Source organism: Phoenix dactylifera, chromosome 3 (assembly GCF_009389715.1).
Source record: "Phoenix dactylifera cultivar Barhee BC4 chromosome 3, palm_55x_up_171113_PBpolish2nd_filt_p, whole genome shotgun sequence".
Taxonomy (NCBI): domain Eukaryota; kingdom Viridiplantae; phylum Streptophyta; class Magnoliopsida; order Arecales; family Arecaceae; genus Phoenix; species Phoenix dactylifera.
The window spans coordinates 16,828,038-16,899,587 of NC_052394.1; the positions used below are offsets into that span (position 1 = coordinate 16,828,038).

Sequence of the window (71,550 nt, forward strand, 5' to 3'; positions counted from 1 at the left end):
TAGTTGATGACCAAGCAAAAGTAATGACCCATTTTACTTCTTTCAATTAGAATATTTCTCCACAGCTTTTCCTTTCTATTTCCATGTTCTCATTCCTTCCTCCAGCTTCTTCCTTGTTGGAGCTAACTGAGTGTGGAACTACAATTCCATGACCGAAAACCTAAATCCATCTCATATCTCAATTTGTTAAATTCAAAGCATACGGTCCATGCTTCATTGACTATACCGTAACATTTAAACTCTAGCCGCTCGCAAGCTTTATCAGGCTAGCCTCGATATTTTGTTCCATCTTGGTATGGCAACTAACGGAGATTGAAATCAAAAAATGAGCTTTGTTTTCTTTTAATCATTAAGCTAGGCCTAGCAAAGTTTTCAACAAGTGAAGCTTTTGCAACCCTCTAACCAAATCAAGTTTGTGGATTGACCCCGACTTGGATAAATTATACCTTACACTGCATACAACATATGAATGCGTATGCCATCAATCGCAGTCGCTCATTTTTATGGATTTCGTTTATTGAGCATTTAGAAAAAAGCAATTATGATTAGTGGCGGCCAGTTTGCATGAAGTATGATTGCTTTTGGTTCTACAATTTTCCGCCAAATAGTTTGTCATGGCCCACTCATGGCCGAATTAATAGCAGATGTTTGGAAAAAAAAAGCAATCGATGCATTCCAACTCTGAGGGTTCATTGGGTTATCTCCCCGGGTATTTTTATGATTTGACCGTATTAAGTGCTCAAAATTATTGCCATTTCCTACGGAGGGCCAAGATCTTTTGATGAAACTATTAAAGAGCTTCTTGTGGATGTATCATTTCCCAGGCTAGAGAGAGAGAGAGAGAGAGAGAGAGAGAGAGAGAGAGACAGGGAGAGAATAGCAACAATGATGAAACCATGAGAAGAATTTTAAAAAAAAAACACCGAGGTGTTCTTCAAATAAAATAAAATTGGAGTCATTATCGGCATTGTCGCGGTGTTCAATTTCTCGCCTTCGTTTGAAATCATATCACCTAATGGTGATATTCTACGAGATGAGTCTTCTCAGCAGGCTGATGGAGATGGACGGCCACGATCCACATGAGAGTGGGGCCAACATGTTGTGATCCTCTAATGACCGTCTGATCGATGGATTTTTGACATAATTCTTTATTTAAAAGAAAATGAGGAAGTGCTAGTAGATAAGTATTGTGGATGCTTATGTCACGAGCGTAAGTATCAGTCGAGTTTCAATGAACTAATGCCAACTAGATTCAGTTCCAACTTTTCCCTGATCTAGTGAAACATTTAGCCAAATTTTAATGGCTGTGGTGTCAATAAGGTGCAGCTCTGTGCTTGGGTAATTTAATGAGCATGAGCAAAAAAGCTTCACTTAACACCGAAATCGGTTGGATATATTTCCATCTTTTTCTTATTTGTTAGAGTATTAGCAAAGCTTTGATGATGCAAATCTCATGTGCTAATATGTGCGCTCTCCAAATTCTTATGTGATAGTAAAAATAGCTACTGTTATTTGTTTGGACAAGTGAATAAAGTTGTTATCAGCTACTGTATCGATAAGTCACAAACGATGATTAATAAGGTTATCAAGTTATTCAATTTTTTACTAGTTGAACATATGAAATTGAAATGAAGAAGCCAATTGATTTTAATGGTTGGTGGTGAGAGTATGAGTTTTTACAAATTTTCGGTACTGTCCAATTAATCTTAAGTTGCATCGATTATTAGATATACTGAACGTTGAAAACAGGTTTGTTGATATTGGTAGCTTGCTCTTCTCACCAAGATTATCTTGAATTTCAATCTTAAAAATATCAAATAATAGACATTATTTTATCGTACCCATCTTTAGAAGGCTAGTAAAAAGCATAGATTTTTAAGTTCATAGAAGAGGAAGTGCATATTACAATCATTTTGTCTAATTTATGTACTCATACATTTAATTGGCGCACTTTCCATATATCTACTACTTAAGCAAGACTTAATTAGTTATGACATACTTCTATTAAAAGAGAATATAAATAGAGCATTGTCACAAATAAGATATATTTTTTTAAAGAAAAAAATTTGCCAAGCATCTAACAAATAAAGGTTTTAGAAATAGTTTATCCTAATACTCGAAAGTAGTAACGCAAAAGAGCTTATCTAGAAATATATAAATTTTTTTTAAAAAAATAATTTTATCCCTAAGAATGCATGCCCTAATAGGCTTTGGGAGGAGTTTAGTTTTTGTCCCATATGGCAGATAGAGATTGGCATAATACAAGGCTGGGCAAAGTGCCATGTTAACATTGGCCATTCATTAAGCGCCATGGCAGAAGCTGAAGAAGAAGTGAGAAAGAGGCGAGGGAGAGCCAGAGCTACGGCAGGATAGTGGATACAACTGGAACGCGGTAGTCGGCAGGCGTCTCTGTGTATATACCCGTTGGGACGCGAGAAGGAGAAAAAAAAGAGAGCATAAATCTCGAATAGCGCGAGAAATTATTAAATGGGAACAATCTCGGGGCAGGTACGTAAACGTAATCTATCTCTCTCTGGCTCTCGCTCTATTAAATAAGCCGTCACGGGGGAGCGAGAAACAAGGGCAAAAGGCGAAACAAGGGGGAGAGAGAGAGAGAGAGTGGGGGAGTGCGCTCCAAAAGGAAAACGAGTCCACAGTAGAAGACGAAAGGGAGAAGAGCCGTTTACCGATTACAACGACTAAGAATTTCCCCCGAAGAATATTTGCGGGCAAGGGGGGACGGATGTTCTTCCTCGAACCACGATCTCCACCTCCAAAGCACCACGAACCCTAGCCCGATGGAAGGTAAGTTCTCCTCCTCTCAAATCCTCTCTCTCTCTGTGTCTCTGTCTTTCTTTGTTTTGTGTTTTTGGTTCAGTGAGAAGGTTTTGGTTACTGATGGAAAAATTGGAGCTTTGGTCTTCTTTGGTGCTTTTCTGATGATTTTTGGGGTTTTTTAATGTTAAAAATGGTTTTGCTTTTTTTTTTTTTGGGATCTGCTGTTCTTTCCTGGGTTTTGTCATTTTTGGGGAGAATTCGAAGCCAAGGTGTGAATTTATTGACTTATGCAGTAGGAATCAGAGGTTGGGTGGGGAAAGGTGGTGTTTTGGGATGTGGGATAGGGTTCTGGTGACGTTTTGGGATGTGGGATGGGGTTCTGGTGACGTCCATTTGATGGGATTGGGAGCTAGGATTTTAGATTTTAAGGTGTTTTCTTGGTGGAAAATGTGATTGGATTCGTAAAGATTCTTTCGAGATTTCCGAGGATTTCGTAGTGGGAAATTCGGTGTGTTGGGGAATTTAGTGGAGATGTTTTGCTCGCGGAATTCTGCTGGCTGAATTGATCTATGGGGACGTGCCGTGGAAATGTTTTTTCTTCTGATCACGTGTATAATCAGTAAACCGTGGCTGTCATGTTATAATCAATGGCCTCCAGCTGAACCTGTCACAAGTATGAGGTGTCCCTTACCATTGACAGTTTCTGGTTCTAGATCAAGCAGCTGTGTTGGAAGACAACTGTGATTTTTATTGTGGGGGAACAGCATCAGAGGCTAGTGAATGAGTACTTCTTTTATTTCTTTTTTCTTTTCTTTTCTTTTATTTTTTTGGGATAAGTTGGTTGGTCTGTTGTATTGTTGTCAACCAACTGAATAATTGGCCTGAAGTCTAAATGATGCTGCAGACAAAAGTTTTTCTTGGTAGATACCTTACATAAAAACACTTATCAATGAACCAGAAGGAGAGTAATGCTGATTCTTAGAAGTGGCGTCTTAATATCAGCTAAGTGTTAAGTGCTTGTATGAACAAATTTTGATTATCTGCTCCTACATTATAATGACTCAGAACCTCACCCAAAAAGACTGACTAGAAGGTATTATTCTGGGTTCCTTGGCATTGTATATGTACCCAAGATCTCCCTAGTGCACAACTAATATGGGACCAAATATATGCCCACGGAGTCTTACATATTTCACCTTGTTTAAGCTTTGGTGTCCTCGCTAGGCTATGAATCCAAATCGAATTACAAAACTAATCAGGTTCATTTATCAATACCACGATTAGCCCAGGATCTGTCCTAAATGGACTTGTCCTGTAGTGTCTTCTAGTCCACATTAGTCATAAAGTGGGCATATATAAATTCATGCTTGCACAGGGTTTACATAAGGATACTAGGGCTTAAATGGAGAGAGTGTATGAGGACCCGTGCTAATGTGTGTTTAGACCTGTCAAATATTCCTTGGTTGAAGTAGAGCTCTAGGCTTTCCATATTTGTTTTCGACTCTAGGCTAGGAGCTTCGAGGCCTTATTGGCCACACCAGACTTATTAGCCACACCATGAAGTCAAATTAGAAAAGTAAAATATTGTTATGGTGGTTGACCTAGGCGAGACAATTTGCATGATAATTTTAGGTCTCAAGGGCCCACCTTGCAAGGAAAATGGACAATGATGGTAATAATATCAAATTGCCTCTTTTGTTTAATTGATCTTGATCGCCTGTCATGTTTCTTGTTACTCCACCAAGATAACTTGATTTTCTCAGCTCTTCTGCTTGCTTGACCACCACATGTCATTTCCAGATTTGAGTGATCAAGTGGGAGAAGAATTGTTTGAACTTTTATCTTTCTTGATGCTAGTTGTTACAAATCTTCTTCTTAGAAAAGATGTTACAAATCTAGGCATCCTTTGGCACGTTATTCATGACTCTATTCATGCTGAAACAGCAATTTAGGTTTTTTTTGGATTGCTGATTCACACTTATTGGGGAAAAAAAATAAGATGTGGGTCATGATTGAGTGGTGTGTTGTGGTGGTGCTAGGTCTGAAATCTATGATGTGTATTCTAGTAGGTTTTTTTGGATTGTCCTAAGATTGTATCATATGTGTACATTCAATATTTTTGCAATTCATTCTATTGTGTGGATTTCTAAGCAATTGAAGGATGGGTTTCGTCTAATAGGGTCACTAAAGTGTAGAGAAAGGAATCATATGGTGATAAATTAAGGTGTAGGAGGATCATTCTAGATCTAGGCCAATGAAATTACCATAAACCCTGAATTCCTGGCGTGCTTATGCTACTTGATAACTTTGTTACAAGTATTGCAGTTGCTAAGGAGGCCGTAAAGTCCCAAATATTGTTTACTAAGATGAGGAAACCTAAGATCTTAGTAGCTAGAATCTTCCATTCAAGGTAAATCCCACTTTGGAATTTTTTAAGAATCTTGAACTCACCACCTGCTTCGCTAAGTACTTTCTTACTAAAAGTATTTCTAAAATATCCGCTTTCTTGCACCTGCACCCGCACCCGCACTTGCACTTCCTCCCAATTCTAGCAACCAAGCCAAGATACAAGGTTTCCAAAACTAGTACTGGAACCTATAGCGATCAAGTGCTGAGTTTGTATGATACCTATTATATTGACACACTTATGCATGCTGATGCTGATTAGGTATCGGCGAGAGTGAATGAGCAAGAAAGAGAGAAGGTGGAGAGAGGGGCAAGAAGGACCTACCAGATAGGGGGGCTGTGGATTGGAAGATGAAGGTCACTGATCGGGTGCCGGAGGTTGTCGATTGGGGTTGGAATTTGTCGATTGGGTCTAGAGTCCTCGGTGAGTCCCCATGGCATCACTAAGGAAGATGAGGGGATTAGGAGGGTGAGGTGGAGGGATTGGAGGGGGGGAAGAGGGGTGAGAGAGAGGAGAAAGAGAGAGATCGATCGAACATGGGGTGGGGTTAGCGTTTTATAAAACGGTATGGTTCGGCCAGGGCGAACTGGGTCAGAATTGTCTGGAATTATACAAAACTAGTTGGTTCAGCCTAGTATGGACTGGTTCTAGTTGATTCTAACCTTGTTTCCTTTGGGTGGCGAATCGTCTGGCTTCCTAATCGGTTTGGTTTGGTTTGATGCACCTTGAACCAATCGGTTTGGGACGGTTCAGAGGACCTTGCTAAGATTTATATTTGGTCATTGTCTCATATCAACTGATTAACCCATTATTTCCATTATATTAGATCTATATGTGTTTTTTTCCTCTGTACTGACTGTTGTACTAAGCAATGCGAAATGTTGGGGATATTTGGATATCTTCTTAGGGTAATCGATCAAGGAAGTATTAGATGTTCCACTTGAACCTTCACGAAAGAATTGGTTATTGGGGAAGAAACAGGTTTCATTTTGTTGAGGTTGAGAACAACCTAACCCAACATTGTTCGTTTTCATTCCATTAACTAAATAAATGCAGCTCAGGTCATGTCTAATCTTAGGTTGAGTTTGTATTAATGAAAATTATAGGCCAACCCCTCACAGTGAAACATGTTTGTTTTGTTGTACACGAGCAATGCTAACTTATATTTTAATATTTTATGAGAGCTGTACCCATTCATTTGAAGAGATGAATCTAGTTTCTTATCCACATGAGGCAAATTTGCAGGACCAATTCATGTTGAAAGTGGTCCATATCCTTTGTTGGTCTACCGAACCCACTTACACAATTCATGCTTAGAGCCCTTAAAATTTAGCTTTTCCAAGTAATCCTGATATAATAACTATCAAACATTTACATAGAGATTTATCTCCTTAATAAATCAGATATCAGATTTAGAAGAGTTATAATCGAAAGATGTCAAAAAAAGATTGTAGAATTATGGCTGAATGTTGCTTTTGATGCTTATAAAGTTTTAAAATCTTCATAGTCGCTCCTCCAACCATCTAGACATGCTCCGACTTATTTCTTTTCATCTTGGATGGTACTATTTTGTAATTAATATTATTGTTGAATTTTGCTTGTCATCAAGGATTAAGGTTTTGTGCACCACCTACTGTACCGACAAGGTACCAACACTCGACACCCCTGGCATTGATACCATGTCAAATCACTTAGTGCTGAGCCATAAGGTGTGCAAACACCTTCCCCCCACCCCACTTCTTGTTTTCACACCCTAAGGATATTAGGAGGGGATTTCTTAAGATTGGAGCCCAATGGACTGCAGGAAAATGAAAGTGTCTTCTTGAAAAAATTTCAATAAAAATGTGTCTTTCAGTAGTGCTTGATTTCAAATTTCATCCATATCTCTTCTATACTTTTCAATGCACGGACAGCCATGTAAATTGATTTTATGTGGATGACTGCTTTAGGATAATATTTTAATACATCAAATATGGCCCACCTAACTAGAAATAGGTTTAAAACAGAAAAAAAATTAGAAAAAAAATAAAATCCTCATTTTAAGCCAAAAGTGGCCATGCCACATCATGTGATGTAACGCCCCATATTAGCATGGGTACTGGCACTGGCTTTTAAAACCTTGCTTCTCATTGTCAGGTTTTCCAACATCAATTGTTCTGCTTTTTTGTCATGATATTAGAAAAACAGAGTTTGTTTTTTGCATTATGAGCCATCATCATCCTTGTAAAAATATGAAAAACTGATGTACATATTACACTTCATATGAACTCTCTTAAACATAATATTTCTTGCTAGAGAAATTGATCATGAACCTGTGCTTAATCTCTTGTTGCCATTTGGGTTTCTGGACTCAACCTGATATATATCAGGGTATGGGACTGTTTTTGCTGGACTTGATCCCACCTGGACTGGATGGTTTATAACGTATATGATGCATGGTCATATTCTGTACATCTTATTAGTGAATTTTTTGAGGACGTGAAGGGAATTGTAATTACCAGATATTGCTACTAGCTTGGGACTTGGACCCAGCTCTGATAATACATGATCCAAACTTGTTGAATGTTGGGTAGGTGAGGGTCTTAACATACGACCTGATTTTTAGCCCTGATGTATTTTTTGATATATACACTGCCCAGACCTGGACCTGAACTGATCTTTGGATGTGTGGGTCCTGATTTTTGGATGCGTAAGTTTGGCAAAATCTAAACCCAAATCCCCACTTACAGTTCTGGGTCCAGGATGGAAGTAACTGAACCTGACATGCCCTAATATCACCCCTCATTGCACAACACCACAATTAATGCGAAGATACAATTTTTTTCTTCCCACATTGCGACAATTGAACAGAATCTAACTTCTGATCACTCTTAGTTTTTAACCTACATGGCCTTCCTTTTAGTAAGTTGATTTCGCATAGGTTTGTCATTATCTTAGTCTACAAAATGCAATTGTTTTTGAAAAAAAGATTTACTTGTGGATATTAAGTAGGGGAGAATGAAGCTACCTTATTGGAAGATTTGAACTTTTGATCTTTAAGCTTCTTTTTCTACTGTATTCCTTAAGGCTTGCATTAGTCAACAAATAGGCATGTGACTGAGAAATTGGAGCACAAACAAAACAAAATATAAATACATAATGGTAGAAGCTAAGTGATCTCAAGTTTTAACCCTACTATATTACTCTAGGCCAATTTTGTCAATGGCACTCCAGGCGCTCAGTTGAGGCAAGGAAACCACTAAGGGTCTCAATAATCCTTGGGTCAGGTAGGTTAGGTTTGCTAAGGTGATGCGTAGGCGAGAACCTGGGATAAAGTGAGAGGCATTCAGGAGAGCGCCTCTCCAATGTCCAGTACTATTTTTCCAATCCCTTTTTATCCATTCTTTTAGAGCTCTTTGGCTTTATTTTGATGTTGATTTTTCTATATGGAGCCCTTAAATAGATGTCTACTATAGGATATTCAGCACTGTACATTTTTATGTTACGCATTGTTTAGAATCATGAAATATGTTCTAGAAAGTGGTGTTTTGTTGGCGTATTTGAACTTTGAAGTTATTTTCAGACATCTAGTGGTTTATTTTTGCCGACTTTTGTTTAAAAACACATTAAAAAGGTAGTATTTTGATTTGATGATTTAAAATATGTGAATCATGATATCTAATGTTTAAGATGATCATGACTTAGAATGCCAAAACATGAATAATTAATCTTATGATGTTTGTAGTCTTTGTAGATATAAATGGTATTTAGTTTTAATATATTGAACTTTTACTATATAAATGGAAAATATTGAACTTTTACTATATAAATGGAAAATATTGAACTTTTAATATATTAATACCTTCCTATCCTCAAGTGAGCACCTTTTTGGTGCCTAGCACCATGGGTCTTATGGGGTCTTGTTGCCTTAGGGGGCAGCTTTTGCTTTTGACAACCTTGCTCTAGACTGTAAAACCTTAATTGCCTTGGTCTTAAACGAGGATTTCAGAATGGCGATAGGATTAATAGAATATTTTTGCTGGACTCTTTGTTTTGATACAAATTTTTTGATTTTTATGTGGTTGGCGTTTCAAGATTTTGGTCAAGAGAAGGTAAATTTATAGACCATTTGGATTTTGGATGGATGGCGGTTTGCTGTCGAGAAAAATGTTCTGGGACAAAGTTAGGACAGGAAATAAACAATAAAGGAAATGGAACCTGGTAAATTTATCGACCATTTGGGCCAAGAGAGAGTAGCACATTTATACACCATTAGGGTTTTGGAACTAATGGAGGTTTGCTGTCAAGAAATATGTTTTGGAACAAAATTAGGGAAGGATATAAAAGATAAAGGAAATAGAACCAGGTAAAGGCTATGTATATGTGCCGTATCTTAAGGTTTTAGGTTTCTCAGGTTAAAGTCTATGTATATGAGCCTTATCTTAAGGTTCTAATGAGAAAAGAGAGATTCGGTGTTGAGAATACTGATTTTGTTGAATTTTTGAAAGTTAAAAGATAAGATATATATATATATATATATATATATATATATATATATATATATATATATATGAAGGAATATATGGCTAGGGTTTCTAGAGGATGGGGATTAGTTTCATTCTGTGGCTGGCTGATGAACTGTAGCCAATAAATGACTCATATACACCCTTTGATCTTAATTTTGGTATATGGTTAATTTTAATTTGCTGCAACATTTCCTCCAATTGCTTGGAACATTGACATGAGACTTACTGTAGGTAGATTAATATGATCATGGAGCACCTTTTTCATAGTAGTAGTTATTCAAGACTTTGTAGTCTCTCAATGCAATTGGTTGATACGTTCAAAGATTATTTTGTTGTGCCAAATGTTCATATGGACCTTCATTTTCATCTGGCATTCGAGGAATTATTGGACAAGGGTCTATAAGTCTGATCCCATTTAGTTGGATGAATGCTGACAATTGTGCTTTTACTTTATGGTTCTCAATGTAATCAGGATTAACACTTCTTTTTAATGTGCTGCCTCACTGAAATTTGATCCTTGTAATCCTAGGGCAGCAATGAGTGAATGTAGCCGAGCTCTCACTGTGAGTATCAATTATAAGAACTGTCTCCAGGATCATCTTTATATCAAGAAACAATATGTAGGCATCTGTAATTCAGTTTGACCTTATGATCACACTATAATCACAAGTTATTGTAGCATGTTATATTGCCATATCTTAATGGCAACATGTGTATGCTTTTCAATGCATATGTTCTCTCATCTACAGATTGATGGGAGAAAAAATTATTTTCAGAAGCATCTTTCCATCAATCAAGGAAAAATACAATGGCTGAAGAAAATATGATGGATGCTCAATCTAGATAAAGGAGCATTACAAGGATTTGATCATAAACCATATATTCACTTGGTACCGCATCATGGCTCAAGGACTCAAATAAGCAGGAGAGGGGAAGGGTGTGGAAGAGGGAGAGGAAGCGATGGAGGCTTCAGAGTCTCACTGATCAATGGAACAGGTTACAAAGGATAACAAAAACAGTTTTGGATGGGCAAATGACATGAGAGTGATTTGTTTAGTGTGTGCCAGATTTAAGTGGATCCCGTGGTCACATGTTTGTAATGATAGCTGTTACGGATACTTTTTAAGTTGTTTCTTTTTGTCAATATCTAGTTTGAACCTGCAACAAATACTTTGAGATTTTTGGACTTGGAATAATATTTCAAGCTCTCTTTTGCAGAGTTGTTGTTATTTCCTGTTTATACCACTTTAATCATCTGGGAAGTTTATAAGTTCTCACCACGTGGGAGAGATCACCGCTTCCCTAAATTTGGAATTTCAATTTCATAATCAGTCTTGTTCAATTCAAATTGTTGATGCACCACTGGTGCATTACATTCAAGAGCTTAAATATTTTTTCAATGCTTCATCTTTTGCCAGGTGGGTCCCCAGACTGTGCTTCAGTTGGCTCTGGGCCAAAACGGTCCAGTGTATCATCACATGGTCGGCCCCGGGGTTCATCGTCTTCCAGCTGTAAGAATTTTCTTCGGAAGTTTGTGGATAGTGAGATTTTGACGGCAAACCTTGAAGATTGGTTTTCAGGAATATCCAAAGAATCCGGATTCAGGAAGCCTGCCTTTGATGTTCCTTTTGAACTAACAGAACTTCAGAATTTTGATTATTCTCTAGAAGGTGTTTCTTTTCACCAGTTTATACGAATGCCGAACAGTTTCTATGCATCAACATCTGATGCTGTTGAAGCAACAGCACATCTTGCCATTGAAGATTTTCTACATGCTAGTGTTAAAGGCTTGTGGGAGACCTTTTGGGGTCATGATGAACCTGTACCTTTTTCAGTTGCCTGTATACACAGTACAAGTCCCAAATTCTATCCCGCGGAGAAGGCCATTGCTAGTGGAAAGCTTGGAGGTCTTTGTGCAACAGCCATATTGCTCAAGAATAGTTGGCATTCTCATGGGAAATGGGATCACATTGTTGAATTAGCCCTGTTAAGGCCTGATATTGTGAGCCTTCCATTGCAGGGTGACCAGCAGCCTTCCCATGCCGTTCTCGGGGAAGCGCTGTTTTTTGCTCTCCGTGTTCTATTGTCACGAAGCCTAAGCAGATCATCAACTGTTCTTCGCAATTCAAATTGTGTTTTCGTGCTTCTTGTTGATTCACAGTATGGTGGGGTGGTAAAAGTTGAAGGCGATGTGAGTAAGTTGGACTTCGATGTTAATAGTGTATATGAATGTGCAGCTGAATGGATAAAAGAACATGCCAGAATTAGTGTTTCTCCCATTGACCGTATTTGGAACAAGCTTGGGAATGCCAATTGGGGAGATATTGGAACTCTACAGGTTCTTCTTGCAACTTTCCACTGTATCATTCAGTTTTGTGGAATGCCAAAGTATTCACTTGAAGATTTAGCTACAGAACATAGTTCCCGTTTACAGAGTCGAAGAACAGAAAGGCATTTGGTAGATACACGTACAAATGGAAATGGTTTGTTCCGTTTCCAGCAATGCAGTCATTCCTCTGAAATTGTTGAGGTCCAAGAAGAATCTGTAAAATTTGAATCTGAAGGAACTCTGAAGCTAGAAAAAGGATCAGTTTTGTGGATGGAAGACACAAACTGGCAGAAGGGTTTCCAGATTAATGAAGTGTTAGCTGATGGCGAACTTCCAGTTTATATTGTGACTCCTGTGGAAGAACCAGGAAAGGCACTTCTATTATATGTTGGTTCTAGTCCTACTCATTTGGAACCTGCATGGGAGGATATGAATTTGTGGTACCAGGTTCAGAGGCAATCTAAAGTATTGACTTCGATGAAACAGAGGGGATTGTCCAGCAAATACCTTCCTCAAATGGTTGCATCTGGACGCATAATTCATCCCGGGGAATGTAACAAACCAAGCTCTGGTGGAAACTGCGGTCATCCATGGTGCGGTACCCCCATCCTGGTCACCTCTCCTGTGGGTGAGACAGTTGCCAATTTGATAAGAAATGGTTTATTTGGTTCTGAGGAAGCTCTCAGGTGCTGCCATGACTGCTTATCTGCCCTTGCAACTGCATCCTCGGCTGGAATCAGGCATGCTGACATCCGTCCAGAGAATGTGATCCGTGTGAGCAATGGCATCAGGCATCCCTTTTTTGTACTGATTGGGTGGGGTCATGCGGTTCTCGAAGAAAGGGATCGCCCATCAATGAATCTTTTCTTCTCTTCTACGTATGCTCTCCAGGAAGGAAAACTATGTGCAGCATCAGATGCTGAGAGTCTAATCTATCTGCTATACTTTTCATGTGGTGGTGTCTTCCCAGAGTTGGATTCAGTTGAAGGGGCACTTCAGTGGAGGGAAGTGTCATGGTCAAGAAGGGTTATACAGCAGAAGCTTGGGGACGTGTCAGCAGTGCTGAAAGCCTTTGCTGATTATGTGGACAGCCTTTGTGGGACTCCATATCCAATGGATTACGAGATATGGTTAAGAAGGTTGAGAAGAACGATTAATGAAGATCATGGGAAGGAAATTGATGTGTCAAATTAGACTGGTAAGCGCATCGAGTGGAAAGTTGTTCCCTTTTAACTATGCATGACATTATCATTGTCTGAATCTTTGGATTGTTCATTTGAAGGCTTTCGAAATGTCTGAGCTTTAGTGGTCAATCTATGATTGTTCAGAAGTTTGAAAGGGATCCAAATATATGGTGACCATGGGTCATCAATTCAAGAACTGGCTTTCAGGATTCCGGAGGTTCCGTTAATCGAGTCTCTAAGGATTATCCCACGTATCTGCTGTTAATCCGCATTTTATGGAATTTTTTCAGTTCCAAGTGTCTTGAAGATTTTCCAGCTTACTGGTTAGAAAGCTGCGGGGTAAGGTTCTCAAGCTAATGCCATGCATGAACTACTTTATGGAGGCCAGTGGCTACTGTTTTCTGAGATTTTGGATGATTCATTCCTTTTTAGTTCAGGCATTCTCATATTATCTTCATGAACCATTTTGAATTGTTTGCATCAGCACCGAAGGCAAGCCCAGGTTCCATCTTGAGTTGACATCTATCCTGCTTTGAATGGCCTTTGGTTTAGACAAGATTTTTGTGATTACATTTAATTTCACTATTTATTTGTCTTGGGAAAGAGTAGTTGGAGTGATTTGTGGATGAGGTATAATTTTTTTTGGGATACTTGATCATTCAATGGGTGTGTCATTCGGTACTAACCGCACCCCATTTCTGTAAATGGTCATCTTGTCTAAAGTTTCCACTCTGTGGCTAGCTTTGTTTGGATCACAGCAGGAGTAATCACTTAGAGTAAGTTTTCATGTAGTATAGGGATAATAGCACCTATTTAGCAGCTATATGAATGATGAGCTCTATTCCATTTTTATTGTTGCTACGCTTTTTTCTTTTTTCTTCACTATAGTGGGGATGAGTTGTTCTGATAGGGACTTTTTCAGACAAATTGGGAATGGGAATTACTTGAAATCTGTTCATTGCTGTTTTGTATTGAGGCCCAGCTTTCGTACCACTTTGAGCACACCCACTTTAGCATTCACATCTGCATGGCTGGAATCTGTGTATATCTTTTGTGTTTGGCCACGTCTTATTGCCCACTATAACAGTTCATACAAGGCTCAACCTGATTTGATACAACAAAATTATCCATGATTTCTTGAAGAGTCTAATCGTTGCTAGTTATAATGCGTGTATATGTAAGTGGCTGCTAAAGGTTTCAGATGTAGGATAAGTTGTGCAGAAGATGGATCTCTTATTGATCAAATGATCAAATTATACGTATCATAAATACCCACATAATCTCTCACCTTTTCAATTAATTGAAGTTTTTTTTTTTTTTGAGATACCTCACAATCATGTTCCAAACTGGAATAGCTTGAACAGAATTGTTTCCTTTTGGAAAAACCATTGCCTTAGTGAAGGATAAGCTGTCGTTCATCAATATATCTCCTATCTTGGTAAAATCAGCTCGAAACCAAGAAGTCTGCAGTTATGGTGTCATGTATTCATCTCTTCCCCAGGGGAATGTTTCCACAAGTACTAAATTATGGATCATAAAGAAGGGTGAGATATGTCTATAGGCAACCCTGGAGACAGAGACCAAGTTTGCTATCTATGATCTAATGAATCAAAAGTTCAGAGGCCAAATTAAGTTATGGAGGCCTCCATAAAAATTTGATGACATATGGTTCAAGATGGGACCTCACCCCATATGTAGTAGATTGCTCGAAGCCTACTTTTGGTTTTGTTCACATATTTGTCTAATTTTTGTAGCATTTCCTTGCTAACTTCCGATTCTCCTATGCGAGTCAGATATTCTACATATCTTGATAAATATGGGCAGTGAATTATTGGTTCATGAAGACAACTGGATTTTCACCTTAGGGATTATTTTTTCCAGTTCGGTTGTGATTTTTTTTCTCTTTCTATTTCTGGTTATGCCTTCTTCATATCTGCTACTCTACTTGTTTCTTTAAGTTTTCCTTCACTCTTACTCTATCATAGGTTTGCATTTGGAAAGTTATTTGTAATCCAAAACATCTGAGGATGTAGTTGAAACACATTTGTGTGGTATGTATGAATAATTTCAAAAATAGAAACAGGCGTTGGACCAATGCATGCCAAGTGCCAGCTATTTTGCATGTTTTATTCTCAATATTTGCATCGACATTTTCTCTAACATTTCTAAGTTGCAGGAAAAGAGTCCTTTGTAATTTTATTCTTATGCACCTTCAAGTAGGACTGCCATGGGAAGTTAAGATGGATGATGTTTCCAAGGTTGGGCGCAATATGTCGATGTTGCTTATTTAAGAAATTCCTGATAATATCGGTGTTGTATTAGATTCAATGTTTTTTATTCAACAAATCCATCATTGCAACACTTTATCGCATGTCAAAATATTGTTTCAGCCATGGACATAATTTGTGCAAGTTTTTCCATGGGTTCACTGTTTGTTAGAATTGTTTGTATTGTCTATTCAGCCTGCTGCTCATTTTCTATGAAATAAAGGCACTAAAGTTTGGGCAATTTAACTTCAAATCTTTGATTTGGTGATCGCTTAATGTTAGACTTAATGACCTAAATATATAGCCACTTGTTTTAGTGGTAATATAACTTTTAGTTCCTAACAGGCAAGTAAGAATTACTTGCAAGAACATGTTGTAATTTATCGTTACCGATGTATGTCTTCTGCATACCTTGCTATATTTCAGCACAATTATTATTATATGATTATTATGTGTTGATGACATCCAATAAAACCATTTGAACTTTGCACGCGCGCGCATTCCTTTTGTAATGACTGTAACTCTGTTGTGGAAGATTTCCATTTAAACAATCTATTTTGTATGTCTCTGATACTACTGTCTTTTGTACTAGATTTTAAACCATTCCAACCATGAAGGATGTATGAGGAGAACTCAAAAAAAAATTTAGAGGCTTATCACTATTATTTGAACTAGAGGATGTAGGAATACCATGCAAGCCTGTAAATAGGCCAAGCTTGCTCCAAACAAATCTAGAATTTTGAGGAGAGCTTTGGCTAACTAGTGTGAAATGCAGAACCAATCACCTACAACTGTTGGATCAGTTGGTTGCCACCTTCCTCTTCAAGTGAAAGGTCTCGGGCTCCAACATAACTGGTGGCAAATAAACATCTTATTCTCCAAAAAAAAGAGAGAAAAATTGGGAGTATGGTCTTTTTCTTTTGAGCTGTAATGAAATTCAAGTCCAGAGAGCCAAAGGTTGGCACTAATCCAGCATTAGAGCAAGGCCTAGCTGCATCTATGGCAATTAGGATCACTGCTTGGCCCCCAATCTCCTACTCCTGCAGATTGTTCTTGCTGGTCCATAGTTTGATCTTGAGAGTTCAATTAGGCAAAGATTAATCAAGTAGTAATTGTTTACTAAAAGCATCTACTTGTTCATTAACTGTCATGTTTTAACAAATGCATATCAGTAACAAAGTTTTTTACATCCTTTTCAGCTAATTTTCAAGTCAGTGACTTGGACATAATGCCATTCAGATTAACATTGATGGGTTCTGTAAGCTCCTATGACCATGTCTAATAGGCTTGGTTTGAGGCCTGATGATTCATGCATAAAAGACCAAGGATGCGGTTTATCTGTTGTACCGGCAGAAGTGAAAAAATGCAGCAAGTGCCACAGATATGGACTTTTCATCTCATTTCAATTGAATAGTACAAGAATTACAACACCATTCTTATCAACAAAGTAACCACTAGTGTTGAATCAGATGATCTCAGTTATGACATTCAAAATGCTATCATGCTGTAAGAGTTTTTAATAGGAACTTATCAGTGGAGGGTTAGTATCATTGAACAGTTGTCAGTTAAAAGTCTTCCCATTAGTTATCAAGCATGAAGTTTCAAGTGTTATACGTAGACCAGGATGGTTGCCAGTACATGATTTAATTTTTTTGCATGGTGTATCCTAAACAACCGACATCAAACTATTAACGCAAACCTTACAGTCCATAGTTCACTAAGATCAAGCTATCAACATGAATATTGACTATAGTTTCTCTTTATGTATCGTGCGTAACCGGCAGCGATGTAATGCTCTTGATTCACCATCAACACAAACCTTACAGTCCATGGTTTACTAACATCAAGCTATCAACATGAATATTGACTGAAGTTTCTCTTTACGTATCGTGCATAACCCGCAGCGATGCAACGCTCTTGATTCTAAACTGTCAAACAAATGTTCTTGTTTTTGTTTATCGTTTAATAATTCAGCTTTCTTGGGCTCTTGAAGAGTACCTTAATCTCACTGTAAACCATATCCAGGACTCTCACCTACACCATAGAGTAATTGTAACCTAATCATTCCCACGTAACAAGCAAGCCTTATCCCATTTTTCTAGCATTGGCATTTCCAGAACTGTAGTTCATGGATTCCTTCTATATTGACTATATTCCAGAATTTCTATTTCTTATACATCACCAATTTTTCTGATGCATTTCATTATTTATAACTTTTCTTATGGCTTTCATTATTAATTTTTCCAACCCTGCTCAAATATTCATTACACATTCATTCTACCATGCACTGCTCATGAAAGTCTATGATCCATGTTTGCAGGGCTCTCCAGAAATGCACTATACTCTCTTTCCATCTTTTTTCTCTACATGCATAGGATGTGCCAAAAACTAAGCATTGCCAATTCTAAAGTCAGAAAGCCAAGAAAAAAGATGATAGATAAATATGAAAGTTGAAAGCTAGTGGAATGAGAAAATTTTTGAGACATGTAACGTAGGAGGATTGTTATTTACCACTGGAGTAGTATTAATATTTTGTTACTCACGTGTGAAACAATTCTACATGCATTAGCACAAAATCCTCCACATAAGATGGCTAGAAGCTAGCTAATAGCTCCCATCTTATCATTGGGAGAATGGTGATCATTTCCATTTCATTAGGAAGATGAAATGATAAGATAAAAAAAAGAAAAACAATGAAGGACCAAACCCCATTAAAAAAATCTATAAATAAAAATAGTTTCAATTTAAGAAATATTTTATTGTTATTTTTCTCCAAAAAATTGCTCTTCCACCTCTTTTGCAATAGAAGTAATTTCTATCTAAATAAATTCAATTTTGAAAAATAAAATAAGATAGTTACCTTGAAAATGGAAAAAAAAAATGAGATTTCAATCACTCTTTTTAAGAGTGACACAATGTCAAAAAAAGAGGAAAAAACATGAGAGAGATTCCGTCATTAACTTTATAATTTAAATAAAAAATAATTAATAATTTTATATTTATTTACTTTCTCAAGTGTTTTGTAAGCATTCAATTGCCAGTGAAAAAAGGATGGGGGGAAGAAGAGAACGGAAGGCCACAAAACACAGGAACAGAGGGCTCGTTTGGTTCGCGGGAAAAGAAGGGGGGAAAGTGTGGTCAACGGGAAAGTAATGAGATGCCTCTTGTTTGGTTGGAGTTTTCAAAGGAGAGAGAAGGGAAAGTTGTATTCCCATGGGAATGTGATTCCCACATTTCATGGGAAAGTTTTTTCCATGAGAAACATGGAAAAGTACTTTCCCATGAGGCGGGAATCACTCCATTTTTACTTTTTTCCAAAAAGTCCCTTCAGAATTAAAGAAGCATTAAGAGGCATTAAAAACCTAATTTTTATTAAGGGCATAATAGGAATTATATATAACTTTCCTAGGAAAGTGGATGGCCAACTAAACATAAGCATCTTGGAAATTTGTCACTTTCCCATCGTCAACCAAACATGCCAAAAGTATTTTTCTAGGCATCCTCTTCCTAGGAATTTGTTTTCCAGGAATCATATTCCTAGGAAGGAAAATGCTTCCCGCGAACCAAACGAGCCCAAAGAGATGGAAGCGGAAAAAGAGTATTGCTACGCGTACCCGAGAATCTACCCGGAGAAGACCAAACCGGCTTTTTACGCTATTCATGGAGTTTAGGTGGTTTACTCGGGGCTTGAATGCCCATTCTACCCCTGTCGGTCCATCTAAAAGCGGGTCTGGGTTCCTGAGTCAAATAGACGGCCGCTGTCAGCCTTTTCTAATATTTCTCCTCTTTTTCTTCTCTTCCGGTCTTCTTGAGCCTTAAGAAACCCTTCCTTGGCCTTTATAACCAAAACCTTCGCTCTCGCTCACTCTCCATTCGATTTCATTCGAAGAAAGACGGAGGAAAAAAAAGTGGAAGCGAAGAGGCATCATGAGCAGCATCGGCACGGGTTACGATCTCTCGGTCACTACGTTCTCCCCCGATGGGAGAGTCTTCCAAATTGAGTACGCCGCCAAGGCCGTCGACAACAGCGGGTTGGATCCCTTCTCTATCTTTTAATTTCTCGAAATCTTCGTTGTTCTGCTTGATCTTACTCTAGATTCTCTCGACGTTTTTTTTCTAATTTTTTGATTTTTTTGAGTTATTTTTGTGGTTTTGGAATCTAAAGGTTTTTTTTTTTCCTTCTCCTTTTTGTTCTGCTAGGACTGTAATTGGGATCAAATGCAAGGACGGGATCGTTATGGTATGCTTCGATGGATTTGATTTCTTTCTGTTTTCTACACAAAATTTTTAGGGTTTTTGCTTTGTTAGTTAAACATTTTGATTTGGGCGGTGTTAGGGTGTGGAGAAGCTCATTTCATCGAAGATGATGTTAGCAGGGTCGAATCGGAGGATCCATTCCGTTCATCGGCATTCTGGCATGGTAAATTCTTGTGAATCTTTCACCTTCTCTTTATTTTAGTTGGGAGCCTGCTTTTCGATTTGTTGCTGCTACAGATTAGTATTCTAACTTTCAGTTAGGTCATGTATTTTTGTAAATTTGTTGTGGTAATTATGATCTCCGGACCGTTTTACCTGTTAATGAGCACATGTCGTATACTGGTGATAAATTTGGTCAGCAGTGCTAGATGCGATTTTGGAGTTTGGACCATAGGGATTTTGTCTTTGATTGTCTTACTAAATCGATTGTGTAGGTGTGAGGATCTAACTGTATGATACTAACGTAAACAAGCATTTCTAGGTTGTAGAAAAATAAATAGATGCATATATACATACGCATATATGCAGGTATATGGGCATGTATTTTGTTGGAAGAGAGACCCCATCTTGCATTAACCTGATATTCAGAATTACCGGAGTTAGAGAATCACCCATTCTCAAATCTGGTACTAAGAACTTCTTTTCCCTATAAGGAAGTACATGTGAACAATTTTCATTTATAAGAGAACACTTTTTTCCTCTTCTTCATCTTCTTCTTCTTGTTTTTTTAAAAATAAATTTTGGTGATAACACCAAATTTTCATGCATACCCCTCTAAAGTCTCATAGTTTTTTTTAAATTTTTTTTATGATATACATAAGAAAATCTTTTCAATTGTCTTAAGATAAAAGGGAGCTGGATTATAGGTGGAGTTTTTTGACCTTGTAAGAAACTTGTTAAGAGAACAATGGCAATATGAGGCAAGGGAAATATATTTGGTTGTCTTGATGTGGAATGACATGCCATTGCCATCTTTTGATCGTGAAGCATTGCAGTGTGGCTGCTCAAAGACCATGCTGCACTATGTGCTATATGTTCAGCATGAGATGCATTTGATACACTGGCAACAGTGTGTTGTACCTTTACAAGGTGAGCTGATCTGTGCCTTTGGCATACTACCTTGTAAAATGTTGACCATAAAAATGAGTTATAGCCTGACATGTAGTTCCCGCAAATGCTGATTTTACTTTCATGCATTCCATGTATGTGTAGTCTTTCCTTGTACATGCAGTCTGCTGGCTCTGCTTTTTGCTACGCATCCACTGCAGTAAGTACAATTTGAAATGGAGGTGATCCTTAGATTGACCATAACCTAGAAGTGCTTCCCATTGTTAAACTTTTTAATACTCATGTATCCCCCATTCAATTCTTAGACAGTTGGGATAGGGCTTTATGGTTATGATTATGAAACCCCGCTACTTAATTCTGAACTCAGTTTATAATCAGATTTTCAGATGGTCTAAGAAGTCTATTATCTTGTCAATGAATCAGTATCAACACTGTTTTCATCTGAACATCAAAAAGTTTGTTAGAAATTCCATTAATGTCTCATCGTTTTATGTCTTAATCAAACTTATGATGTTCATTTTATCTACCATACCCATTTCTCATCTTCTTATGTTTTGCTATTTTTTGTTCTACAATAAATTGTTTGAATCTGCAGTGAATTATGCAACTTACTACATACAGTAGGTGCTTATACATTAATTCTTTTGATTACCTAGAAGTAAAAACATCTGCTGGTGAAAACATGGAGCGTTGGTAAATCTCGTTAGTGACAATCTCAAAAACTAATGGCATGGAGAAGGAACCCAATCATTAAGATTAGAACAAGATGAAAAACTCACAATTAGCAAAGGGAGTATAATTTATGATTGGCTTCAAGTCAGTTCTAGTCACAGTTGGGCTAAAAAACCCTTAACCTATGCTTAGGCAATTATAATTGTGTTGGAAAGAATGAACTCATTTATGCTTAGCTTCAGTTCATCTGTTCTGCAACTAATTCATCTGAAAGAAACGGGCAACTAATTCATCTTGAAGAAATATAAAAAATTATAAGTTTAAGGCCAAACTTTGTGCGAGCTATCATAACTGAAAAATTGTACAAATCTCTCAAAAAAATGTTGAATAACTCTTCCATTCATATGCCTCTTGGCATGTTTCACGTCACTTTGTTCTGAATTTGTGCTAGACATGTCCCTTGAAATCCTAGTCATCTCTATTCTCGTCACGTGAATTCATAGGCTCCTTTTGTCTGTATTGAATTTTATTCCTCTTTGTTGCCAACAACCACTTGCCTTTTTCTAATATTTTGGGAAAATGTGTTTCTCTTACTCATGCACATTTCTTAGTGTCAAACTGGTTTACATGTATTTTCTTAGTATGAAACTAGTTCACATGTGTTGGATAACTTCTAGAATCAATTACTATTGGAGTCAAATTTTCAAGATATTTTCTACTGCAATCACGATAAACTCTATTTCAGTTCATAGATATTACTTCATCGCAATATAGTTGAGTTCACCCAATTTACCAAAATTATTGATCCATCAAAAATGATTTGCTAATGTCTGTTCATGAGTTAAAATGTGTAATTCTGAAGGTTTTCTAGAAAATTCTTGCACCAATATGATGGGCATGTGAATGATGTTAGAAAGATTTAGTGGTTGATGAAGTAACTCATGTCCTTTACAAACAGTAGCAACTAATGCTTTTGAAATACAATATTTTATATTTTTATCAATGATAATCAGTAATGATGCCTGAACTTCTTTCCCACAACATAATATGATTCCAATTTTCTTGTTCATGCATGTCACATATTCATAAATCATACTTGTTTTAGTGCTATCAATATTTCTAGATCATTTTATAAAGATCCTGCGAAAAGAGCTATATTTTGAGACCTGATGCCCCGACTTTCTACAAATTGTTATGTTTAAGAAACCCAACAGCATTTACATTCGCCATAAACATTCTTTTGTTTGTCTTTCTGATTTTTCTGTTTATAGTATCTTTAAACAATAGTCTTAATGCAACCATGTAGGCTAAAATGGCTGGAGACACCTACATCTGTTCCCCCTGATGGGTAAAGTTGCTGTGTTAATTGCTATTGATTGGTCAAATATTTTGTTTCTGTTAAAATGTGTTTCAAACTTTCAATGTTATTTTAAATACATCAAATAACATTACTATGGATGCTTGACCTGGGAGCCAAGATTTCTAACATAGCTGATGTATTGATCCTTGTCACTTGTCTGCATATATGGTTTTCATCTAAAGTTCTTTTTTACCAGTTTTTCTTTGAAAAAGATGTCCATAACTGACAATCCTTGCCCCATCCTTTTTAGGTAACATTCTACCATAGAGAGAACATATGTTTTCTGTAAAGGGTGAAAGATATGTTCGGAATGTTATCCTGTACTGTGTCTAAAGCCTCCTTTGTTGTACCGATTAAAAATTTATTTTCAGAATTATTGTGGACATCTTGTATATACTGTCACATTCTGCCACCTTGGATTAATTTTATTTTTAACTTTCTCCATTCTTAATTGCAGGCTGTGGCAGGCTTGGCTGCAGATGGTAGGCAAATCGTTGCACGAGCTAAGTCTGAAGCAACCAGTTATGAAAGGTTTACATTTGGCAACTCTGTGCCATGAACAGTTTCTTTAGAAAATAATTATATAATTTTCAAAAATGCAAAGGATGGTTACCTGAAGCAAATTGTTTTGATTTTCATTATTTGAATTGCAAAAGAAATAATATAATATTCTAATGATGATAGAGTCTATGGCGAACCAATACCCGTGAAAGAACTTGCAGAACGTGTTGCCGGTTATGTTCATCTTTGCACGCTTTATTGGTGGCTGAGGTTGGACATTTTTCTTGTGTTTTCACTTGTAACCTCATTCACTGAAAATAAGTTATACGATGAATGAGCTTATTTGCTTTTACTTCAAACTTTAAATTGCAGGCCATTTGGCTGTGGAGTTCTTCTTGGGGGTTATGACAGAGATGGACCGCAGCTGTACATGATTGAACCATCAGGAATCTCATATGTGAGTGTTCATTGTGGTGTATGAAAAAAATAATGCGAGAAAACTAGTGCCGCTTTTATCTTTCTTTTGTGAGTCATAACTATGTGTTATTTGTCATTGGTCATCAATAATAGCAACAATTTAGAGGCTCATAGGCCTATGCAAGTCCATAAGTGAGGATATGAATGTTTGTGCATGTGTGAACATGCATGCATGTATGTGCACACACACACGTCTGTGAGTGTGCAAATCTGTGAAAGCAGTGGGTCTAGCTTTATTCAAGTTCCATTTTGGAGTTCAAGTTACCAGCAATTTATAATCTTTGATGAGTGAAATTTGTGCAGAGGTACTTTGGTGCTGCAATTGGAAAGGGAAGACAGGCTGCAAAAACGTAAGTTAATGCTCACCTATTTATATGCTTCCTTATTGCAACTTATTTGATAAAGGTGCGAATTCGTTCATTCCTTGATTAACTTTGAAGGAAAGTAATAGCATAGACTCTTCCTACAATCACACACACCTCATCTTGTAATTATCATTTCAGTATTCAGATTTTATGCACTATGTTCTTGCATGTTTATCATCTTGTTTTTACATATTACTCTCACATGAATGCTCCTTGGCTATTCATATTTGTTTGTATGCTCATGCTCAATATTTTTAAGTATGTAGGTTAGTGCGAGTCCTAACTTGTGGCTCAAAATAACTCTTTTTTTATTCTTCTGCTGGATCTATATGATGACATGAATATATTTGACTTTATATTCCTGTTATTGACATGGCTAATTGATGGTGTTATACAGAGAGATAGAGAAGCTGAAGTTATCTGAACTAACTTGCAGGGAAGGGGTTATTGAAGTTGCCAAGATGTAAGTGATTCTGCAATCATTCCATTATCTTGTTCTGACAGTAGATTACCCCTTATTATTGTGTTCTCTTGTTGTGTTACTCTGAGGTGCTTGTGCACATCCAGGCTGTCTTTGGATGGCTTGACAATCCTACCCTAATGATATTTCCCATGTTTGTGGGACTTTTCAAATAACACGGCCATGAGAAGAGATAAGTTGGAGGAATTGGGGAAGCTACTAACTCTACCACTAAATATATTTTTTGGCATGTCACTTCATGTGAAAAATGATTTTTTTAATAGCCTGGAATATTGTGGGATCCTCACTTTCTCCCAATCTCATTGACCTTGTTCCTGTTCCCGCCTCCTGTCTTCCTTTCCTCTCTTCATTCCTTTGCATCCATTCTGAAATGTCGCACAACCTGCTCAGGCATGCAAACAGGCCCTCAGTTTAATCAATTAGTTATACCTTCTGTTGTGGGAGGCAGCAACAAGTGGTATTGGAGCTGTTTGGCAGCAATCACAGTGGTCTTGTTTGCAGTAGCAGCAAGAGTGGGATGATGGTGGTGGCATCACTAGATGCAATGATGGCAATAGGGAGTCTGAAAAGCTTCAGTTAATCAAGTGAAGTTGGGAACAATCATCTGTTCCATTAGTTTTAATCTTTCAGTGATCACAAAAGCACCACTCTTCTCAGAAAATATGGCATGTGGAAGAAAAGAAATCATGTCTTTATTCCCACAGTCAAACGGCAGAACATAGGTTTTTTCTATGGATTCTTGTGTAATTTCTTGACAATTGCACACTCTTCTAGAGTTTCATGGTGTCATATGGAAGGTAAAGTGAAGGTTTATAGTCGAAAAGGTTTATTATGATTGCTATTATAATAGGAGACTTATGGAAAAAAGGTAGTAGGAGAATTTTGGAATTTGAAGCTTGGATTCGAATACTCAGCAGGGATCAAACAATATAGCAGACTTATTAGGTTAACAGGCATTAAAAAAATACTATGAGATCCAAAGAACTTGGCTTTTTACTATCGCTTATCTTGTGTATGGGAATTTGATCTCCTTCCTTGCGATCCATTTTTATCTTTGTTAGAGACAGGAATTCTCTGCTTTGGAAATCATTGAAGATGAAAATTCAAACTAGACGAAACAGGAAATTAATATATTACCTTGGAAGTATTTGTAAATAAGTTTGCATGACTCACGACCCCACTAAAGATGCAGCTGTTTTAGCTTAGTCGTGGTTCATGTTGTTGCAGGTAGGCTCAGGTTACGCCGCCTTCATATCTTCCTGTGAATTAGAAAATGATGCCATTGGTTATTAGATATATCTGATCTATCTAGTGATAATACCTGGTATCAGTAGTGTGCTGTACCAAGTTTGGAAATATTAAGCTGATTAGCTTCCAAGAATATTTCTTTTCCTAACTCTATCTATAATGTTCATAGTTTCAGACTTCGAAATTGTCTTTAAAATCTCCTTGGATGAAGGATAATTTACTCAAGAGTCTTTAGAGTTCCTTTTTACCTTTTTTTTTTTTTTCAATAGTAGTGTATCTCCTTGAAAGTTAAACATCGTGTTTAGAGAATCCCCCTTCCCCATCTAATCCTACTGATTTCTGGGGTTCTTGCAACAAGAAACCCATTCTTTTGAATTTTATGGTTTATTGATGTAATAAGGTAGATTGGAGGATTGACTTGGAAACAGTATGTTTGCTGCTGCCACCTGATCAAGAGAAAATTAACTGAAGTTTGCAAATATATCACATGGAAATATATGACACCATACAAAATGGCAGATCTGTTATGCTAAGGGTAAATTTAGATAGTTCCATTACAAATAATTCATTCTTTTTTAGTTTTACATCTTTGTCTACTTTGGGTTCAGTCCCTGTCTTTATTCTTTTTAGTTTTACATCTTTGTCTGCTTTGGTTTCAATCCTTGTCTTTATTGTTCTTGGTAAGGTACAATCCTTATCTGCTCTGGGAAATTTATTAGTTCACTTGCCAAAGCGTGATAGTGCCTTCCAAGATGTAGCTATTTAGAAAGGATAGTGCCTTCCAAGATGTAGCTATTTAGAAAGGAAAGTGCCACTCATATTGAAGGTGCTGTTTGTTCTCTTGCAGTGGGTCCTTGTGACCTTTCTGTCCTAGCTTAATCATCAGTTACCTTTTGTCTCTTCACTACATATTTTGTTATTTCTGGTCCTATGGAATTGTGATTTAAATGTGATATTATAAGGTGATTTTCAAATGCCATATATGGGAAAGTAGAATATTTCACCACATATAAACCAAGGTTTGCCGAACCAGTATTGGGGCTTGTACCGGTCGACAACTGGTTGGCACGGTATGGTCCGTGTTGTGCCATTTTGGGGCATACCGAAACAGGGAGAGGAAAAGGAGGGAGTGGGGGGAGGCTTCTCAGTGACAAAGCCCTCTTATTCCGACTGGCCATGAGTGGTGGTTTTTTTTTTTTTTTTTTTTTTTTGGGGGGGGGGGGGGGTGAAGATGGGGGAGCGAGCGGCGTCTGGCACCGAAGAGAATGAGAGAGCCCTCAAAGGCTCTTGAACGATTGGACAGAGTGGGGGAGAATCATTGAGCGGAGGGTTTTTATAGCTGAACCGAGGTGTGATGCTGAATCATTCTGACTGGGCTTCAGTTCGGTGGTTCGGCGTTCACTTATGTAGACTATTCTCGACCTTTTAACTATATATTAAATTCAGTAACCTAAAAAAGAAAGTGACTTTCCTATTCTTTTACCGTTTCAATGTGACGACTTGGATTTGTTTTAAGTAAAAAATTGACTGGAAGAATATTTAAACATCTCTATGCATGGGCATCACCTTCTGCAACTCCTTTTTGCACTCTTTCACCATATGGTTTGCATTTTTTTTTTGTGACATGCAGAATTTATGGGGTACATGACGAGGCAAAGGATAAAGCCTTTGAGTTGGAAATGAGCTGGGTCTGTGATGAGTCCAATCGCCAGCACCAGAAGGTAACTATAACAAATGGTGCCCAGTGAAGGAATCATATGCATATCACCAAAAAAAAGGAATCAGATGCATAAACAGTATTTTAGCAAAACAAACATAAAAGTATTTTAACTATAAAGATGTTGCCCGGTGAAGGATAAAGATGCATAAACGGTATTTTAATGTCATTGAGTTCACTTACAGTTTGCGATGGCCATATTCTACATTATCATTGGTTTTAATATGATTTGGATAGAAGTCGTTTTTACCCCAAATGTTGAGGTTTATATTCGATAGTAATGTTTTTATCATTCACCACAAAGTGCTCATTTTAGTGTTTGCCACTTCTTTCTTTTTCTGGTAATATGCTTTACAAGAATGCAACAGGAACCTTTCTTGTTCTGGTGGCTAAATTGCCATATCCATCACTGACAAAAACATACCTAAAAAGGTCGATTTTACAAATTCCTTCGTGCAATTGATTCTTTGCAACAGTGAGCCCTCCACCAATGCTAACTAGGTCCAATTCTTTTCATGACTTACAATTAGTTTTTTTTTTTTGTTCTTCCCACTTTTCCAGCTCATCACAAATCTAAACCTTGAAGGCCCATTTGCAGTATGCATTGCAGAAAACCAAACAATTTGAATCAATTCTATTTTATTATCATCTATTGGTATATATATTTCTAAGCTCTTTTATGTACTCATTCCTAATGTTGTTCCTAGGTTACCTTTAGACTCAGAACTGCCTTTAAAATAATTCTGAAGATGCTCCTCAAAAGAAAATGCGTTGGAATTGAATATATTGTTTGTCAAAATGTATTATTATTCTTCAACTAGGTGGCATTAAAGAAGAATATCCATATTTTTTTTGTCCGTCCTGTTTGGAAATATGAAGAAGCATCTCTTTGTTGGTCACTCTCAACAAAATTTTCCCAATGCACCCCACCCCTTATTTCCAAACATCTTCCAAAACAAATGACACAACTGAGAACTCATATCTCCACCATGTCCACTCCTATTTATTACTTTGTTGTTTATTATTCTTTTATATCTACTTTAGTCCTTAAATTCGCTTGTGCTACTCATCACCAACCTGATTTACATAGCCAACTTGAACTCAAATCTTTTAATTTCATATTGTTTTCATTAGTGCATGCTTGTTTGGACACATGTATGCATTTGTTGCATGCATTTATATGTTTATGTGCACACCTGCCCATAGTTTGAGGGGTGCTTTTCAGTTTAAGTTCTGATAGTTTCCTGATGTCATCACTGTTTCACAAATATTAGTTGCTAATACACTTAATAGAGACTCTTGATTAAGTATTGTTTTATATATTGTTGATTAATGTCTGAAGGTATTTTTGAGTGACATGACAGTTGACAATTAATAATCAGTAACGTCTGATTCTAAATATTTTTGTGATTTCTATATATAATATAAGTTATGACACTTGCAGCCACAGTGATAATACCAGGTGTGAAGAAAGAACTTTATACATATTGTAAATTCGGTGTTTAGAGTTGCAAGATGAAAATCTAAATTGTTGGATGTGATTAATCAGATCTACAATGCCTGCCAACAAAATTTTATAGATTTTGGATATCTCCCACATATGTGCACCAAATAATCTCAATTAATAATTACAATGGTAAAACATTCCTTTGTGTTTGCATATGGCTTGATGCATAGTGAATAAGTATCCAAAACATAGAAATTTTCATTTCGGGCATTTGACTGTATGCGTCGCATCTAAGAATACAGATTTTCACAGTGCAACTCCCATTGGAGTCCTCTTTTACATCCTGTTGTTGTAACTGCACTATATAGGGGAAAAATTAGGCTGGTTGTCTTTAGAACTTGCTTGGTTACTGAGAAAAGGGAGAGAAAATTTTGTAAGAGAGGAAAATTTTCTGTTGTCTTGTAATAAAGTGAGAATTCGAGATAAAAATAAGTTGAAATTAAGGTTACTATTTTCTCAACGGGGCCTTAAATTTTTCTTCTCTTATAAGTATTGAGTTTGAGAGAAATAAAACAAGGCTGGTGCTACAAGATGGCACTTCCCAACAACTTTCTGTACAAGTTTCCTTGCAATATTCTCAATTCAAGCAAACATGAGAACATTCTGGAACCTTTTTTTTTTTTTCTTTTTTCCCCTATGATTTGATGATTTGCTTTTCTTATTTCATTTTCTTAGCAGCCACACAGAGCCTTTTAGTCTGGTGGCTCTGGTCTTTGATTTAATTGATGAAAAATGCTTGGTGTTCCATATATGGCCCTCGACATGACCTTTTCCAATGTGGTGCTTACTTTTTACAGCCTGATTGTATGACCTAGATGAGTAGGTTTGTGGCGGGCATCATATGTGGAATCATATATTGGAGCTTAGCTATCATTGCTCATATCTGATAGGTTTTCCAATAATTTATGCCCGTCTTGACGGGTCTAAATTTAAACAAAGCGTGTGGATGTTTATAATTTATGAAGCTCCTTAACATGATTCCTTCAATTAACAGGTGCCAGATGATCTCTTGGAGGAAGCCAAGGCAGCTGCGAAAGCTGCATTAGAGGAAATGGATGCAGATTAAGAGCATTTGATCGGTGCTTCATTTTATATTCATTTTCAACTTCGTACACTCCGGCAATGTATTCAGTTTGCTCATTTTTCTGTTGTCGATGAAACTCGCCCCTCCCATAGGGATCTGCTCAAGAAAATCAGGTTATGAGTGTTTTTCATTGTATTGTTAAAATGAACATTGTTTTGTGGTGATAGCTAGTGAAAAACTGACTTTTTCATAGGTTGCTTTAGCATGAAACTGTTGGATCTTCTATCACAAATGCAAACGAAACCTTGTTTCAGTTGCTTAGGCTCTGATATGTCTAAAGGCTTCGCTGTTTTAATTATTCTAGACGTTTCTGCCGGGGTTACCGAGCATTTCCGAAGACAAGGGCTCATTTGAACTCCATACTGTATTATAATTATTAAGTGTAGGTATGCTATAACTGCATCCTTGGACTGCATTGTAGCTCCGGCCTCCAGAGTATGCCAAAGAGCATTTATCCTTCTTTTATCTTATATGTCAAGTGGTAAAAAAAAAAAATCTATTATTTTATATTATTTGAACTTAGACAGTCTAATTAATTAAAATTATATATATATAGGGGATTGATAACTTACTTTATGGTAGGTTATCAATCTACCTATTTTTTATTGGACAAAAAATACCCTTACTTTTTATAACTCTTAAGGGTATTTTATCTTTTTTTACAACCTCATATTAACTCATCCCTTCAACCCCCCAATTAATGCGCTCTCTCTCTCTCTCTCTCTCTCTCTCTCTCTCTCTCTCACACACACACACACACATATATATATACATATATATATATATATATATATATATATATACATATATATATATATACACACACACATACATAAAGATGTATCTATATGTATATACATACATACATGCATATAATCTATATATATAACGGAGAGAGAAAGAAAGAGAGAGAGAGAGAGCATTAATTGGAAGGTTGAGGGGATGAGTTAATGTGAGGTTGTAAAAAGACATAAAATATCTTTAAGAATTATAAAAAGTAAGGATATTTTTTATCCAATAAAAAATAGGTAGATTGATAACCTACCATAAAGTAAGTTATCAATCCCCTATATATATATATATATATAGGTAGGTTATCAGAGAGTAGGTTATCAATCCCTCTATATATATATATATATATATATATATATATATATATATATATATATATATATATATATATATATATATATATATATATATATATATATATATATATATATATATATATATATATATATATATATATATATATATATATATATATATATATATATATATATCATTTGATGCATATATTAGGAGATTTTAGATCATATGATTTTTGGTGTTTAAATAGTCTATTTGCAAGTGTAGCCAAGTCTCTATATTTTATTATAATTATTAACTGCATCCTTGGACTGCTCAGCAAAAACTATTAGAGAGATTGAGGCATCAAATTGTTGCATCATCCAAGGCTTGGGTTATGTGATTAATAATAATATATTGTCTCTTCCTTGTCAAAAACTTGGAGGCTGGAGATTGACCGTGTCTTTGCTAGTTGGTGCTATGTTCTCCTTAACAGATATCATCCGTATGTAAACTAAACATGGCAACTGCTTTACTCTAAAATGTAAGCGTGAAGCTGTAATCCACAAAAGTTGTAAGTGCCCTGTAATCAGAAAGCTGTAAACCGATCTTTATAGTAACATGTGACAACATGATCAATCCAGTAGCTGATAGTTGATGATGACTGAAAGCTCGTTTGGTAGAGTTTTTGGATGGAATAGAAGTATTTGGTAAAAAAATCGAAAAATTGTTTTAGCTTTGCCAGCTTTTTGGAGAGAAACTTCAAAATGAAGCTTTTTCGAAAAAGCACTTTTAGCATGCATCGAAAATTTATTTTGATTTATAATTTTTTTTAGACAAAAATACCCATGGTAAAATATTATAGTTACAAGAAATATCTCTTTATATTACAGAAATTTGCATGAGTTCCAATAAAGAAAATAGAAAAATGTAAAAATGAGTTCCTAAAAATTTATATTAATAAAATATTAATACAAAATATAATTATAATATTTTATTTTTATTATTGTATTATACTATAAATATAATATTATATTACATTATATTATAATATATTGAATTGTTATGCTGTATAATATCAAATTATGTTATATTATTATGCTTTAGTATACAATATTATATTACTCTATTATAATAATATTATATTACATTGCAGTAATATTATACTATATCATATCTTTATGTATTAATATATATTATATTTTATTATGTTCTGTTGTATAATACTATGCAATGTCCTTTATGATCATTTTGTAATACTAAAAGTACTTTTTCTCAATTTGTTTATTAAATATATATTAAATTGAACAGTACTTTACAAATATAGTTACCAAACAACAAATAGGTTTTTATAAAGTTCTACTTCAAAAAGTTCTACTTTCAAAAGCTCTATTACTAGCAGCTCTGCCAAGTGAAGCCTAAGTGACTGGCTTTTTTTGATGCGCTTAGACCTGGCTAATATCATATTGGCACCTAGCAACCATTGACTTGCGAAATGAAATCAGTGCAAGGAAAAGTAGTAGAAGAGCCAACAACTAGTGTCCCGTCCTCTTCGTTAATTTTGTGGACTTTCTCCTATCTATAGTAGGCTGCATATGGAGTATTCATTTCAAACATTTTTAGGTTTTCTTTCTTGTCCCTGTTCAATTTCTTGCACATTCTTTCATCCGACCTGCATGAAATCTTTTCTTTCGACTTATATTTTGTCAGGCTGACATGTTAGTGCTTTATGGCCAAGTTGCTGAGGTTTTCCAAACAATGTATGATGCTTTCAAGATGGTCTTTCGGTTCCGTTTGGTTCCTTGGCCTATCATTTTGTGCTCTAGAAATGATGCATGGCAGTTCCCTATATCAAAAATTTGCCTTCTCAAAGGTCATCCTGTTGACTCTTTCTAAGTATTTGGAGGGGGTCCTCAGAGGCATGCATGTGAGCTACACTACCAATGTGCAAAGGCATCCATCACTGATACACCATGAAAACTAAGAAAAATGGGATTGGTAGAAAAATGGGGTTGAGTTTTCCATCCCTGATGTTGCTGATGCACATTTGTTGATTGCTAATCGTTGTTCATGTCCTCTAGTTTTCTTTTTTTTATATATATTTTTCCAAGAATATCATCACATGCATGTGAGCTACACTACCAATGTGCAAAGGCATCCATCACTGATACACCATGAAAACCAAGAAAAATGGGGTTGAGTTTTTCATCCCTGATGCTGCTGATGCACATTTGTTGATTGCTAATCGTTGTTTATGTCCTCTAGTTTTTTCTCTCTTTTTTTTTTTATTTTTTTTCCAAGAATATCATCACAAATTCCTCCAATGAGGTCTAATTTGGATTGATGATGTTGTCAATGAATTACTCTTCTTGTACATTGTAGCTGTGGATCGATCAGATGAAATGAGGAAGATACTAGGCAAATCTGCTTTTAGTGTGGATCTTCAGCCTCCTGATGTTTATCAACCTTCATGGTGGGCTATACAATCCATGCAACCAGGGAACTGACATTTTTTTTAATATGTTGGAAGAGCTTAATATAGCTTGTTAAACTTGGAACTATCTTTCCATCTGTTATGTTGCTCAAGAAAACACACCACATTCTGCTCTGCCCTCTTTTTAATGTCTAGTATCTGTGAATTGGTAGACCACACTCATGCATGTGAATGATATCAGGTTGGCTTCAGCACATACTCTTGGTGCTAAGATCTGACCATGGGGATGGATACCTGTCACGCCCCGGACCCGGATCCGTGACACGGCCGTGCTATTGCCGACTATCGCCCACAGTAGCACGCAGCCTCATACAGGGGTAACAGGTAGCCAAAAGGATTCAAACTTATATATATATATATTAAAAGTTTTGCAGTACAACCTTCAAGTTTGAAACCAAAAATACAGAACTTCTATGCTATTCAAATGTACAAAAGTATATAAGCTTCTCCAAAAATACGAAGCTCTGTAACAAAATAAAAACATATCTGGTGGCGATCACTGATGAGGATCTGAAAGAAAACGAAGCATAAACAGATGTGAGCTACACGGCTCAGTAAGTAATCCTGCATAATCCTACCGGATCAACCAGTAGGCTAAACATGTAAATCAGGGTTTGAGAAGCTGACATGCATGTTTATCTAATAATCATCATGGTATAATATGTATGCAATTTAAACAAGGCAGTAGTGCAAATCACAAAATTTTCATAATATATGCATATAAAACCGTGCCCCCGGCATGCCGTGGTCCATTCTCTCGGATGCTACTGCGAAGTCAGACTCGACCACTGGCGGGGCCAGCTCAGTTACTATTCAGCTACTGGCGGGGCAGTCTCAGTTACTATTCAGCCACTGGCGGGGCAAGCTCAGTTACTATTCAGCCACTGGCGGGGCAGGCCCAATTCCAACTCAGCCACTGGCGGGGCAGGCTCAGTTACTATTCAGCCACTGGCGGGGCAGCTCAGTTACTATTCAGCCAATGGCAGCTCAGTCATTCTCAGTAGCATCTTTGAGCCCATTATAGTGCCTCTGGGCTAGCTAAGACTTTATAAACTTACATGCATGATTAAAATATCAGTATCATCATGTTGCATACATAGCCATAGCTTCTGGGATCATGCAAGTTACTTATGCATTGTAACATATCATGCATGAAACATATATACTTAAAATAAATGCTTAGGAAAACATTAATAACATGACATGATCCACAACAGGATTAGGACAGGTTACTTACATTCTTCACTAATCATGCATACAATTCAAATTATATGAAAAACACTGGTTCATCTTATAAAACGTAATACAAGATCTACGATAGGATTAAGACAGATTACTTACTACAAGTTGTTGTCAATTCTTGAGTCCAGACGGCGGGTCTTTAATTCCTAGAACCATATAAGACCTGCATTATCCTCTATTTATCCTAAATTTTAGCTCAATTTAAGTAAATTTGAGTCTACCAGGCCTGATTGGGACTCTAAGGGAAAGGTTGGGCCTGATTTGTGGTTAAGTCCACTTTTTTCTAGCCAATTTGGCCTTCTGCCAATTTAATTGGGCCTGGTCTGGGCCTGTTTTAGGGCTAATTGGGCCTGCTGGGGTCAACCTATTATGAACATGGTTCGGACCCAGCTGAATTGAGTTTAATTGGGTTCACATTTAGCCCAATTGCTTACTTTGGGTTCATTCAGGCTTGGTCGGGTTCAGATCCAACATCAATCAGGCTTAGTCGACCCGTTTAATTCGATTGGGCTTGGATCATTGGGCTCACCCAAACCTATTTGCATTTATTTGGGCCTAACGGGTTTCGGATCCGAACTTGGATCCGACCCGCTAGGCAGCCCGTTAAGGGCCTTCTCCCCTTTTTTTTTTTTTTTTTTCCTTTCTTTCTTTCTTCTTCTTCCGGGGGCTTCCAGAGACTTCGGCCCCCTTCTTCGCCCGTGTCTCTCCATCTTCCCCTTCCTCCGGTCTCTTCGTCTCCCCCGCTTTCCGCCGAGGCCCTTCCCGGCCTCCTCCGCCTCCGGTTCCCTCCTGTTCCGGCCGAAGCCCCTTCCCGGCCGCCTTCCCTCCTTCGCAGTCGACCGGGGAGATGCTGCGCCCCTCGATCCATCGGCCGAAAGGGTTCTCCTCCCTCGGGCAACGACGGCGGGAGGCCGACCTCTTCTTCCCTTCTCCGAAGTGATGCCGGAGAAGAGGGGGAGGGCCGGGAGGCGAGGTCGAGGCCGGACCTCCTCCGGGGGTCTTCACCGGCTCCGACCACGGCGAGGTAAGGCCGTGGTCCGAGTTAAGTTCTCTCTTTTTTTTTTTTTTGTGTGTGTGTCGTGCCGCCACCTCTTCGCCGACGGAGAGGCGGGGGCTCGGCTGAGGCTGGCGGCCTCGGGGCCGCGTCTGTCGCCGGTACGGCCAGACCCGGCGGCCCCTTGGCTGCCCCTCTGCCCGAGGGCAGCCATGGCCGGGGCCTGTCACCCGCAGGCCGAGTCCGGCTGGGCTCGGCCCGGGTGGCGTTGGGCTCGGCTTGGGCCGTTCTCAGGCCGGCCCGCGGCCTGTTGATCCGGCCCGCAGCCCGTGGGTCCGACCCACGGCCCTCCTCCTGTTTTTTCTCTCCCATGCCGGTCTCCTCTTCTCTGTGCCAGTCTCCTCCCCTCTGTTTCATCAGTGAAACAGAGGGGAGAATACCCCACAGAGGGGTACCTCCACTCTGTCCTTGCCTAGAGACCTACTTACAGAGCCTTACCTTTTCTTGTGGTCGGTTGAAGCTGTGGGGTATCACTTCGGTTCACAGTCCTTCCTTCCTCTCCTGGGGCTGCGGGTACCTTCTACCTCCAGCTCCTGGGACTAGCTTCCTGGTACAGCAATTCCAGGGGGTTAGAGGTTAGGGAGGGTAGATGCAAGGTTCCGGGGGGTTTGCAGGCTTTGGGCTATAAAAGCTTGGCTTAGGATTTGACCCCAAGGAGAGGTGGCATTCTCTCCTTCCTCAGTGCTTCGGGAGCCACCACCTGCCCCTCCCTTCAGGCCAGCTCAGGGTTCAGCTGCCGAGGAGGAGGAGGAGGTGGCGGGCTCTGGTTGTGCATGCTTGTGGGGGTCTCTTCTTTGGCCACCTGGTGGTCCTGTCTTTTCAGCCATCGGGGAAGATGGCATTCTGGTTTTTCCCTGGGCCTGCAAGGCTGTTAACCCCTCACCCTGGCCCAATCCCTTCAACTGGGCCCTACAGTATTGGGCCCGGACATTACATCCTTCCCCCCTTAAATAAATTTCGTCCTCGAAATTAAGCATACCTTGGTTCTCGAAGAGCTGAGGGTAGCATTGTCGCATCTCCTCCTCCAATTCTCAGGTAGCTTCCCTTTCAGTGTGGTTGGTCCACTGGACTTTAGCATAGGGAATGGTGCGCCTTCGGAGGATTTGCTCTTTTCTGTCTATGATGCGCAGGGGAGCCTCCTCATAGGTTAAATCTTCATTTAATTACAGAGGCTCATGTGGCACCACATGGCTGGGATCCGGAACATACCTCCGTAACAAGGAGACGTGGAAGACGTTGTGTACGCCTGATAGCTCCGGGGGTAGGGCCAATTTGTAGGCAACCTTGCCTAATCTAGCAAGAACCTCGAATGGGCCAATGTAGCGAGGACTTAGCTTGCCGTGTCTTCCGAATCGGGTGATACCTTTCGATGGAAAATTTTTTTTTTTTTTTTTAGGAAGACAAGGTTCCCCTCCAAAAATTCCAAGGCCCTTTTTTCCTCTGTCAGCCCATCTTTTCTGTCTGTCTTGGCAGCCTGAAGCCTTTGCTTAATCAGGAGCCTTGGAGACTGGCCCCTCTCCTGGTGTGAGGTCGATATCAAATTCGATCTCTCGGTCTGGGGGTAATCCCGGTAATTCCTCCGGAAAACGTCCGGATATTCTTTGACTACTGGAATATCCTCCAGTTTTGATCTCTTTCTGAGCATTCTTTACACAGGCCAGATAGGCCATACACCCCTTTTTCAGAGCCTTTCCAGCTTTCAAAGCGGAAATGAAGTGCAATGTGGGAGCACCCTAAAGGGGTATGTCGCCCTGAAAGAAAAAATTCTTGCTCCCCAGGTATCCGAAATACCACCCTCTTGTGGTAACAATCAATGTGGGCGTGATACTGTGACATCCAGTCCATGCCCAAGATAATATCAAAGTCTTGCATGTCAAGCTGTAAAAGATTTGTCTCTAATTCTTTTTCCCCTATCTGAATTATGCAATCTCTATATTTAGTGTCAACAATTACGGTTTTTTGAAGGGGTGTAGCAACATGCCATGGTTCTACTAATTTCTCAGATGTGCTATGTAATTGTCTGGAAAAGCTAACTGACACGAAAGAATGCGTAGAACCAGAATCAAATAGAATGAGGGCAGGAACCGAGTTGACCAGAAGTGTACCTGTCACCACCTGATCGCTAGCACTGGCATCCTGTCGAGTCAGCGCGAAAACTCGAGGGTTACCCCTCGATCTCTGGTCCTCAGGTGCAGTGTGTCTGGGCTCGTCCTTCTTTCGACTCGGGCAGTCGCGGGCGATGTGTCCTATCTGCCCGCAAGAGAAACAAGCTCCGGTCTTCATTAAGCAGGGTCCGCCATGGTTCCTACCGCAGGTGGGGCAGCTTCTGTTCTGTTTCTTCTTGGGCTCCGACCCCTTGCTGCCCCCGGATCCACTACTCTGAGCTCCCGACGATCGGGTCCTCTTCATGTCTTCTCTCTCCCTCCCGGACCGTATCAGGTCAGCCTCAACCTTCAAGGCTCGGTCCAGTACATCCTTGTAGCTTGAGAATAGATGAGAGGATATTCGGGATCGAATCCCGTACCTCAATCCCTGTTCAAACCGATTCACCTTACTTCTCTCCTCCTCCATGAACTGGGGGCAAAATCGTCCCAGCTCGTTGAATTTATTGGCATACTCCAGAACAGACATCCGGTCGGTCTGGGTCAGCGCCAAGAATTCATTCTGCTTAGACTGGTTGACTGAATCCGGAAAATATTGGTTGTAAAACAACCTCTTGAAGTCCCTCCATGTAAGTCCGTCAACGGCATAAGCCGTCTCCATGGCCGTCCACCAGTATTCGGCGTTTCCTGTCAGCATAGAGGTCGCCAGCCGGACCTTCACCTCATCGGGGAAAAGAAGAGCTCGGAACATCTTCTCTATTTCCCGGATCCATGCTTCTGCTGCCATAGGGTCAGGCCCACCCTCAAAGGTCGGAGGGTTTAGTCGGCGAAACCTCTCATAGCAGGTGCCTGCCGGTGGCATAGCGGCCAGCTGCATCATCTGCTGCTGTTGCAGCACTTGTGCCATAAGCTGGTACACTCCGGCTAGGCCTGCCTGACCTGCTGCAGATCGTGGAGTATCTGGGGGAACCGACTGCTCACTAGGCTCCGGGGAGGGTGGTCTCCGGTCGTCGTCCATATCTTCCTAATGATCGCCTAGCAGTCAAAATTTTTTTAAAGTGAGGTTATGATAAACTAGCATATTATAACATTTTCTATGACGGTGGCATTCTTAACTACCCCTTTCCTTAGGCATTTTATGGTTATCCTATTGTTTAACCTAAGGCTCTGATACCACTAGATGTCACGCCCCGGACCCGGATCCGTGACACGGCCGTGCTATTGCCGACTATCGCCCACAGTAGCACGCAGCCTCATACAGGGGTAACAGGTAGCCAAAAGGATTCAAACTTATATATATATATATTAAAAGTTTTGCAGTACAACCTTCAAGTTTGAAACCAAAAATACATAACTTCTATACTATTCAAATGTACAAAAGTATATAAGCTTCTCCAAAAATACGAAGCTCTGTAACAAAATAAAAACATATCTGGTGGCGATCACTGATGAGGATCTGAAAGAAAATGAAGCATAAATAGATGTGAGCTACACGGCTCAGTAAGTAATCCTGCATAATCCTACCGGATCAACCAGTAGGTTAAATATGTAAATCAGGGTTTGAGAAGCTGACATGCATGTTTATCTAATAATCATCATGGTATAATATGTATGCAATTTAAACAAGGTAGTAGTGCAAATCACAAAATTTTCATAATATATGCATATAAAACCGTGCCCCCGGCATGCCGTGGTCCATTCTCTCGGATGCTACTGCGAAGTCAGACTCGACCACTGGCGGGGCCAGCTCAGTTACTATTCAGCCACTGGCGGGGCAGGCTCAGTTACTATTCAGCCACTGGCGGGGCAAGCTCAGTTACTATTCAGCCACTGGCGGGGCAGGCCCAATTCCAACTCAGCCACTGGCAGGGCAGGCTCAGTTACTATTCAGCCACTGGCGGGGCAGCTCAGTTACTATTCAGCCAATGGCAGCTCAGTCATTCTCAGTAGCATCTTTGAGCCCATTATAGTGCCTCTGGGCTAGCTAAGACTTTATAAACTTACATGCATGATTAAAATATCAGTATCATCATGTTGCATACATAGCCATAGCTTCTGGGATCATGCAAGTTACTTATGCATTGTAACATATCATGCATGAAACATATATACTTAAAATAAATGCTTAGGAAAACATTAATAACATGACATGATCCACAACAGGATTAGGACAGGTTACTTACATTCTTCACTAATCATGCATACAATTCAAATTATATGAAAAACACTGGTTCATCTTATAAAACGTAATACAAGATCTACGATAGGATTAAGACAGATTACTTACTATAAGTTGTTGTCAATTCTTGAGTCCAGACGGCGGGTCTTTAATTCCTAGAACCATATAAGACCTGCATTATCCTCTATTTATCCTAAATTTTAGCTCAATTTAAGTAAATTTGAGTCTACCAGGCCTGATTGGGCCTCTAAGGGAAAGGTTGGGCCTGATTTGTGGTTAAGTCCACTTTTTTCTAGCCAATTTGGCCTTCTGCCAATTTAATTGGGCCTGGTCTGGGCCTGTTTTAGGGCTAATTGGGCCTGCTGGGGTCAACCTATTATGAACATGGTTCGGACCCAGCTGAATTGAGTTTAATTGGGTTCACATTTAGCCCAATTGCTTACTTTGGGTTCATTCAGGCTTGGTCGGGTTCAGATCCAACATCAATCAGGCTTAGTCGACCCGTTTAATTCGATTGGGCTTGGATCATTGGGCTCACCCAAACCTATTTGCATTTATTTGGGCCTAACGGGTTTCGGATCCGAACTTGGATCCGACCCGCTAGGCAGCCCGTTAAGGGCCTTCTCCCCTTTTTTTTTTTTTTCCTTTCTTTCTTTCTTCTTCTTCCGGGGGCTTCCAGAGACTTCGGCCCCCTTCTTCGCCCGTGTCTCTCCATCTTCCCCTTCCTCCGGTCTCTTCGTCTCCCCCGCTTTCCGCCGAGGCCCTTCCCGGCCTCCTCCGCCTCCGGTTCCCTCCTGTTCCGGCCGAAGCCCCTTCCCGGCCGCCTTCCCTCCTTCGCAGTCGACCGGGGAGATGCTGCGCCCCCCGATCCATCGGCCGAAAGGGTTCTCCTCCCTCGGGCAACGACGGCGGGAGGCCGACCCCTTCTTCCCTTCTCCGAAGTGATGCCGGAGAAGAGGGGGAGGGCCGGGAGGCGAGGTCGAGGCCGGACCTCCTCCGGGGGTCTTCACCGGCTCCGACCACGGCGAGGTAAGGCCGTGGTCCGAGTTAAGTTCTCTCTTTTTTTTTTTTTGTGTGTGTGTCGTGCCGCCACCTCTTCGCCGACGGAGAGGCGGGGGCTCGGCTGAGGCTGGCGGCCTCGGGGCCGCGTCTGTCGCCGGTACGGCCAGACCCGGCGGCCCCTTGGCTGCCCCTCTGCCCGAGGGCAGCCATGGCCGGGGCCTGTCACCCGCAGGCCGAGTCCGGCTGGGCTCGGCCCGGGTGGCGTTGGGCTCGGCTTGGGCCGTTCTCAGGCCGGCCCGCGGCCTGTTGATCCGGCCCGCAGCCCGTGGGTCCGACCCACGGCCCTCCTCCTGTTTTTTCTCTCCCATGCCGGTCTCCTCTTCTCTGTGCCAGTCTCCTCCCCTCTGTTTCATCAGTGAAACAGAGGGGAGAATACCCCACAGAGGGGTACCTCCACTCTGTCCTTGCCTAGAGACCTACTTACAGAGCCTTACCTTTTCTTGTGGTCGGTTGAAGCTGTGGGGTATCACTTCGGTTCACAGTCCTTCCTTCCTCTCCTGGGGCTGCGGGTACCTTCTACCTCCAGCTCCTGGGACTAGCTTCCTGGTACAGCAATTCCAGGGGGTTAGAGGTTAGGGAGGGTAGATGCAAGGTTCCGGGGGGTTTGCAGGCTTTGGGCTATAAAAGCTTGGCTTAGGATTTGACCCCAAGGAGAGGTGGCATTCTCTCCTTCCTCAGTGCTTCGGGAGCCACCACCTGCCCCTCCCTTCAGGCCAGCTCAGGGTTCAGCTGCCGAGGAGGAGGAGGAGGTGGCGGGCTCTGGTTGTGCATGCTTGTGGGGGTCTCTTCTTTGGCCACCTGGTGGTCCTGTCTTTTCAGCCATCGGGGAAGATGGCATTCTGGTTTTTCCCTGGGCCTGCAAGGCTGTTAACCCCTCACCCTGGCCCAATCCCTTCAACTGGGCCTTACAGTATTGGGCCCGGTCTGTATTGGGCCCGGACATTACAATACCAAGCCGGGTTTAGAATATGTGGCTGAAATAACGTGAAGTCCAAATGTCTGTTAAGTGTGATCAGCCTTGCCAGGAGATTGAGATAAATGATACGTTAGAAGCTTCGGCTCCTACATAATAAAAGTGGGTAACTACTAGAATAAAACACAAAAATGCTAAAGAAGTTGCATGCCACTACCAATTTTTCTTTTGAAAAAAAAGTAAGGTTTCTGCCAAACATGTCAATATGACCTAACATAGCAATTATAGGGTTGATCAAGCTAAATCATCCGCACCGCCTCCACCAAATAACTTTCAGTTTGAACTGAAAACCTGCAAGCCAAATGATTTGTACATACTCAGAAAATGTTTCAGAAGCTTGTGCTAGGTGCTTGACTAAAACTCTTTCTAGGTTTGAGTAGAAATTTCTGAGACTAATGCCTAGATCGTGCCAACTAGCCTTTCTATCTTATCAAATAATCGGGACATGAATACGTTAACTAAATCCTAAATTTGTTCCATAACCAGTTCTGGTCTTCAGTTAAGGAGCAGAACAGTTTGTCGTCAGAAAATTATTACCTTAAAATGTAGAGCAAGCACTGTAGTTTTTCGCATAATATTTCTGTATTTCCACTCCACTCATGGCATGTTCCATTTCCCAAAAACGAGATTATGATCAGTAGTTATCTTGCTCACTAACCGACAGTTCTTGCTTATCTACAAGATAAATACAACAGATCCCTGATAAGTGCCAAAGCAATCTTTACATTTAAACAAAACCACCTTTCAGCACCGCATCTAACATCCCTATTGTTTTGGTGCCTCTATTATTTTGAACTCAATATGTGGTGCTTACTAGGTACAACAAATGCGAGTTTAAAATTTGAACTTAATTGAACAGAGGAATGAATCTGTTGTTTTTCCTTCTTCAGGATCTATAACAACACGTCTTGGAGATCAACCTTGACAAGATTGAACATTAGGGGCCTATTCACATCCACAAGATCCAATATCTGGCATTTAAGCACCTGAAAACTTGACACACGTATCTGAACTTCTGGAAGAATGACTTTGCTAAATCTGCATTCAAATGTGTAAAGCAATACAATATTCATATGAATATAGCATTAAATGGATTAGAAAGTAAAAGAGACGGGGAAGTTGTTGTTCAAAGTCCTATATAGCATGAAGTCTGCCTGTGCTACTGGCATAACAAGTTACTCTGCATGTGGTATAACAAAAAAATGTTTTCGGGGAGCAATGGGTCATGCATTAACGCTTGTTTCATCTTCCTTTCCTTTTCTTATACCCAGTACCTTTTAAATTCTTTGATGTGTGTATTCTTGTAATATAACCAATTGCTGATCATAAAGGAAAAAAAAAAATTACGGTCTTGGAATTCAACAGTGTTCTATATGTACTAGGAATGATACTGATGGTTCAATCAGAGTTTGCAAACTATTGTTTGTCAAAAGATTGTATTGATTTCCTCACAACTGCTTCACAACCAATGGGTGATACCGTTAAGAAAGCAAATTTGCAAGGGAGGCCTATATTATCAATATGCTAGCTGCAGATTTTGCCTTTTTAGGCGAAGAAAGAAGCAAAGTTAAACGAGAAAACAAATCAGAGTTATGATGATGTTTGAGTTTTTAAAAATTTATGACATAGATTACCTGTTAATCCAGAAAAGAAAGAAAATCTAGAACTGAAATTCTGGCTTGTGGTGAAACAAGCTGCAGGTTTCCTAATGATATTCCCTTATGTCCCCCTGGACTTCTAAAATGAAGTTACTGAAGGGAATTGAAGAACCACGTACCTAGCACTTATTCTTTTATAAAAGAATCATCTTGCACTTTTAACAGCGGGAACCTTTTTTTTTTTAAAAAAAGAAAAGGTATAATGCTGAGGATGGTTTCCAGTATGCGTTCCAACTTCTTGTTCCCTAGTTCATCAAATTTTCATCCCGTATCTGCTATGGTTTCAAGGTTATTTATCCAAACATGCTATATCATTGAATCCAATCTATTGACTTAATTGAGTTCTTTCTACTTTGTTCGGCTCAATGCTATAGAGTTAAATCTGATTACTGGAAAAACAGGTGGTGCTAACAATACATATGCAGTTCAGCCAGAAACCAAGGTTCCATCAGTAAATGTTCAATATGAGCTGACAAAAAGAAAACATTTTCCAAGTTCTGTACTTTTTTTAGTTCAGTAAAATGTTAAAAAAGCTGAACATTATGCTTTTGTTAGACATTGAAAGGTTTTCTACATATGCTGCAATAAAAGTGCTAAAACAGAAGGTGCATCGAAATACTTCTTCCTGAATGAATAGCAGTCAACACAGCCTAAGTGTAAGATGAGACTGGCCCTTCCTACTGGATGACTCAAATTTAATTCAGTATTATGTTGAATCTATAGGTTCCAGCTGTTAATGCAACATACACCTAAGACACACTGTCCATATCTACTATGTGCACTAAATGGTTCAGCTTGTATTATCTAAATTAATTAGAGAAACAGACAAACCGCAATCCACCTGAAGATATGATTTCATGACACTATTTAGCTTTCTCAATTAAAGTGGGCACACGCTGTGAGAGTGAACAAGAACAATGTAATAAAATTTTTACCTCATATATGTGGCACATGAACAACATGATCAATAGGAGTTGAGGTTCCATTTGAGCAGCTTTCCTTATCAGCCCTCTCATCTACAACCATTTCAATTACTTCCTTATCAACCCATTCATTTACAGCATCTGCTCCTCGATCTGTAGACTCCTGAATCACATGAAGAGCCAAAGGATCAACCGCATCATCCCGGTGCCTATCTTTGCAGTTTAAATTTTCATCGATGGTATCGTAATCCAAGCTCTGTAACATTCTTGGTATTGGCAAATTGCTGTCTGTCTTTCTTTCCATTTCTCTGTCATTCCTGTCCTTTGGGTTGGTGATGTCCATTCCAGTATTTGGCGTACAGGATCCAATTTCTGCTGTGTCCTCAAGCACCCATGACCGGAAGTCATTCATTGAAGGTGGGATTTTTGAGAAGAACAATTCTTTGAAGTTTTCCAAGGCACCCTTGTTATATGGATTGTCCTTCTTATCGTAACGGTATCGAAAGTTCTCATAGGTTGTCTGCGGTTTAGGCAGCAAAAAAGATTTAGACTTTCTATTGGATCTAATAAGCAATCACAATCTATAGAAATGCCAAATTTGGGTATGAACGATCCAGTCTCTGCCTGCCAGAGCATGCAGGTGCATGCAAGGATTTTTATTTTTCCAAGAAGTTGGTTACATGGTTTCACATACAACTACCAACAATCAACCCAGCAAAAAAAAAAGAGCACCAACAAGGAATTGGAATAAGAATCTACGATTTTAATTCTCTTTCACTTGCTAATAATACTAATCTATCAAAGATTTCAGTAATCAACTTGCTGATATTGACAAGCACATTCCAGTGGTAAAAAAAGTCACCTGATTTGTGCTAATTAAATAGAGATGAAAAACTGTGAGCCCGCCGACAAACCAGACTGCAATGAAAGTGTATACAACGAGCACAAGTGACAGAATCTCTCTTGTTATGGACTTCCAAATGGACAAATTATGCCTTTTCTTTTCTCCAATAATGTTCAGCCATGAAAAGATGAAGACATATATGCAGAGAAATGTTGATGTTGATATGAATAATAAGAAGAACCTGTAGTTTCTCTGCAAGGTAATATAACAGTGGTTGTCAAAACTAACACAGGAGCTTTAGACCATACAAAATGTTGGTTGTTTATTTTTCTTTTCTTTTCTTTTATTTTTCTGAAATTCCACCCCATCCATGATTAAAGCCTGATAGGTATGAAATTTACTTAAAAAATATTTGAAACAAGGATTAAGAGGTGAAGATTATGTGAATTTTGGACATTTTGACAACGCTTCCACACCCACATAAGCTTACGGGAGGCTGATATTGGGTAAAGAAATTGTCATAAAGATAATGTCTCAAATGCTGACATTAATTTTATACACCTCTGCGTGTTACATATTGAAAGAATTCAGAGAAGTTTGGTTATTTTATACACCTCTGCATGTTACATATTGAAAGAATTCAGAGAAGTTTGGTTAGATGGATGAGGTAACATTTAATAAGATAAAATGGTAAAGTAAAAGGCTAAACCTGATGATTAGGATGGGGCTATTAGTTTACTATGGTTTATCCATACAATTTGATCGATGCCCAAATATCAAGAAATTTGCAGTTATCAGAGCTGCAGGTCCTAGTGTTTGTCAATGATTAGCTGATTAAAAGCTTAAAAACAATACTATTGGGGGAAACTTTGGACTGAACCTGATGATTGGGATAAGGCTATTTGTTCACTATGGTTTATGCATACAATTATATTGATGCTCCAATATTAAGAAATCAGGAATCATCAGAGCTGCAGGTCCTCCGAGTGTTTATCAATGATTGGCTGATTAAAAGCTTAAAAATGGCATTATGTAGGGGAGACTTACCAGTCCAATGCATTGACCAACCCAGGGACAATGGTGATCGAACTTTTGAACGCAGTTGTTGCAGATTGAACAATGAGAAGCACGGGGTGGGCGATAAAGCAAGCATGTGTCACAGTATTTTACTTTTACAGCAAAATCATTAACAAGAACTTCCCTTGTCCGAGGCAATCTTAAATGCGGCGTTCTCCCACTTATCCATTCCATAGATGGAGTAGCCATATCAAATGCTTCATCTGCTTCAGGTGGTCGTGCATTTCTCGGTACTATACCTGGATCTCTACTGGATGTAGTGAAGAGAAAAACCAAATCCTGCATCATCAATCAGATAAGTATCCAAAAAAAAAAACATCCAACTAAATTTAGAGCATCAAACTGCATAATTGATGAACAACTGCGACTGTCCGTTCAATCATTACTCACCAATATCAAGATGACTATTGTCACCACTAGAATTGGATACCCAAGTATTGGCCTTTGATCATCTTGGCCCTTGGTCTTCTCATATTGGCAGATTTTTGCAATTATCTGGTAGCAAAATGTTATTGCTGGGCCAGATATTAGAAGTGTTGTTAGAAGTAATGAAGCAGCATCTGGACCAAATATCAGCCTTCCGCCACAGAAGAACCTCTAAGAAGAACAAAAGAAGGTTTCGCAATTATTAATGCATGTTGTCCTACATCTCATGAAACCTGATAATTATCAGTCAGCGAATCTTTGCAATATAAAAACATTGGAATTAATAAGTAGTTGTCTTCCATTTTATTTACTTTTCTCAGAAATATAGATAGTAATCACATAAACACAAAACAAGCATATAAAATTTTGAGCGCCTGAGTTTCTGAACATCCAAAAGGAGTTTGACGAGCACAAGTATCTGAGCAAAAACTTCATAATTTCGATCTCTGATGAGAGAGAAAGAAGAACTATTTTTAAGATAGTAATTAATTAGCCATAAAATGTTGTTTTACGATAAATTGGATGATTCTAAGACAATGCATGCATCATGAAGAAGGAAACATGGACGTATATGTGTTTGCAAAACTGAGAAGTATAGGATTTCTACTTTTGCCAGGAGAGAAAAAAAACAAAAGAATAAATGGATAAGGTTCAAAAGAGAAGCTTAGGAATTGCAATAGAAGAAATTTTCAGAGGGGATTGGATGGTACATATAAGTGCAATGCATCCCAAGGCTTAGGGGCTTCTGGTTGCATTCATGAATGGTACATATATATGTGTGTGTTTTGGAAAGAGGTGGGATTTTGTAGAACACCAAGATTTAATAATGCCTTGGCAGCAGGTCCTCAAATATGCAAATATCATTTGACTAAAAAGACTATATCTGATTATAAGTCTATCCCCATAACTCCTTCCTGGCATCATGTAGCATCCAATTTATGGTCAGCAGTGGCGCTTTCACAGAACCACAATCAAGAAAGACCAAGATTACTTGAACAATCGAAAAAACAGCAAGATTAGAATCCACAGCTCCACCTTAAACTTCATCAATTACAAAATAAATCCGATGATCTAGTATGAACGTTTTATATCATTCAGAACATAAATTTAGCAAAGGAAATAGCTAGAAAGACAAGAATACTTAATAGATGAAACAAATAGAGCACAGGGCAACTCATATATTGAGGGCTGTACTTCCAAATTTGAAGTTTTATAGTTCAAGTCTCTGGAACACCAAAAGATCATAGATATTTGAGTGAAAGAGGGGCTGCTGCCCAGCCGCTTCATTCAATCCCCTTATTGTAGTATCGAAGCTTGATTAATAAGCATATCCACAGATCCAGTTTCAGAAGATTGAAATGATGTTGATGGTTGGTGGTGTTGTTATTTGCTAGTAATTCTTGTTACTAATCATTATGTCCAATGTGGTGACCTAATATTGATTGAGAAAGTTCACATGCCTTTCAAAAACCAATCTTCTTCCAAGAAATCAATGAGATCGAAATCATTTCTATCAAAAATAAGCAGGTTCTGATAAAGCTGATAGAGAAACAAAAACCAACCAAATCTCTAATCTAATAATAAACGAGAGAAAATTTATATCATCTGACAGCAAAAGATATTCAGGATCATGTGCCAAATTTGCAAGGCAAAGACCCATTTCCGAATCCCGTCTTGCCATAAAAATTGTCATCACACGATTTGTTTATCAATCAAAACATAGATGATATTTGGCGAACAACAACCAAACAAGCATTTTCCAATGGAATAGCAAAATCCAAACAACAATTCAGCATAAAGATGGAAAGAACAATAAAAAGATGAAGATAAGAGATCCATACATTGCTTCCCTTCCAAACTTGATAAAGCCTTTTCGGCTTCGGCTGCGTCGACATATCTTCCAGCGCGAAACCAATCAGAAAAGAAAGGGAAAAACCCAATCAAAATTTCAGGGACAGACCCTTTAAATCTTGTCAGAAGACACTTTCTTCGATGGCTTTTGTTTGAAGGAGGGGAGACAGAGAGAGCGAGAGACAGGAGGGAGGAAGAGTATCAAAGAGAGAAGGTGAGAAGAATTCAATCTCTCATTATCTTTTCCTCTCCCTCTCAGTCTCAGATCACATCCAGCTGCTGCCCTCTCCCTCCCTCGGATCAAACGAAGGACGTCACGTCTCCATCTCTCTGTCTCTCTATCTCTCTCCCCCTCCTCTGTCTCTCTAAAGAAAAAGAGGAAAAAAATAATAAAAAGCTGTCTTTTTTGGGCGTCATGACAGATTGCACGGCGGCATTCACAATCGCCCGCGGCTTTTTCGCGGGAGGGAGTCATCCTCCCAACGGCTCCGACCGGAGCACACCAAAGATATGAATTTTGAAATGATAGACGTTGGAATATGCGATTACGAGGGACCCACCAAATGGTATGGTAAAGTAGATAGCCCTGCGCCGTCTCACATATCCATTTGGTGGATGATTGGATAGTTCAGGATCTGGTATCGTTGGTTGATGGACAAAATGTATGTTTTTTTTTTAAGATTTTTTTTGCATAAATGCCTCCCTAAATATTGAATTTCACATGAATACTCTTCCAAAATTGATATTTGCATGTATATCATCGTGCTATTCTGCCTTTTTTATTTTTATTTTTGCATATATAATCACGCCATCTAACGTTATTAAAAAATTAAGAATTTTAAATTAAAATGACTAAAATATTCTAAATAGGTAGATGTGCAAATACAAACATTTATAAGGCGATTGCGATGGAGAACAAAAAAAGTAATTTCAAAATTTTATTTTTTTGTAATTAAAATAAATATGTTTTTTTATTAACTGTGTTAGAAGAACCGTTATATTAGAAACATTTATGTAAAAATAGTATTTTATAAGGGTATAGAAATAAATATAAATTTTAAAAGGGTATTCATGCAAATTTGAATTTTTAAAAGGTTATTCATGCAAACTTAAAATATATAATGAAAATGACATGAGATGTGATCGAATTTTCTAATAGAGAAGACTACCAACCAGCTCAGCCAACTATTAATATGGATTATGAAATATTCGAGAGAATGTATCAATATAGCTCGGCTATAAGTATAAATCTTAATTTGAAGAATTAATTTCAAACTTCAAGTTATTTGATAGGGTACTTATATGTATATACATGTATATATGTATGTATATGTATGTCTATAGACCTGTGATTGTGTGTATTTACATATATAAATACATAGTAACATGCTGTTAAACATAATCGTCTCTTATTCCGAGCTCCTTATTTAGTTCATATTAAGCAAGGTGTGATCTTCACCTATGCATTTAGGTTAAATCTTTTCCTTACTTTAATGTGTCCTGTGGTTTGAATTGTGGTGGGTCCATACCAAGCGTTAAAACTGCAGTAAAAACTTCAATTGGGACCTATACAGATGTAAAATCAGGGTCATGGTTAGCTCTAAATATATATGAGCTTGACTGTTCCATGAGGAATGTGATATCCAAATAGCTTAACATTATAGACACCGTCTTAATTAGAAAATTGTGTTGTAAGAAGGGATAGAAGGTGTTTCATTCATGTTGCAAAAGTACAGGTTATATTTAGCCGTCCTCTCTATTAATATGAACTGGTTGAGCTTAAATCAATTGGAATACAGCCTTTTTCTCTTCAACCAACCTTTTTCTAGTGTCAGCATGCAGATATAATATTCTCGTCTTGCCTCCAAAAGCACAAGAAGAAGCAAGCATATGGTTTAGGCTCCACTTCTCAGAAGACAACTCTATCCAACGGCAGTATTTGCCTCTGTTCTTTTAGAGTAAAGCTATGTGATTTAAGCTATCTATTCTAATACATGAATCAAAGATTTTTTTTCCTTGGTACAATCTCCAAGCATTTGGCCATTCGTATTTAAATCAAAGTCGAGAGTAATGAAAAAAAAAAAATCCAACAACTATTTGGCTTTTGAGGGAAGGAGATGACAACCATTCTTTCAGATGCTCTCAAATGCAAAGCATGCTAATTACCTGTAGTCTAACTACTAAGACCCTGTTTGGGGGAGCTGTTAGTAGTAGAGCTTTTGAAAGTAAAGCTGTTGGAAGTAGAGCTGTCCGAAGCAGAGCTTTTATAAAAAGCTGTTTGTTGTTTGGTAACTACATTTCTAAAGTGTTGTGGCACTTTAATATGTACTTGGTAAACAAATTGAGAAAGTACTTTTGTGTGACAAAATGACCATAAAGGACATTACCAATATTATATAACAGAGCATAATAAAATATAATATGTATTAATACATAAATATATGATACAATATAATATTAATATAATGTAATATAATATTATTATAATATAGTACTATAATATTATGTATTATAGAATAATAATTTAATATAATATTAAATTATTTAACATAACATATCAATATATTATGATATAATGTAATATAATATTATATTTATAGTATAATACAATAATAAATATATAAAATATTATAATTATTAGTGTAAATTAATTTTTCATCCTTCTAAAGACCATTTATTTCTGTAACAAATTTTCTAGCTAGGTGATAAAATTGGTTAAATAATTACTAATATTTTTATTTATTTATTTATTTATTTAGATCAGATTAATTGCCCCTCACTCATTATTTTTCTTTTTATTTTATTTATTTATTATTTTATTTCATTGAAATATAGAGGGGTTGTCAGCCATGGGTGGTGGCCGGCATGGTGGCTGCCACCGTGGGCAGCCACGAGCTTCCAAAACAAAAAAAAAAAAGAAGAAGAGGAAGAAGGAACAGAGGCGGCGGCGTTGAGAGGAAGAAAAAGATAGAGAGGGAGAGGAAGAGGATGGGTGAGAGAGGAAGAGGCGGGATGAGAGTTATAAAGGAAAAAAGTGTGATTTATATGGGGGTATTTTGGTCCAAAAAATAGCTTCCCGATAAAGCTGAAAACAGCGTTTTCGGAAAGCTTCAAATTGGAGCTTCTCTCCAAAAGTTGTTTTTACCTTCCCGCAAAAGCTGAAATAGCTTTCCAAAAATTTTACTAACACCATTTTTTATCTAAAAGTATTTTTGGAGGGCCATAAAGTACTTTTTGGCCCTCCAAAAACTCTCCAAACAGGGCTTAAGAGGAAGAAAAAAAAAAGCTAAAAATTAAATGTCTCTATCACTGCTTTTATCATCGGCGTTGACCGATACCAGTCACGTAGGACCTGTGAGATGAATGGTGATGGCATTACTTAAAAGAAACCAAATTTGCAGTCTGTGATCTTGGACGGACATTCAGTTTAGAACTCAGTTTATAGTATCAAATGATCAATTCCTCAAAGAAATAATCATGGGCGGCTGGCCACACCATGGCCACTCTGGCATACTTGTTAACATGGAAGATATGATTCGATTGCTTGCTGTCAACTGTCATGGCATTATTCTAACAAAAACAAAAGAACAATATAGCATGATGAGAGAGAGAGATGTGGGATATATGTTGCTCCCATGTTCGATCGAGAGCGAAACGTTATATATATATATATATATATATATATATATATATATATATATATATATATATATATATATATATATATATATGAGTAATTAGATGAGCAATACTAAAGAGTGGTAGATGAGCAATTAGACGGTTCAATCTTATTCACATGGGACCTAAGCTCTGTTTGTTGTGCAAGCTCATAGAAGTTTCCTTATGGCATCTGCTTTCTATATTAGTGGAGTTTCTTAATAATGTATAAGTATGCAAGATCTTTCTGGCGAATAACCGATATGAGACTAAATATATGTCGACATAGGTCCTTACATACTTCCTCTGTTCAAGTTCTGACATTCTCAGGTTTAAATCCATTCAAATGTAATCATAAGCACTACAATCGGCCCGCAGTTAAACTCCATAAACCTATGCTGCAGTGTTCTCTAGTCCACATAGGCTATGTGGATGAGTTCGCTCTGATACCATTTGTAACAACTCAAAATCTCACTTAAAAAAGCTAGCTGGAATGTATTTTTTTGGTTTTTTAATTCTGTATAAGTATCCAAGATTTTTCAGCGAATAACCGATGTGGGACTAAACATACGTCTGCACAGGTCCTTACATACTTCTCTTGTTCAAGCTTTGATGTTCTTATCAGGCTAAGAATTCAAATCGATTCAAATCAAATCACAAGCACCATAATCGGTTCGTAGTCATCCTTCATAAACTTGTGCTGTAGTATCTCCTAGTCCACATAAACTCTAGGCCGAGTTTGCTCTGATACTATTTATAACAACTCTAGATCTCATCCAAAATGGCTAGTTGGAAAGTATTTTTTGGTTTTTTTAATTCTGCATATATATATATATATATATATATATATATATATATATATATATATATATATATATATATATATCCAAGATTTCTAGTGAATAATCGATATGGTATTAAACACATGCATTCATAGGTCCTTACATCGTGCACCTAACTATAGGCTCTCTTAGGATACCAACTAGTTAAATTGGTATGTTGGATTTTAAAAACCAGTGACTTAAGTTCAAATTCTGCCGCACCCAAGGAAATGAGAGAATAATAACTGTCACATATGACCAAAAGGGATGCAAATAAAGGAACAATTTCCATAATGTCTCCATGGCACTGCTTGAACCAACAAACTCCTGCAAAACACGGAGGCTTTAAACTATTGAGATGTGCAAAAATGCATGGTCCACCTGTTTTTTTATTTTATTTTTTATCCTGAGTTATTTTAAGGAACTACAACGTTGGGAGTAAAGAGTTATTTGAACAGCTGATCATTTCCTATAAATTCGATTTCGGTGTAGTTTAATGGTTCACTTTTCCTCATAGAACTGAGCATTAAGTGATCAAACAGGGAAGGATATGCAGTCCTACCATCCATAATATCTATCATGTTCAATTATGGGCAGTTGATCGGTGCACAAACTAGTAAGCAACTGATCTGGATTTTCTAGTCCCTAGTGGCAGAGGATTTGAACTCTATTCCATCAATTCGGGTTATTTGTTAAAGAGTCAAAATTACTATTTGAAAACCCCTAGAAAAGGACAACATCAATAAAAAGAAAAGAAAAGAAAAGGATAATACTTGAGCTTAAGGGCTCGTTTGGTTCGCGGGAAAAGAAAGGGGGAAAGTGTGGTCAACGAGAAAGTAATGAGATGCCTCTTGTTTGGTTGGAGTTTTCAAAGGAGAGAGATGGGAAAGTTGTATTCCCATGGGAATATGATTCCTACATTTCGGGCTCGTTTGGTTCGCGGGAAGCATTTTCCCTCCTAGGAATATGATTCCTGGGAAACAAATTCATAGGAAAAGGATGCCTAGGAAAGTACTTTTGGCATGTTTGGTTGACCATGACAAATTTCCAAAGTGCTTATGTTTGGTTGGCCATCCACTTTCCTAGGAAAGTTATGTATAATTCCTATTATGCCCTTAATAAAAATTAGGTTCTTAATGTCTCTTTAATGCTTCTTTAATGCTGAAGGGACTTTTTGGGAAAAAGTAAAAATGGAGTAATTCCTGCCTCATGGGAAAGTAACTTTCCCATGTTTCTCATGGGAAAGTCTTTCCCATGAAATGTGGGAATCATATTCCCATGGGAATTCAACTTTCCCTTCTCTCTTCTTTGAAAACTCCAACCAAACAAGAGGCATCTCATTACTTTCCCGTTGACCACACTTTCCCCCCTTTTTTTCCCGCGAACCAAACGAGCCCGAAATGGGAAAGTCTTTCCCATGAGGCGGGAATCACTCAATTTTTACTTTTTTTCCCAAAAAGACCCTTCAACATTAAAGAAGCATTAAAGAGGCATTAATGACCTAATTTTTATTAAGGGCATAATAGGAATTATATATAACTTTCATAGGAAAGTGGATGGCTAACCAAACATAAGCACTTTGGAAATTTGTCACTTTCTTTTGGTCAACCAAATATGCCTAAAGTACTTTGCTAGGCATCCTCTTCCTACGAATTTGTTTCCCAGAAATCATATTCCTAGGAGGGAAAATGCTTCCAGTGAACCAAACAAGCCCTAAGAGAAAAGCCCAAGACAACATGAAGGGCCTGTTTAGATATTCATTTAGGAATATCTTGCAGGATCGGACATGTTGACCAACCTAGCCCTCATCCTCTAAATATCTTGCCAAAGCCCTACCCTAAATCCAAGTCTATGGGCCTTTTGATAGCCTTTTTTTTATTATTTTATTTTTAATTGGACTAGGTGGTGTTGGGTTGACAAGGCCTATGCTCAAACGGGTTTCCTAGTCCATGAATCCATCAGAAATTTCAGCACCGAAATTTTGGTTGATTGTCCATGAAAGGCCAAAATTCTATTGTTCTCCTTCACATTTTCATGCATTATTATTTGTATTATGCCTACAAATGACATGGCTTCTCGACTGCATTTGTGAGGGTTGCTTTTACTAGAACTCTCTTATGATAAAACCTAATCATCCTTTATCTCTCCCTTGTTAGATATGGGGGGAGCATATGAGGAACCGCCTCTATATATCTATCTTATGTTCACTTGCCATTTGTTAATTAATTCATGTATTGAGATGGATGGAGTGTCTCCTTGAAGTTGCTCTAATTTCGTCTCACTGGATGCCATCATGAAATCGGACCACCTTCAATTATCTCTTTGAATACTCTTTCAATAAATAAATGATGGGGAACTGTCGCACTTCCCCCATTATCCCTCATAAAAAATCTTTTTTTATCTATTTTTGATTTGGTACATTGATCTCAATCTCTCTAGGCCCAAGAAAATATCCAAAATCAAATTGTTCAAGAACCTTTCAAAAAATATGCTGCAAAACATTTCATAATGCCTCTAGTAGTTCAAACAAATCTCACCAATGTGGTAAAAAGAAAAGGAAAATATCCAGACTCTAATGTAGTATTGCCTTCTACAAATGCGAAATTCATAGCTCGTCCACTCACCATCACTAAAGCATTGCTAGATAATAGGGAGGTCTTCGATAAGAGTAAGCTATCATCAGGGTTCATTTTCTTCACCAAATCGGCTCAGGATGGTGGCAATTTGATTGGAGGAGGCTTGATAACAATGCTTGCAATGTTGATTTCCATGCTGCTTGTCAAGGTAGGAACTTGCTATTGCATGGGATGGCATGGGTCCATATAGTGGGAAATTGTTTCTTTCCTAAGAAGCTAGTGGATAATGGCTATTGGGGTAAAAGCATTGGAGATGTTGCATTCTTTATTGATCAATTGATAGCAATTCTAACTTAAATTTAGAAAAATTACAGTTTTACCTTTTCAAGTTTGGATGATTATTGCATATACCTCCCTCCTCATCTTTAAAAAAGTGATCAAAAGTGATCTTGCTCTTCATCTCTGTTATGAGAGTAGTTATGCGTAACTATCACAGTGGTATAAAGTTATTGTAGAATGAATATGCCCTTGGATCTCCCTCCTCTTGCTTCCAACTAGTGGCCATGTCTCCATGCTTCCTCATTCTTGAACCTTCCACCCCACTTGATTACTCTAGAACTTGGATGACTTGTGTTGGTGTTTTGGAAGTACAGCAGTGAGAAAAATCTATAGTATTTTTTTACATGGAATCTAGAAGTAAGAGCCAATATAGTGATGCCGGTTGACATCACATTTTTAATATAGTCCAAAACCACAAAATTTATTCTCAAAGAGTACAAATTTTCGTCATCTCCTCATGAACAACATTGTGGTCTCCGAAAGAAAATGCTATGACTAAATTTACTTACAATTAAAATAACCTTGTTGTCAAAGTGTAAGCACACTAAGCAGCTTGGACGCCCTTTATTTGATGGTCTGATGCACTATTGGCTATTGGATGTGGCTCAATTGTTTGAGATTCATACTGCAGATTAGCGAAAAAATATGGCATTATGTGGGTTGGATCCTAGTTGAAACCAGATCGAGCAAGGAAGAGAGAGGCTCACCACCGCCTCATGATCCCTCTATGCATCACTAACCTATGTCTCATGTGTTGAAGTCTAAAAATTTGGATTTTAGAAAGACGAAGGGTTGGCAGCGCCCCTCCATTAGAGAGGGATAAGCTAGAGAACTTCTTTTGCCATTGCCCTTTCGCTCTCCTTCCTCTCTCCTTCATATTAAGAAATTTTAAATTAAAGATATAGAGGTCCAAGAAAGCCATTGCCATGGCCAAGGGCCAGTTGGCTAGTAGAAGGTACTTCGAAGAAGGTTGAAGAAAGGGAGGGTATTTATCTTTTTGAAATGACGAGCAAATGGTGCTGATTGGTTGATGAGCTGCAGGACCACATTAGGTTATTTTGGAAATTCAAAGAATCCAGCTAAAAAAATTTAAAGAAAAGAAGGTGTGTGGGAATCGTCCAAAATAGAGGAGGTGAAATTATAATTTTTTCTTAATTTTACTGCCCAAGGAACCCAACAATGGGAATGATAACAACAATGCTTATAAGTAGGTAAAACTTATTTATTGGAATTTAATTGGACTATTCGAGCAAGATGCCTTTTTTCCCCTCTTTGCTAGGTTTCTTTTGCCGACTTCTTGTTTCAAAGGATGTTAAGGAAGAAAATAAATGGAGTGTAGTTGTAATGGAAATAAGATAACCATGAATTCTAAATCCCTCTTAATAATTTGGAGTTATATTCGCACATTACACCACGATACTGAGCTTGTTATGAAATCCCTACATGGCGACTCAGGAATGGCCCAATCCTTTGTGAATGAGGACAAACCCAAAAATGGCACCATCTCCCTGTGCCACGTCGCATTGGTAACTTGGTGGGGAACTGCATTGGTTGCAACATTTCAACTATGATCGTTCACACCAAAATAGGGGAATCACAAATTTCAATTGTTATTGCTTACATGAAAACAAAGAAATATCAATCACCCTTATGGCATGATTTTCCCATATTTATAATATCTTCGAAGCTACTTTAGTACAAGTATTCAAGCTCCCATAATATTCAATTGCCTTCAACCAACAAATGTTCTCTCACCTTAAAAAGTATACGTTAGTTCACTCAACTATCCAACATAAGTATTAGAAAGTTACTAAGGGACATCAGTCACATCCTAGAAGGAATGGGAGGCTTCGGGAATAAAATGAACTATTATAAAAATTATTATCCTTTTCTCCATGTTATTTGCAATGTAATGAGATGGTTCAAAAAGGTTATCATGGCTATGATAATATTGTACAACCATTATTGTAAAGCTTGATAGAGTATGATATCTTTGGGATAGCACTAGGGCTGTCAACGGGCCGAGCTCCTCGAGCTCGGCTCGAGCCCGGCTCGAGCTCCAGAAAAAAGAGTATCCGTTTTTTTGGTTCATATCAGGGGAATTCTCTAAGCAGATCGTACTTTCTCTGTCGAAATGCTTTCCGTAACTCAGTACTGCTGTACTTACATCTTGACTTATTATCCGGCGACTCGTTAGTCAAACGAGCCCGAGCCCGAGCCCAAAATGAGGCCCGTTTAAATCTGAGCCCGAGGTTGGTTTGGGTTCGGACTTAGCCCGTTAACCCAAACCCAATCCGTTAATCCTTCCCTCCCACCTTCTCTTTCTTTTTTTTTTCTTCTCCTTTCTTCTGGGTTTCTCCAGAAGCGTCCGGGTGTCCCTCCCCTCCCCTCTTCCGGGTGTCCCTCCCCTCCTCCCCTCCGGGTGTCCCTCCCCTCCCCTCTCGCCTTCCTCCTCCGCCGCCGATACCTCGCTGCCTCCCTCCGTCGCCGATGCCGAGCTCGGTTCCGGAGGTTTCGATCGGAGACTGGATAGGGTTGTCCCTCCCCCTCTTTCTTCTCCGTTTCTCCCTCCATCTTTTCCCCTCTTTGCCGACTCCTCCACTGGCGACGGCGGCGAGACTGCAACAAAGGAGGGGTGAGGATGATAGTGTTATTTTGATGATTAACAAGCAATTATCTAGAGCATGCTATAAGTTAAATTGATACTTCATTTATAAGTTCATTACTCTCAGTATATTTGTTTAAATTGATATAGATATATTTCATTGTTCATTTGAATGAATCTAACCTTGAGAATGCAGCAAAGTGTGGATTGAGTCGACCCAAAGATTGTTTGAGTCGACCCCGGCACATCAAGAAAGCATTTGGCACACTTCTGCAAAAATGACACAGATGAACAGTGAGTTGGGTCGACCCAAGGAAAGCATGAGTCGACCCAAACATCAAGATCCTCAAACAACTCAAAAAAATGGTTCTCTGAATTTACTGAGAGGGTCGACCCAAGATGAAGTTGAGTCGACCCAAGCTTGAGTCGACCCAAAGAAAGGTTGAGTCGACCCAAGTGAAGAAAGGCTGAAATTCAAGGTTCTGATTTTCCTGAGTTTGGGTCGACCCAAGAAAAATGTTGAGCTGACCCAAGGTTTGAGTCGACCCAAAGAAAGGTTGGGTCGACCCAAGGCAACAGAAGGCTGAATTTCAAGTTTCTGTGTTTTCTGAGAGGGTCGACCCAAGGAATGTTTGAGTCGACCCAAGTAAAGGTTGGGTCGACCCAAGGACAGGTTGAGCCGACCCAAACACGGGCTGAACATAACGGCTAGTTGTGCAGAAATGCTTTTTGGACTCCCAACGGCTATAAACGGCTAGTTTCTTCAATCCAACGGTCAGAAAGGACTATTTGGAGGTTGGAGAAGTATTTAAGAGGGAGTATTCATCAGAGGAAGCAAGCTTTTGGGAAAATACATTAAGTGCATTCAAGAGAGAACCCTAGCAAGGCAAGCTTCATCCAAGGGCTTCATTCAAGAATCAAAGAAAGGGATTGAGCAGATTCAAAGAGTCATCAAGAGCTCCATCCTCCCTTGAAGAGTGAAGCATCCTTGACAAAGAAGAGCAAAGCGACTTCAAAGCGATAAATACCTTCTAACTCTTCTTTGTAGTTTATATTGTTTCATATGCTCATTTAGGAGTTTGAATCTTTTTTTTTCATTTGTTAAACACTTTGTAAAGGTTCGTTGGTAAGCCCGCAAAACCAACAAAGGTTTTTGGTGAACCCGGAAAACCAAAGTACAAAGGTTCGTTGGTGAGCCCGCAAAACCAACAAAGGTTTTTGGTGAACCCGGAAAACCAAAGTGTAAAGGTTCGTTGGTGAGCCCGCAAAACCAACAAAGATTTTTGGTGAACCCGGAAAACCAAAGTGTATAGGTTCGTTGGTGAGCCCGTAAAACCAACAAAGGTTTTTGGATTGTGAGCCCGGAAAACAATCCAACTGTAATCCGAGAGATTATAGTGAATTCCCAAGGGGACGCTTGGGGAGTGGACGTAGGTGCTAAGGAGAGCACCGAACCACTATATATTGTTGTGTTTGTGTTGTGCTTGTGTTTCCGTTTATTCTTGCATCATCTTCTATCTTTGCACTAGTTTAAATCATTCTAATAGCTTAAGAAAGCATCCACCGCACTTATATTGAGAAAACGTTTAAAGCACCGAAAATTAGAAGAAACCAATTCACCCCCCCTCTTGGCTTGTCACCTTGGGCAACAAGTGGTATCAGAGCGAGGTGCTCTAATAGTACTCATTGATCTCACAATCAAGAGTTAAAGATCATGACAACCCAAGTGGGATGTTCTATGAGTGAGGGACAACTAATTGATAGACCTCCACTATTTGATGGTATAAACTACACATATTGGAAAGCACGCATGCGCATCTTCATTCAAGCACATGACTATGATTTATGGAGTATCATAGTCAATGGACCACACACAAGCACTAATCATGATAAGAAAATGGCTCAGCAAAATGCAAAAGCCATGAATGTGCTAGTTTGTTCATTAAATGATAGTGAATTTAATTTCATATCTTCTTGCATAACTGCTAAAGACATATGGAATATGCTAGAGATTAGATATGAAAGCACTAACATTTTTAGCAAATCAAAAATTAGCTTTGAAGAAGATGAGAGGCAAGCAGATATTGAAAATCTATGCCTTGTGGGACACAAGAACGAGGTATGTGTTGAAACACAAAGTGTCTCCTCTTCTGAATATGAAGTATATGATAAAACTGAAGATGATTTTACATTCGATGAACTTCATGATGCTTTTTCTGATTTGTATATAGAACATAAGAAACTTATTTGTAGGAACAAGAACTTGAAGAATGAAAATCAAATTCTAATAGATGAAAAACTAAAACTAAATAATAAAATTGAAATCTTAATTAAAGAAAATAAAGAACTAAATCAGAGAAATCAACTTCTCACTGAAAGCCATGATAAACTTAAGAAAAACAATGGATTGCTTTCAGAAGATAATGAAAAATTAACTAAAGAAGTTGATAATTTGAAACCTACTGTTGAAAGATTCACTCCCAGCTCTGAAAAACTGAATTTAATGATAGAAAACTCAAGAGCCGTATATGACAAAGCTGGATTGGGATATCAACCTTGGTACACTCAAAAATCTTTCGAGAATATATTTCTTAAATCCTCCACTATTCATCCTAAAACGATTTTTCACAAATCTGGTGAAACTAATAAACAAAAACAGAAAACTGAAAATTCATTATCTATTTTTGCTAAATCTATGTTGTTTAAATTTAGCAAGAGTATGCAGAAGTATATTACTTGTACTCCTAAAACCTGCAAACTAATAGACAAAATGGTAATTAAGAGAATATGGGTTCCAAAAGGAACAATTATAGCTAACCTGCAAGGACCCAAAAGAGCTTGGGTTTCTAAGTTGAAAACATGATCATTGTTAGCAAATGTGTCTAGCTACCCAAGATTCTAATGAAAGATGTTATCTGGACAATGGGTTCTCTAGACACGTGTTAAAGAATAGAACTTAAAATATAATTAAGAAGAGTGACCAAAATGGAAGAAATAATGAAATTAGTAATCCTTGCATCCTCTCATATTGAAATTGTAGCTAGTATTAATCATTTCTGTGATATAGGCGATACTCTTGGTATGAAATGAAAATATATCCAAATCACTCCATCTTCCTATATTATGCTTCAGTTATTGATGGATAATTTGCTTAATCAATACTCTTAGAATAACTCTTTGAATTATCTATATGCTTGATTGAGAGTTGTTATCCATGGCATTATCCTTTATTGATCATAAACATAAGAATGTCTACTTGGTATTTTTTTTTTAAATATATGTATTAAGAATACCAAGATTAAAGAGTCTAGTTTTGGCATATAAAATCAACTCATACTAGTATGGACTTAATCTCAAAAGACCTTGTCATTGGTTCACTTAGATTAATTTTTGCAAGGTCAAAGTTTGCTATGTATGTCATCTAGAAAAACAAACTAGAATCATTTCTAAATCTGAAAATATTGTTTTCACCTTTTAGCCTTTGAAAACTCTTCATAAGAACTTATTTGGATCTCTAGGATTGTGAACCCAGGAGATAAGCTTTCTGATTTTGTAATTGTGGAAAATTTCTCAAAGCTAATATTGGTTTTGTTCTTGGCACTTAAATTAAAATATTTTCTGCATTGGCACAAACTCACAAAAAGGGTTCAAATGAAAAAGGTTTGCAAACTATGAAAATAAAATTGTATCATGGCATAGTTTTGAAAACCAATTTCTTATTGAGTTGTGCACAGAAAATAATATTGAATACAATTGTTTCTACACCAAGAACACCATAAATAAAATAGAGTTGATAGAATCCTTGAAGAAATGAAAAAGACAATGTTGTATGATAGTCATCTACTTAAATGATTTCTGTTAAAAGCTATCATCATTGCTTGTCATACATATGGTTTCTATTAGAAAACTCCTTTTGATCGTCTGAAAAATAGAAAATGATATATTGTATATCTTTTATATTTTTCAGTCATACATGTCATGCTTGATATATTCTTATGAAAATAATGTCAAATCTGGTAAAACAAATATTCCTTTGGATATTACTCTTCAAGCAATGCATATAGAATATTCAATGAAAAGATACTAGTTGTAGAGATATCAATTCATACTATTCTTATTAAAACTAGATCCTTTATTGAGAATATAGTTTATCATTTTGATTCTATGTAACAATCAGAATTTTGATAGACACAACTATTTAAGATAATTTGATTAAAACTTAACTGGTATATCTTATTAATAATTATCTTAAGCAAATAGAATCTAAGCTAAATTGCTTCTGACAATAAGAAATTGATTTGATCTTGATGAATCTTTCTATTGCCTCACATGCTTGTCCTTGAACCATTTTACTTAATGAAGTTATCTCTTTAGTTCAAGTGACTTGTGCTTGCTTATATTTAGGCAATCTCTTGAGTAAAGTGACTCAAATTCAATTATTGTCATGTCTCATGTTGAGTCATCTAGTTAAGAAATATGTTGTATGAATGTTTTTGTATCCTAGAGAACCTAATGAATTGCCTTCAAGAAAAGAAAAAGATTTTGCTAATGATACAGGATTTGTGAGCAAGAAATTTCAACTTGAAGGACACCTCGATGAAAGATACAATAAACATTCCCTTGGAAACAAAAAAAAAAGAAGATTTTCTTCAGCCAAGGGAATAAAGAATCTAAAAGGTATTTGGCTTGAAGAATGCTAAATGCACTGGTAATCTAAACTCTTCTCTTGTGAGTTAGTTGAGCAAAATCAATAGTCTGAAATTATATGGTAGCATGATTAAACATTTAATTGCTAATCTTCTTGATATCATGCTTCATTCTCATGCTAATGATAATTGTTTCATGGTATGATTAAATTGAAGTTCACTTTTGCCTGTATAATGCATAACCATGAAATACACAAGTTTATGCCTCAAGTTTCTAATTCAAAATAACTTGTGATAAGCTATGAATCATTGGGCATAATGAAAATGCTGTTTGCATGATATATATTTATATGCAGCATATTAGATTAATTCTTTATTCTGCTCTTTCATGTAACTACTTGAAAATAACAAAAAGAGAGAGAGATAAAGAAAAAGAAAATGAACATTGCTCAGAAGAAGTAAAAGCTAAGTAAATACTCCAATCTTAAGTAAAAGCAGCGCAAGCATAATATATTCAGCATATTTGTGAGACTTGTGTGAACATTCTTTTGGAAGGGATAAAATCCGTAATTAATTATATTTAAATAGGGAGAGTTTGGAGTGAATATCTTGTTGCTAAAGAGAACAGTTTAACATTTCTACATTGCTCATTATAGGGATGGTGCCAATGGGGAGGCTAGTGGTAGTACCCGGCACTATTTGACCCAACTATTCGGTGTAGGGCATATTAGGGACGGCACAAGAGGGAGGCTAGTGGTAGTACCTCGTGCCCCTTCCAACTCCACCGGATAGGGAGCAAATAGAATATAGAGCATAGAAAAGTAAAACCGAAGAATAAATGAAGATAATCAAAATGTTCATTGAATAGTTAAAGAAAGAAATTAAAAATTTGGGGAATGAATGATAAAATAAATGAAAATATATAAGAAGGTTGTGAAAAATCAAATGAAGTTTCAATCACTTGAAAACACACCTTAAGGATAAAATCAGTGCTAAATTGTATTTAAATAAAGGAAATTTTATTTGAAAAGAATTGATTTTGATCCATGACATGCTTGTTATGTTTTGCATACTTTGAATTATATGTTTTCAATATTCAGTTTGAAACGCTCCATGCTTGAATAATTTGATTGAAACATATTTCTACCAATAGCAAATTTATTTTTTTTATGACGCTCATAATTTGGAATAGGCTTTAACTTTGTATACAAGTTTTTGCTTCACTTTTGACTTCGAAATAACTTGTGTTCCAAAGCCTAATGAAAATTATTTTCACTTGCATTCCATGCCCATCAATGATATCTTGAATTTCTCTTACACTCGTCTAATCGTATTTTTGAAAGAAATTTCAGATTTGTCGTTCATGATCACCTTTGAAATCTGAAAGTTGAATATATTTGCAAAAGGAGAAGAGAAGGATACTTCTATTTTAATGAATATCATCTGAAAAATAAAAAAAAATAATCCGAATTTCTAAATTAGGCAGAATATATTAATTCTAATTTGTCTAACACTAGTACATAATATCCTCCAATTTGTACCAAAATTCAATATGAATTACAAAGATTCTGGATGTGCTCTAATGTTGTTGAAATATATGTTTTCAATCTTAATAATTTAAGATGAGCTACAATGTAGAAGATGCATATCTCAAATTATAATCCTGAAAGGCTCCTTGAAAATTTTTATGAAATTCAGAATCTGATTTTGTATAAAAGCTTAAACTTAATTTAAAAATGCTTCTATCATTGCATTTTTGTAACTTTCATTATATGCTTCAAAGATTGCATCATGCTGGAGAATAATTTACTATGTTTCTTAGATAAAAACTATAGCTTAAGAAAAATAGAATTAATTTTGATACCTTGGTTGTTTGCTCCGATACGCATCTGAAACATATCATTTTTTATCTTATAAGTGTACTGAAATTGGTCTAAATGATGTGTTTTTCAATGATCTTGATTGCAAACAAATGGTTCTAAACATATGATGTTATTTTGATATTAAAAAGATTTATGGTGCTTCATATATACATAGCTGAAAAACTTTGATTAAGAAATTGAGTTCTACAAATATATATACTTCAATGATCATCTATATGTTTTTCCTCTCCTACATTATTAAAGACTTCCATCAAAAATATATGTATATATATATTATTAAAAGAGTGAATGATCTTAAGTCTAGAAATATTTCAGCTCACTCAAATGATTCTTAAAAGAAAGAAAATGTAAATGCTTTTGAAAGAATTTGAGCTTCAAATGAATCATTTTCTGATTAATATTTCAGTACATTTTCTCAAAGATTAAGAGGAATCATAACTTGTTCTTAAAAGATTAAAAAGAGTGATTGCTATAAATTTTGAATAATTCTAGATCACTCTACATTCTTGATATCATAAAGGTTCAGTTTTATTCACGTTTATCATTAAAATCTGAAATTCAACTAAAGATAAGAGAAAGAATACTAAATGTAAAGTGGTATTAAACTTTGTGCTTCATTGAATATCTTTTGAAAGTTGGATTTTTATCTGTACTTAATTGGTAAATCACTTGTTTTGAAAACTAAGTGAAAAGGATTCCATTTGTCTTAGTATTGGAAATTTACTTTGGAATCTACTAATGAGCTCTTATTGGCTTGCACTTTAGTGTTTCAATCATAAGCCAATTCATTTTAATTGATTTTGATGCTATGATCTTTAAAGGAGTAAAAGAAAGTCTTTAAGAGAGGTTTAAAAGAACTTTCAAAGCCCTGAATTTTATATATCCTACATTGCATAAATTCATGTCTTGGTATCTATGCTCCAATACTTTTATATCATGAAAGAACTTTGAAGTCATTAAGAATTAAGGATTCAACATAATCTTATATTTTTTGAGTATATAAGTTTTGATCTTTATCTGCTCTTATACTATACTCTAAAAATTAATTAGATTGCTCTCATGTTGCTATATACTTAATATATTAAAAAAAAAAAAAGATATTGGATTTTCATTCGTGCTTTCTTTGAATATTATTCTTGATACTCCTTGAAATAACTTGAAAAAGATTCCATCTACACTTGATTTCAAAACTATCTTTGGAATCTACATTTAGAGATCACTTCTGGCTTACATTCTAAATATCTCATTCCTAAAGCCAAACACATAGAAATAAGATATCATTTTATTAGGGATCATGTGCAAAATGGAAACATATGAGCATATATGCACTGAAAAACAATTAGTCGACATATTCACAAAACCCTTGAGTGAAGATAGATTCTGCACGCTAAGGAGGAAATTAGGCATATGTGATCCGTTTTATTGAAGAGATATAAAAGGAAGCAGGCAGTCTCATGATACATTCCTCCCATTTCTAAAAACCTATGAAACATGAGTCAAACTTGTAATCTATAGATTCCTTACTCATGTATCATTGTCCCAGAAAGAATTTATAAGGATTGGAAGCAAGAAAATTTTTAGAAGCAAAAAGGAAGAGAAAAGAAAAATTCTGCACTTGGGTCGACCCAACCCAGAATAGGGTCGACCCAACGTTGAGTCGACCCAAGAAATTTCTTGAGTCGACCCAACGTCGGGACCCCACTGTTAAAAGGGGGACCCGAGAGCTCTATTAGGGCACTGTTTGCCCTTGTCCTCTTCTGAAAACCCTATTCCCCACTCTCAAATCTTCTCCAATCATCTCCAAACAGTAGATTACTTCAAAATCTTGGAGAAATAGGACCCAAGAGAGCCGTAGCCAAGCGATCCGGAAGAGTCTCACGATCTTGTTTAGAGCCTAGGATATGTATCTTGCTTTTTCTCATATGTATCTTGCTTTTTCCTTATATCTTTAAATCTTGATTGAGGAACATTGTACTTATCTTTATTTTGGGCATTAATGTATGAAAATGTTCCTATTGTGATCAATGAAGTCTGAAGTTTGTTCTTAATTGCATCTTTTTCCATATATATGTTTTTGATGATAACAAAAAGGGGGAGAAGAGAAGGAAAGAGTATATAAAGGAGAAGAGAAGAAAAGAGTATATAAAGGGGGAGAAGAAAAGAAAGAGTATTTCATTTGAGAAGTTAAGAAAGAGTATTAATTTTGAGAGAAGTAAAGATAGTGTTTAAAGAAAGAGTATTTTATTTGAGAAGTAAAGATATGTATAGTATAACAAAAAGGGGGAGAAGTAAAGATAGTGTTTAGAGCATGTAAAGAAAAGAGAAATAAATGGGCAAACAAATTGGAAATTATATAAGAAAGCTTATACATTTAAGGGGGAGCAATTTGTAACAATGAAAATCATCAAATCAAAAATTTCTATCACAATTCAGAATTTGGCAAATAAAAATTCAGAATTTGGCACGCACCTCTCGCACCCCGATACATAAGCTGAAACTCATATTTTATCTCAAATTTTTGAAGTTTCATTGCTAATGAATTATAAATGAAAGGGGGAGCAATTCAAAAAGTCAAATTGGCAATATTTGAATGATATAGGGGGAGATTTCACAAGTATATATGAAAAGCTGAAATTCAGCAATTTAATCCCTTTTATAAACTGATTATAAAGACAAGTATCAATAGGTTTATACTCTTTATTTTGTAATCATCAAAAAGGGGGAGATTGAGGATGATAGTGTTATTTTGATGATTAACAAGCAATTATCTAGAGCATGCTATAAGTTAAATTGATACTTCATTTATAAGTTCATTACTCTCAGTATATTTGTTTAAATTGATATAGATATATTTCATTGTTCATTTGAATGAATCTAACCTTGAGAATGCAGCAAAGTGTGGATTGAGTCGACCCAAAGATTGTTTGAGTCGACCCCGGCACATCAAGAAAGCATTTGGCACACTTCTGCAAAAATGACACAGATGAACAGTGAGTTGGGTCGACCCAAGGAAAGCATGAGTCGACCCAAACATCAAGATCCTCAAACAACTCAAAAAAATGGTTCTCTAAATTTACTGAGAGGGTCGACCCAAGATGAAGTTGAGTCGACCCAAGCTTGAGTCGACCCAAAGAAAGGTTGAGTCGACCCAAGTGAAGAAAGGCTGAAATTCAAGGTTCTGATTTTCCTGAGTTTGGGTCGACCCAAGAAAAATGTTGAGCTGACCCAAGGTTTGAGTCGACCCAAAGAAAGGTTGGGTCGACCCAAGGCAACAGAAGGCTGAATTTCAAGTTTCTGTGTTTTCTGAGAGGGTCGACCCAAGGAATGTTTGAGTCGACCCAAGTGAAGGTTGGGTCGACCCAAGGACAGGTTGAGCCGACCCAAACACGGGCTGAACATAACGGCTAGTTGTGCAGAAATGCTTTTTGGACTCCCAACGGCTATAAACGGCTAGTTTCTTCAATCCAACGGTCAGAAAGGACTATTTGGAGGTTGGAGAAGTATTTAAGAGGGAGTATTCATCAGAGGAAGCAAGCTTTTGGGAAAATACATTAAGTGCATTCAAGAGAGAACCCTAGCAAGGCAAGCTTCATCCAAGGGCTTCATTCAAGAATCAAAGAAAGGGATTGAGCAGATTCAAAGAGTCATCAAGAGCTCCATCCTCCCTTGAAGAGTGAAGCATCCTTGACAAAGAAGAGCAAAGCGACTTCAAAGCGATAAATACCTTCTAACTCTTCTTTGTAGTTTATATTGTTTCATATGCTCATTTAGGAGTTTGAATCTTTTCTTTTCATTTGTTAAACACTTTGTAAAGGTTCGTTGGTAAGCCCGCAAAACCAACAAAGGTTTTTGGTGAACCCGGAAAACCAAAGTACAAAGGTTCGTTGGTGAGCCCGCAAAACCAACAAAGGTTTTTGGTGAACCCGGAAAACCAAAGTGTAAAGGTTCGTTGGTGAGCCCGCAAAACCAACAAAGATTTTTGGTGAACCCGGAAAACCAAAGTGTATAGGTTCGTTGGTGAGCCCGTAAAACCAACAAAGGTTTTTGGATTGTGAGCCCGGAAAACAATCCAACTGTAATCCGAGAGATTATAGTGAATTCCCAAGGGGACGCTTGGGGAGTGGACGTAGGTGCTAAGGAGAGCACCGAACTACTATATATTGTTGTGTTTGTGTTGTGCTTGTGTTTCCGTTTATTCTTGCATCATCTTCTATCTTTGCACTAGTTTAAATCATTCTAATAGCTTAAGAAAGCATCCACCGCACTTATATTGAGAAAACGTTTAAAGCACCGAAAATTAGAAGAAACCAATTCACCCCCCCTCTTGGCTTGTCACCTTGGGCAACAAGGGGAGTCCCTCGCACGGGAGGGTCGGGCCGCGGCCGGCAACGCCCGTAGCCGAGCCCGCGGCGCCCGTGGCGTCCTCGGCCGTGCCTGCGGCCGAAGCCCGTGCCGGCGGTGCTCGCGGCCGAGGCCGGCGGCCGCCGCACGCGACGAGGTAAGTCATCCTTTTCTCTCTCTCTTTTTTTTTTTATTTATTTCTTTCTATCCTTCTTTCTTCTCTTCTTCTTCTTTTCTTTTTTTCCTTCATTTTTCTACGACGAACCGCCGGAACCGAGCTCAGCTGGCGGCTGCTCGTTCTTCTCTCCGACGGTCGACGGAGACAGGGACGGAGATGGGGATGGGGCGGGCTCGGGCTCGCCACTCGGGCAAACGAGCTTCACGAGCCCAAGCCCGAGCCCGAGCTGTGCCGCCCAAGCCCGAGCCCAATACTGGGCTCGGTACCGAGCTCGAGCCCGAGCCCGGGAGTTGGTGAAACGAGCCGAGCCGAGCCTGCGGAGGCTCGGGCTCGGCTCGGCTCGTTAACAGCCCTAGATAGCACCAATGTAGATGTGTATGAGAGTTTAATTGTGATGGTTTTTGGAATGATATTAATTAACCTATTGGAAACTCACTCCAGATGAACCCTAAAGAAGAAAAAAAAAAAAAAATTTTATAGAATGTAATTAGGTGCCTCACAAATATTTTACCAACAGAAATGACATGAGCCTACATTCAAGCAACCAAGCACATTTTTCATATGAACATATTCTTCAAATGTTTTTTTGTTTTTGTGGTGTGTGGGCAGAATTTTCATTAATCTATGATATACGCAATCATTATAGTTAGCAATACAAGGTTCAAAAGCTTCTATCATAAGTTGTTATTCTAGCTGCTTCCAAAATTAAGAGTGCAACTTAAGTTTGGGCTCAATCCAAACCCATCCTCCCAAGTCACTGTTAAGCTTAGGCTAGAAAATCTCAACCGACCTTAAGTATGGTTTTGTTAAAGCTAATCTTCAACACAACTCGAACTTGGTCCTAATGCAACACAAACACGACTCAATTCAACACAACCTGATATATATACATATATATATATATTCATATATATATATATATATATATATATTCATATATATATATATATATATTCATATATATATATATATATATATATATATATTTCAAATAGATTATTTATATGTTTGTATGATTGCTTTGAATGTATCTTTAAAATTTATGAATGGTCGAAGCCTCAATTAAATAAATATTAATTCAAGTAGAATGTCTTAAACATATTCTCTATTTTAAATTTTCTATTCAATCCGATTTAACCCAATTAACATGTCAGAACTTAACTTTATTTGGCTAAATGGACTTGACCTGGCGGTCAATCCAAATTTAGCTTGTAATGGGGTTGGATTTGGTTGGACTCAAGTTATACAAATTTAGGTAGGCCCAAAGTACAACGTGGCTGATCCATATATATGGTGGAGCAACAAATGTTGAGATTGTGCAAGGCTACGATTCAGAATGAAAAA

The 71,550-nt window shown here is 37.8% G+C and overlaps 3 protein-coding genes across 9 annotated transcripts; 2 read left to right on the top strand and 1 right to left on the bottom strand.

The window, feature by feature from the left end:
- Nucleotides 1-2,344: 2,344 nt before the first annotated feature.
- Nucleotides 2,345-17,020, top strand: LOC103722969. Of its 6 annotated transcripts, none has more exons than XR_003382827.2 (4): nucleotides 2,345-2,805; nucleotides 11,109-13,542; nucleotides 15,380-15,461; nucleotides 16,670-17,020. XR_003382827.2 is itself a non-coding variant. In XM_026799914.2 (3 exons), the coding sequence occupies exons 1-2, from the start codon at nucleotides 2,799-2,801 to the stop codon at nucleotides 13,211-13,213; spliced, it is 2,112 nt and encodes a 703-aa protein (XP_026655715.2). In that variant the 5' UTR covers nucleotides 2,345-2,798; the 3' UTR covers nucleotides 13,214-13,217; nucleotides 16,670-17,020. The 6 variants fall into 6 exon arrangements, 3 of the variants coding, with proteins under 3 accessions (XP_026655715.2, XP_008811956.2, XP_008811955.2); XR_606560.4 differs by lacking the exon at nucleotides 15,380-15,461 and having other exon boundaries at nucleotides 11,109-13,217; nucleotides 13,302-13,542; XR_003382828.2 differs by lacking the exon at nucleotides 15,380-15,461.
- Nucleotides 17,021-19,240: 2,220 nt separating this feature from the next.
- Nucleotides 19,241-30,473, top strand: LOC103722970 (proteasome subunit alpha type-3). Its single transcript, XM_008813736.4, has 10 exons — nucleotides 19,241-19,501; nucleotides 19,671-19,710; nucleotides 19,807-19,890; nucleotides 23,285-23,358; nucleotides 23,512-23,598; nucleotides 23,701-23,785; nucleotides 24,109-24,155; nucleotides 24,568-24,633; nucleotides 27,530-27,620; nucleotides 30,118-30,473. The coding sequence occupies exons 1-10, from the start codon at nucleotides 19,398-19,400 to the stop codon at nucleotides 30,187-30,189; spliced, it is 750 nt and encodes a 249-aa protein (XP_008811958.1). The 5' UTR covers nucleotides 19,241-19,397; the 3' UTR covers nucleotides 30,190-30,473.
- Nucleotides 30,474-42,993: 12,520 nt separating this feature from the next.
- LOC103722971 (probable protein S-acyltransferase 1) lies at nucleotides 42,994-49,501 on the bottom strand. Of its 2 annotated transcripts, none has more exons than XM_039124786.1 (6): nucleotides 49,151-49,501; nucleotides 47,274-47,480; nucleotides 46,854-47,162; nucleotides 45,825-46,058; nucleotides 44,975-45,482; nucleotides 42,994-43,367 (listed from the first exon to the last, which is right to left on the bottom strand). In XM_039124786.1, exons 1-5 carry the CDS (start codon nucleotides 49,202-49,204, stop codon nucleotides 44,976-44,978), a joined length of 1,311 nt encoding a protein of 436 aa, XP_038980714.1. In that variant the 5' UTR covers nucleotides 49,205-49,501; the 3' UTR covers nucleotides 42,994-43,367; nucleotide 44,975. The 2 variants fall into 2 exon arrangements, with proteins under 2 accessions (XP_038980714.1, XP_008811959.1); XM_008813737.3 differs by having other exon boundaries at nucleotides 42,994-43,419; nucleotides 49,151-49,498.
- Nucleotides 49,502-71,550: the final 22,049 nt, after the last annotated feature.

Bases quoted from the DNA above. Each gene is read 5' to 3' on its own strand.
- LOC103722970 (XM_008813736.4), top strand. From the start codon at position 19,398: ATGAGCAGCATCGGCACGGGTTACGATCTCTCGGTCACTACGTTCTCC. The intron at 23,599-23,700 runs GTTGGACATTTT...TTTAAATTGCAG, and splicing joins ACGCTTTATTGGTGGCTGAG to GCCATTTGGCTGTGGAGTTC. The intron at 23,786-24,108 runs GTGAGTGTTCAT...AAATTTGTGCAG, and splicing joins AACCATCAGGAATCTCATAT to AGGTACTTTGGTGCTGCAAT.
- LOC103722971 (XM_039124786.1), bottom strand. From the start codon at position 49,204: ATGTCGACGCAGCCGAAGCCGAAAAGGCTTTATCAAGTTTGGAAGGGA. The intron at 47,481-49,150 runs GTATGGATCTCT...TGTTCTTCTTAG, and splicing joins AAGTTTGGAAGGGAAGCAAT to AGGTTCTTCTGTGGCGGAAG. The intron at 47,163-47,273 runs GTGAGTAATGAT...TTGATGATGCAG, and splicing joins CAATAGTCATCTTGATATTG to GATTTGGTTTTTCTCTTCAC.